Genomic DNA, 72,089 nt, shown 5'->3' on the forward strand with positions numbered 1-72,089 from the left:
GAGAAAATTTTGAAATAGAATATTCCAGATTTCCAATTGTCGTTCATGTTTAGATATTTATCTATTTCATTTGTAGTTTATTTAATACTTTTTAAAAATTATTTCTTATTAGTATATTCATTATTATAAATTATACTTATTCTTTATGCCCCTTATCCAATCTCTCTCCTTCCCCCCTTCCTCTCCCCTCCCCCCTCTAATAACCATAGATTTATTCTCTCCATCTGATAGATTAAATGTTCCTCTGTTGGTTTGTTTCCTAGATGATCTGCCCAGTACTGAGACAGGTGTGATCAAGTCCTCCCCTATTATGGTACAGCAGATGCTTCTTCTATTACTCTGGAATGTGCTTGGTGGAGAGAAAGGACCTCTTATTTATTTATTTATTTTGGTCTTCACTGGTGCCTTTCCTTGTGTCAATGAAGTTGAGAGTCTGGTGTGCCATCTGCACGGTAGCTGTGACTGATGCTATAGAGACTAGCTGCTTTTGCAGCAGCCATGGCTGGTTGCAGCTGGGTTCAGCTTCCCCCAGCTCCTGACCTCAGTGGGGTGGTGGTGGCAGCTTGCCAAGTTGTGGCTGGGTTTGGCTTCCTCTGGCTCCAAGCCTCAGGATCCCAGCAGGGCCCTGGGGTGGTGGCAGCAGCTTTTAAAAGCAATTTTTAGCTTTTCTTCTTAGTTTTAAAAGAATGTTTTAGACTTATATTGTATTTCTTGAATATTCTCATAGTCCCAATTTCTACATCTTTAATTAAGTTAAATAGACCACATTGTACACAGCACTACTTTCAGAATTTAGAATATATACTTAACTCTAGACTCCTTTTGAGTGTTTCTAATTCGTTTACATGTCACCAATGAGTTGTGTCAATCTCCTGAGAGATTCAAATGACTGACTAAGCATGCATGCCTGCCCTTCCCCCTGAAACACAACAGACATGCGTACACACCTACACAGGGAGACCCACAGATTGACAGACAGATAAAGAGATAGACAAATTGCTCTATACTTTTGAGACCATAATTTGATAGTATTTGTATTCTCCTTTGTATTAACCATTCTCTCATGAATAAAATTTTCTTTCTTTCTTTCTTTCTTTCTTTCTTTCTTTCTTTCTTTCTTTCTTTCTTTATTTATTTATGTTAAAGGATGTAATCTGACACATTTGCTTTGCTTCTATAAACACTAAACATTTTTGCCTAACATCTAATTTTATTTAATTTAGATCAAAAACCACAATATTTCTGATTCAAGTGATAAAACATATGATATATTTGATCCATCTATTTTCCAGAACACATTGGTATGTTTTCTGGCAAATATATCTGAATACATTTTTCTCCAGACACATTAGACTTACTTTAAACTTCACCCCTTGACAGTACTGAATAGTATTATTTCAAATGTTTTTCCAATTTTGTAATCAGCACATGTACTTATATATTAATTTTATTTTTATTTCACAATTTATGGATGAATTTGAACATTTCAGAATATTTTGAAATAGTCATACAGTAAGTCCTGTGTGAACTAAAATATTCTGTAAATGTACTATTTAATTTATAGCATTTATTTATTTAAGAGCATTTTTGAGGTAATTCAAATTCAATTATGCTAAAGAGAAATTTGGTGAGTTGAACACTCACAATAATATTTACATTTGTTTTTAAAGAGTACATGTGAAACATGTAATATATTGCTTCTGATCCCACCATTTTCTTAAAATGCAGTCATGCCCCACATAACTACATTTTGGTAAATAATGAGTCACATATATAAATGTGGTCCGATAAGATTATAATGGCTGTACTACATAGCCTAGGCTATGCAATCTAGGTTTGCGTAAGTACATTTTGTGATGTTTGCACAATGACAAAATAGCCTAATGACACATTTCTCAAAATGTATTCACCTTGTTAGGCGACATACTACTCTGTGTGTGTGTGTGTGTGTGTGTGTGTGTATAAATAAATAAATAAATATATGTATGTATATATATATATATTTATGTGTGTGTGTGTCTGTGTGTGTGTATACACACACACAGATATATATATTAATAGTGGTCATTCCAAGTAGGAAAATAAGTGAAATATTCAGTTACCTAGCATATTAAAACAATTCACAGTTATGTTCAATACTTTTCTAATGAAAAGTGTCAGGGACAGAGACTATCTTAATTTATCTGAGATGCTACTTTTAAAATAAAAATGACTACCAGTAATACATTTTTGCATCTTATATTTGACAAATAATTTTAATACTAATACTTTCTTTCTCTGTTTCATGTTCTGAATTACCACAGGTTTTTAAAAACTATTTCTAGACCTTTTTGTGATAATCTACTTGCTATTTGACTGGAAGCTTGATAGAAGTGCTGCTGTGACCACTCAAGCTTCCTTACAAGTTTTTTTGGAGCAGCAGTTGTGCACGTTTCAATGTTTGGTAAGAAACAGAAAAAGATTGTGTTGTTCCTTTAATGTGAGACAATACAACACTTCAATCACTGTCAGAAAAATTGGTAAGTACAGATGGGAAAAAAATACAAATTAGGTTAGTACTTGTGTATGTTATACACAATGTCTGTCTAAAAACATACAGTAACTCTGTAGTCCTTAATATTTTTATATTTTAATTAATTAATTAATTAAATTATTTTTATTGGAACTTATTTTTCATACATATTTTTTGGGTATAGAGTTGAATTTCAATTTCAATACAAGTGTACGGTGTTTGATGATCAAACCAGGGCAATTAGAATATTCATCATTACCAAACTTCATGTTTATAGATTTTAAACATGGATTTAAAAAAAATTTTTAAGTAACCTCTTTATCTTAGATTTTAATTATTCTGGGAAGAAGAGAATCAAAATTAACAAATCATATAGTCTTAGAAATCATAATGGAATTCTATAGTATATCAGACATAATCATTTAAATTCCCTCAGAAGAAAATACAACTATTGTGATATAACAGTGGCATTAATCATAATCATAGTGTGAATTTATTTTTTTGGAGTATTTTTTGTTCAGAGAATATCTATATCTATTTTATTATGCTTTTTAAAAATAAATCATGGCTTATGCTATGCATGTGTACATTTTTAAATATTCATCATTAAGGAAAGAGAAACTGTCTCTAATCACACAGTGTGAGATCTTTGCAAATAGCTGCCTTTTGAAGGCAATCAAGAAACTTGTGTGGCATCATGGTGTTAATAAGTAATCAACTTATGACAAAGAGCACAAATTATTTGTTTTATAAAAGAAATTTATGAGAACAAACATATCATTAATAATTTTAATAGTTAAAATTATAATTAGCTGTATAACTTGCTGATAGAATGATAATCACAAGTAAGTAATCAAATTCTGATATTCCTAACTAAATATAATTATAGAAGTTTCATATAATTTTATTTTTTATAAAAAAGGATATATTTGATCTTTGATCAACAATGAGGTATCTAACTTATCCACTGAAGCAACCTCTATTCCCTAAAAAAATCACAAAAATATCTTTCTTCTCACATTTTCTTCTGCAATGTGAACTTGTCTCTCTCCTATCAAGACATGGAATTCTATTTCTTCACTCACTTTAATCTGACTAATAAAATATTACAGAAGTGATACTGGACTAGTAGTGAGCATAGTCTTTAAATGGCCTAGCAGATTACCCTTCCTAGGTCTCGTAGGAACTTCAATTATCCTGAAACAAACATGCAATTAAAAGCAAACAACCAAAAAAGCAAGTCTCATGTGTACCTTAGAAAATGAGAAGAAATATAGAGAAAGGAAGATGACCAGAGCACTAATGCACCAGATGTGTAAGAGACAAGACCGTGTAGGAAAGAGACCCACCAGTTGCAGGAACGCCATCTCCTGCCACAAGGATCAATCGTGAACTGCCAGCTGGGCCCTTCCACAAAATCGTGAGTAAATGAAAATCTATGTTTTAAGCCATTAAATTCTGGTTGGTTAGTTATGCCGCAATTGATATGTAAGACAACTATGTGCACTATGGAAGAAATACAAAAATCCAGTGAAAATATAGGTGATTGAATGATATTAATAAAGAGAATAGTATGGGGCCGGCACGGTGGCGCACTGCTACAGTGCGCCACTTGGGAGCACGGCGGCACTCCCGCCGAGGTTTCGGATCCCACATACAGACCGGTTCCCACTCACTGGCTGAGTGAGGGGCGGGCGCAGCACCGAGGGTTGTGATCCCGTTGCCGGTCCCGGTCCGGTACAGGCGCGACACTGAGGGTTGCAGTCCATTGCCGGACACGAAAAAAATAAATAAATAAATAAAGAGAATAGTAGATTAACAATTAAAATTAGACTGTGTAATATAATTTCTATAGATTCTTGACTGTTTAATAGCTTTTTTCTTCTTAGGAACTTCCCTTTCCCACAACTTATGATGTCAATACTATCATTGCCCTGCAGTTTTTTAATAGATGAATGATCCAGGATAGCCAATAATATCCCACTCCCCCTGGATATATGATTTCATTTAGGTTATGCAAACGCAGATAATAAGAATCACTTTTATGGTATTATTACTGATTCTAGGAAGGAAAAAATGTCTCCTTTTGAAATGGATATTACTGAGAAACAGGTATCCTTGGGCTGCCAGTGTATACATTAAAACCACAATGAGAAAAAGCCAGCCTGAGAATTAAAAAAATATAAAATGCATCAAAGTGAACAACAAAGAGACAGACGACTGATGACATCTTTTGAACTCCAAAATCCAGTCATGCCTAAAGCATGAGCTTTCCTTTGATTTCACATATGTGTGAGATACGAAATATGGTTATTTCCCCTTAAACTAGTTTCAACTGTTTTTTTGGATTACTTTAACCTGAAGTCCTAGCTAACCAAACTATATAAAACATTGTGTATTCTGTGAAAGTGGAAAGGAATCATAACCGAAATCCTGTCTTCCATGAGTTTATTATTAAGCTAAATGTAGATTGAAGGAATGTACCAACATTCATTTAAAAACAATTGTTGAGTGTCTACCATGTGCAAATATTTGAACTGCTATAGTGGCATACACACACGTCCCTATATTATACATTTTTTAATGAATTAACACTCTTTGGGGAATTTTTACTCTTAGTTGGTATAAAAGCTACTGATTCCAAGGGTACGAGGATTTTGGATGAAGACAGAGCCAGTCATTACCAAGAATTCCCATGGGAACATACAGGAGTTAAACACTGGAAAATTAAAACTTCCACTTTAATATTAGCTCTTCATGTTCTTAGTCACCAATGTATAACTCGTCAACAAAACAGAAGAGGTACAATTTCCCTCTCCTTCCTCACATAACCAGTACAATTTCTTTTTTCCTTCTTCCAGCTGACCTCATGGGACATAAGTCTAAAGAGGCTAAAGTGTCTGCACTGGTCGTTGGAGTTAAGTTCATACAGCAGCATTGCAGGGAAAAAAAAAAATTCAAACCCTCTCTTTCTTATTTCCAATAGTTCTTCAACATGGACGTGGAGACTCCTATAAATGATAGCATCAAATCCATATGAGGGGTTCTTTCTTCTTCCACCACTGACCCAGCAGAATGATGCTACTAGGAAAGACACCTCCATTCTGGAGTGAGCTATGTTATTCTTTCTTTCACTGATTATTTTTTAGAGTACTTATAACTACACAGTTTCCCTAGCTATGTCAATCTGCTATCAGTACCTTAGATATTGTAGTAATTTTTTCTTCTTGAATAAATATCACCCGGAAACTTTTGATTTACTCCAATGTGGGATCAATTTTCTCCAGGCTTACTGTATATCTAATATGTTCAGAACATCATTAACAAAAACTGCAATAATAATAGCACATGCGTACAGTGTTTAGTGTATCCAGGCATTTCACTGAGTGAATAACAATTTTGTTAAGTGAAAATTAATTGAATTATTTGATAATTAAAAAAATTAATTTTTATTTAATAATTCAATTAATATTGTTTTAAAAACATTTTTATACATGAAGATTCTGAGGTAAATAAAAAGTGATTGTCTCAACATTATAACTAGCAAGTAACATAGGTGGGTTGTCAATTATAGATTTTATTTTACACATACCCAATATCCACACTTAAGTATAAGGCTTATATATTGTATATGTTGTTATTTGTGTTTCTGGGGAACAAATACTTAATAAGCCTTGTATCAATGAGGCCAGCATTCACCTTACAGATTGAAGAGTGAACTAGCCCTATCCAATATAAGGGAGAACTTCTGTTTATCTCCAACAGAGATGCACCTTGGTAAGGACTTAATTACAGTTTAAATTAAGTAACAACATGGGAAAGGATAGATTTTATATGTGAGCAACAGCTCTTGAAGTCATATATAAGAAGAAATTATTATCTCTATACTCTTTAAGACACTTACTCTGACTTACATTGTTTTAGAAAAATCTTGAATGAATAAGGCCTATATCCTTACACTTATTGCATGTATCTTCAAATATATTTAATTCTAGTGCATATTTAAATCTTTTTTGCCTTTTCAAGTGGAGCGATGTCAAAATTTTTTATCTAAGTACACACCTCAAAGTATCTCGTACACTGATAAGTCTAACACATAATTGTTACAGAAGTTTCAAACCTCATTGACTTTTTTTAGCATAAGAAATTGTAAAGAGTTTCTTCCATATTTCTTTATCTTTAGCTTAAAATATTATCTACTGTTGCTGTAATTACTGAAATTCTTTGAACTGAATCTGTTTTTCTCCTTCCCTTCTCTTATCTCTACCCCAGAGCCATTTGAATAAAATTACAAGTCTCTTAACAAAACTTTTTTTTAATAACTCTTCCATGCTTATAGAAGTTCCTTTGGGGTTTTGTTCAATTAGAAATATCATATGTGATATAGCAAATTTGGGGGCAATGCTCAGAACATTTATTCGTAATTACCAGAAACTGTTATAAGTAAGGCACGTTTGTGCTTGGGACAAACCTAAATCTGTTTAAGCAGTTTTATAAGGTATGGTAGTCACTCATAAAGGATCACATAGAGCATTTAAAATTGGTTTCTCAGATTCACTGTAAAACTACCTTGCTTTAAGAGGAGTGAGCGAGGGTTGTGCTGCATAAATAGAGAAGCAATGCATCAAGGAATAAAATCTGAGGAGAAAAAAGTTACTAACAGGTTATCCTGCACAGTGTCATTAAAATAATGACCTTGAAATGGAGGAGAAATCTGAGAAGTTAGAATTTATTTTATGTAGAGAAGTATATAGAGCTGAAATAATTAAATGAGATTGTTTTCAAAGAGCAAAGATTTTTTTTTCCCTTTAATTTGGGGTGAAAATGTATAACTGTAACGTACTTACAGAGTCTGTTCTGCCCTGACTCTGAGGACTTTCCAGAAAACGATTAATTGTGGTCTTTTCCTCTAATCGAGATTTGGTTTGTCTTTGTTCTAAATTAGCCTGTGCTATGCATCATTTTAAATGCTCCAGTGAACACACACATTTTCCAATTTTAAGTGAATTTCAAATGCTGCATTTTCATGAATGTACCTTGATAGAGCAGTTCAATATTTCACGGAGAGGCTCAGCTTAGTTCCTCATTAAAGAAAGTTTCAAGCAAGAGAATAAAAAATTGCTCATAATTATTTTGTGTTAATATACACTTGAAATATTTACTCTATATTTCTAACACAGTGTTGTATCCCAAAATGAATAAAGGATGTTTTAATGCCAACTAAAAGAATAAACTGCATTACTTGATGTATAAGTAATTTCAACAATTACAGCAATTGTAAATATGGGCACAACAGGTGATGTGAACAGGAAGAGCTTTCCAGTACTTCAATAAACTAAAGACAGTGAGAAGTTGAACACAAATTAGAAAAATTGAAGTATTTGAAAAGTATTTGACAAGAAAAATGAAATATTTGCTCATAAGTGAATATTGGTAAGATAGAACTCATTCATTAGACTTCCATAGATTATGCACACAAAAAGGAAATATGAAATTAGTATTTTACTAATATGAAACTGTTAGTCATTTACTTACACATTTGAAATATGAAAAGGAAAATATGAACCATGACAGGAAAATATGAAAATATTAGTACTTTACTTATACACTTAGGGTACTCCAAACTGCCCCCACATTAAATTAAAAGATAATTAACATATCTAATAATATCTTTTATAACATTAACCTATCATTTGTTCACTTTACCTTATAGTCACAGCTATGTTTGCAATATCCATGCTGCATCTCACTCCAGGACAGTTGTACATTCAATTCTACCTAAAAATGTCTTTCCTATCTACACTCTCTTCCATCATATGGATAAATGCTTTATACCCTTCAAGATTCAATTTCAGATTTCTCCTTTGTGCTCTCAAGACACCTGTACATTCTCTGGTTAGTTAGCCCATCACATTGCCCTTACGGTAACATCCTCAGCAGCTAACACAGAGCGTGGGATAAAGTAGGTATGACATATTCAACTCCATGTCATTAGTAGACCAAATAAACGGTTGCAAATGACTGATAATTTGTGTGTTTAGCAAATAGAGTGTTAAGGTTGAGCTGACATTTTATTGAGGCTTTTTAGAGTGGAATATAGATCACAAAAATTATATATGAATAAAATTTGATATTCAGAAAAGATAAACAATATTACAGAGGGACTGAATTGAAAAAAACTTTGAAATTCACAATAATTATAACCTGCTTAGGAAACATAAATGAAGTGGAAGTAATTCTTTATGGACTGTTGAGAGATGCATAATTGATCTTCCCAGTCAGTAGTCTCAACTGGGACATTTTGGATATACCACCAGATCTCCTATAGGCCTAGCATGCATGTTGAAAGACTTTTGAAATCCGTGGGAAGCCACAGGAAATTTATCAGCATGATGAAGTCCCACCATTCTGACGATTGTGTCCAGGATGCATTATAGCAGCAGTCTTGAAATGATTTCTTGAAATGAAAAGCAGACCATTTATACCCCCTAAAAATTATTGAAGACCCAATAGTGACTTCCCTAGATTTACAAAGTAAACATTAAAATAGACAAATATTTAAGATAATCATTTATTTGTACATTTAAAAATAACAAAACTACATATTAACCTAAGTAGCATATTTTTATAAAATATAACTTTATTTTTCTAAACAAAATAAAATTTAGTGAGATGAGTGACATTGTTTTACATTTTTGGAATCTCTAGAATTAATGGCTTAATAGAAGATAGCTAAATTCTCTTTTCCCCTTCTGAATCAAATTTGTTGCTATTTAATGTTTTGGGTGAAGTATACAAAGAATATTTCGCTCCACACAGAGATGTAGTTGGAAAAGAGAGGAACGTGAGAACCTCCAGAGGTCTCAGATCACACATTGAGAACCACTGGATTAAAAGAAAGATGGAAGCTGACTAATTATTGTTCTGTGGCGCATGTCCCAAGTGAATAATGACAGACACTCACTGTTGAAGTCAGAAATTAGGGATTTTACTTCTTGGTTGGCTGGCTGTCTCCCCAGAAAGCCTGGTTAGAGAGCAACCCCCAGCCTCATTAGGGAAGGGTATATGAAGGCAAAAACCGCATCCAGTTTGGCATACAGGATGTTCTGCAAGAGCAAGCAACCTGGTTTACAGAAGCCAAAATAAGCAGGTTAAGCCATTTTTATTGGCTCCTCTGCCTGTCTTCAGGCAGAGTTTCCTAAATCGGGGGTCTTCTAACAGATGGTTAACTAGGTTACTGTGGTTGTGAGTTAAAACAAGGTAAAAAAGCTTTTTGGGTAAGGGTCTTTATCACACCTGGGTGCAAGGGCAGGAAGTGTGGTTACCTGAGGAGGGGTCTGCTTTAGAGAGCAGTTCTGTTTCTCATCTATACAGGAAAGAGCTGGCAGTCTGTGGTTTTCTTGCTAACACAGGAACAGTCTTGTGACCACAGAGCTACACAGAATACAGAAATGTATTTAGCTGATTTCACAACTGGGACAAAGATGGAGTCACTCATGTCAGCTTGTAATAATTATGAGATCATTATAGCACTTGAGCTGTTAGGTGAAGGAATGCAAACCATTTTTTCTTTTCTTTTTTTTTTTTGTCTCTTTTTTTGTGACTGGCAACGGGATCGCAACCCTCGGTGTTGCCCCCGCACCTCGCTCAGCCAGTGAGCAGCCGGTCTGTATGTGGGACCTGAACCCTTGGCGGGAGCGTCGCTGCGCTTCCCAAGCGGCGCACTGTAGCAGTGCGCCACCGGGCCGGCCCCCATTTTTTCTAATTGCTTAACAGAAATGTTCTTTTTTTTTTAAAGTAGTCCAGACCTAACTCCAAAATGAAGATATTTTTAAATGTCTTATGTGAGCCCTGGACTAACTGAATATTCATTAAACAAGTTTCATGCCATTTCAAGGACTTGAATCATTATCATTAAAACAAATTATAGAAAAGTCATTTTATAAATGTGCTTAATGCAATTACACACAGAGATAATAAGAGAATATGCACAAGGAGAAAAAGAGGAACATTCACTTTTGCCCCATTAGTGTACCTACACCCCTCCTGGGACTGCATTGGATCCTATATAGGGATGGCCGGTGTGCTCACTGGCTGAGCATGGTGCGGCCGGTCTCAAAAAAAAAAAAAAGCATGTTTTATTCCTTCACATCTTCCCTATCTTCAGTCTGCCTCATCTTTCTCAAACATCTGTCCTATCACTATATCCATCAAATTCTCTCACTAGTAGTATTGTTTATTATTTACTTAATTGTGTCTTATTACCACCTAATTATATGTGCAGTGTTATCCAGAGGCTTTATTTCTTAGGCAAAGCTGGACCATATCTGTTGACTTTACATTTCTCTTGTGACATTTTGCCAATCCACTGATGTGCAATACTGACTTTCTCCTAGATTAATTCATATGGAATAATTCCTGTATGTTTATACAACTATTCATTCATCTTATCTACAACTGCCTATAATTCAAACTTTTCTACTTACACTTTTCATTATATTTATTCATTTATCTATCTATCTATATAAATACAATCACACAAACACATATACATATACACTTAATAATGTTGTAATGGTATATAATGATAAAATAGTGTGCACTTCAGAGAAGACACAAAATACTTGTATGTGTCCAAAGTATCTGTATAAATAATCTAATAAACCATAATAAAGGAAAAAGTAATGAATAAATAATGAGAATGAGGTTTTATAAAAGGAAACAAATATCAGTTTTCCTCAAAGCACACAGCCATATTTTCTTCCAATTTGAGTTGTTGTCTTGAGAAATTATGCTCTTTTTCCAGATGTGTCTTATTAGCCACATATTGTATCAGTTCTCCTGTATGTTCTTGCAGAACTCTAGACTGATTGATTTTGCTGCTCCATTACTTTAACTATTGATTTGGGGCAGGTGATCCCCAAATTTATATTTGAAAATTTTCACCCCAAATCTATCTGAGAACATGACCAGAGATTTTCATATTTGTAATTTTGCAAGTATCCAATTTTTGTTTTATATTTCTATCCCTACAATTTAGATCATATACTCCATATATCTTGCCTTACCTATGTCAGCAGTGTCCCAATTTTAATTTTTTATTATGGCACCGAACAGCTCTTTACTCTTTCAAACACCCACCATTTCATCTTCCCTAAAACAGAGGTGCATTTTGCCATTCTACTGTTCAAGCCCTTTCATATGGCTCATAAGCAAACGTTCAGATATACAAATGTTTAAAAATTGAGAATATCCATTTCTTTACGCCCCCACACACACTTCTCTTTTTCCATAATCCTTTATTCAGATAGATGGAAGTGTGTTAAAAGCAGTTCAAGGGTAAGCCAACCAACAGAGAAATTGTCACAACCTAAGGCAGAACAAAGAGAGATGGTGAGGAAAGTCTGCTATGCAGACAACTTAGAAATGTGAGGGAAAGCAATTTCTGAGTATTGGTGATGGGAGAGAGGAAAAGGGGATACAGACAGTTTGGTTCCATACAAACAAAGATGTATTTAGGGCAGCTGTTACAGGCACTGTCAAAATAACTAAAAACAGCATAGCTAGGAATTTTCAGGGGCTTCATCAAGCAAACCAAATGAATTGACCACATGATTAAAAACAAATATATAAAAGGGGATTCAAGCCTAGTCATCTAAACATGTGCATTGTGGATTCTATATCTGAATTATGCTCCTTTGTAGGAGGTTGAAACACCTATTTAATGCTTTAATTTGGCATCACAAAAATTAAATGTATGGTCAGGGGAATGAGGGTGGGTGGACTGTCACCTAGGTGGAAAGTATAAGTGGTCTTCAAAAAGTGGCCACATGGATCCATATTTTCTAATGAAACATTATGAAATCAAAAAGCTCTGGAGAGTGAAAAATTTTGCAATTCAGTTGACCCTTCATGAAACTATTAGACAAAACTGACATAGTTCACTTACAATCATTATTTACCCAATCTTGTCTGGATATTTTTATCTTATTTCAAAAAATGAATATGTTTGATCAAAGGTATTATAACTAGGACAGATACACAATATACCATGCACTTATGATATTACCTTCCTAAAAACCGGGGAAAATTTTGGAATTCTGAAATACATGTGGCCACAAGACATTTAGATAAAACATTTCGGGTTGTGGGTCTCGATAGCTGAGCTTGTTGTAGAAGACTTTATGACCCTTCAGAATCAATCAAGGAGGGAGACTTTAGCCTCACTGAACATAGGAATGAGCTGTTTCTATTGAAAAAGCATAATCAATCCCAAGTGAATGTTACAAAGGAGATTATCTTCTCTAAAATTACATGTTCCTGTCCTAAAATCCAAATAGAAAAATGCAATTGATCAATACATCTTTTTTAATATGTGAGGCATATGTTACTGTAAACTGTTACACTAACAAGTACTAAGGTCTATCTTAATAAGACCAACTTAAGGTCAATTCCTTATGAACAAGAAAATATTGTTACGTTTTAGGTTTTACGTCCGGGTAAGACAGACTTTTGGTGTTGCTGATGTTTGTTTTCTTTAAAATTTCCTAGGGCAAAATACATATAATGAGTCAAAAATGATCATTATTCATTTACAGTTTCTCCAGTTAGAGTGAAATGCTGTCATTTTTAGGTCATTTCATAATGATGTTTCTGCCATGCTTGGATTGAATAAAGTAACTTTCAGAGTCAAGGTTAATGTATCAACTTCAGGTACTTGCTTTGTTGAATTTTGTTAAATATTTTTGAGCTTCTCTAATCCTCTGAGACAGACTGAAATGAAAAGGAATTTAATTAGAGTGTGCTAGGAATGTAATGCGATATATTACAGTTTTATTAAGAAAATTGGTACTGAGCCACAACATTATTGGTTCAGAAATTACCCTCCTAGATAAACAGAACACACATATGTGAAGATAAGCAGAATGAATATAAAGGGAACTTATCAAAAGCACTAGTTCAATGAAAATTTACATCAAAGAGTGATTTTAAAAGAAGAAAGCTTTCTCATACCATGTAAAATTCAGAAATAAAGCTCCTGTTTCATTTTAAAACTACTGTACAAGAGCGGTTATGCTATGCCAGTTTTAGTCACTGGAATTCAGTACTCCCGTGATTAATTTCAAAGGCACATTGGTCCAGGGTTATTATTAGGTTAGTCTGCTAATGCAAAATCTGTCAAGAAGGCCTTGAAGTGGAAATCAAGCAGATGCATACAAAGTTCTAGTCTGAAATACCTTTAAATCCAAGGATTTGACTATTTTAGTTTTACTTGGTAAAGGGAGCTCCAAATTAATCAATGATTTCAACTGAATATGTTTTGTAGCACTCTGCCATACATATTTTAGAAGAAAAACACTAATACTTCTCAAGAAGAGCTCAATTTAATAAAAGTCAGTTAATGTTAAAGAGCTAATACATACTAGATTGTTCTTGATATTTTATGATAAAAATTTGTAAAATGTATAATATACAAAATAATAAGGATAAATTTCATAAACAGTAAATTTGCTTTCCAGAATTTTAAACTCTGACTTTTAAATAGGAAAATCTTTTTTTCCCTTATTTTTTCTCAGCCTCATCTGCCTCACTGACAATACTTAATATAGTAGTTATGAGTGGTCATCTCTTAAATAATAACTCAATTTAAATAAAGCTGCAATTAAGATGATACAACACCACAATATTTTATGTGATTTTAGATTGATGTAATTTGTTGTTTAAATTACCTGAGTAATTATTTAATATACTTTTAGCTTGATTTTATGTGAATACAGACAATGCCATAAATAACCAACAATTATAATTTAACATCACTTTGACTATCTCAGTCATCCACTACTGGAAATCAATCACTTAACTAGAGAATTTTTATATAGATTTTCTAACTCCAATTATTGTCAGTTTAATATATAGGAAATTCATCTCTTTGGCTGTAAATCCATTAAAAGCACTACTACTTTATTTGCTTTTCTTGTAATCAATAAGTTTATTTTCTCAAAAATACTGTTTCATCTTAAGGTTTCTTTAAAAATTACAACTGTATTTTGTAAAATGTAAATGTATACTAAAACATATTTAGTGTAAACCCTAGAAAATTCCATATCTATTACACTCAAGCCTTGCAATCCCTTTGATAGGTGTATTTTCAGCACTTATATTTAAGGATACTTAGTGAATCTATTAAACTACATTGTAAAGTTTTAAACATAATGAACAAAACATAAAGATAACCACTATATGTAAAATGAAATTATTGTTTTACTCTTGCCTAAATAATATTTTTTTAAATTTTCTTTAAAAAACTCCTGTTAATGTTGATGCAAGAATACATTAAAGCTGACAAGTACATTTATTTGAAAAATAGATAAAAAGTGATGTACCCATTATTAATGCTATACAATGTTTTCTTCAACAATTCAGCATTTTACCATTTTCCTAATGATGAGAGACCACAGTATGTTTCTATGTACGGTTGGTAGATATTCAGTCAATATTTATTGAATAAATTAGCATAATTAAAATTTGAAAAGATATATTTTCATGAGCAGTAGCTATGTTTTCTATATTATTGTTTAAAACATGTTTTGAATTTAGAATACATGATCTGAAATTTCAAAGACTAAACAAAATTAAAATTTAAAAAAATATTCTTTATTAACTTTATTTTTTTCTTATGAAGGACTACATTTTCAAGGCTTTGTCTTTTGGTAAAAATGATTGTATCTAATGAGAAGTCATGCCCGCAGATTATGTTATCAAATCACTGTCCTTCCTTGCTTTCTTAGAGTTATTTTCAACAATTTAACATCTTTATGATTCTATTGCTCTAAGTTCAATGTATATTTATAGAGATGTTTCCATCTCTCAGTATTTGTCAAAATAATGATATGAAGAAAAGACAGGATTCAATTTAGTTAATTTATATATATACAAATGTTATTGTTGAAAATTAATTTTTATCACATATAGTAGAAATGTTTGTATATGCCTACGTTCATACAATATTTGTGCCTGAATTTGTTACTCATATAATTCAAAGAAGATATTATAATAATATAAATAAATAAGGAGTTTAAACAATACCTGAGGAATTTGTTAACACACTCTATTTTATATTATTTAAAATGCATATTCATAGATACCTTAATTACTTATCTAACTTAAAATCTACAAATGCTGCATAAATATATATAAATATTTTAAATTCAAAACTGCAACAGAGAAAAAAATTAGTAGATATTTTTTTTTAAAGTAAATAAGATGATTGGGAGGTTAAACTAAAATCAAAACCCTCTTTCATCTGAAGCTTTCATGCCTACAACAGGTGGGCATGATTGTAGGTTTGAAAAATACCTATGGGAAGGTGAGTAGAAAATGTTAGAAGTTTAATAAGAGACTCCAATACAAAACAGGCACAAAAAAGTAAAGCAATGTAAAGGAGAACAATAAATAAACCAATTTTCTAATTTTCTTACATTTGATGCTAGGTAAGTGGGGGGCAATGGGAAGGACCTTGATATTTATAATAACAGGTTGATATTTACTGGGTTTACAGCTGGATTTTCTCTACATATGTGTTTAATGTTTTTATTAATTTATTTTAATTGAGAAATAATTGTCTATATTTTTTAGGTACGATGTGATGTTTTGATCTATATATACATTATAGAAAGATTCAATCAAGCTAACTAACATATCCATCACCTCACTGACATAACTTTTTTTGTAGTAAGGATGTTAAAAATCTATTCTTCTAGTAATTTTAAAATATACAAGATGAGTATATTATTGACTGTGGTCACCAAGCAAAGCAATAAATTATTAAAACTTATTCCTCCAGTCTCATTGATCTTTGGACCCTTTGATCAACATCTCCTCTTTCCCCATCTTTCCCTCTCACTTTCAGCCTCTCATAACAACCTAACTACTCTCTGCTTCTATGAGATCAACTTTTTAAAATTATTCATATAAGTGATATCATACAATATTTGTTTTTCTGTGCCTGCCTTATTTCACTTAGCATGTGTCCTCCAGTTCCATTCATATTGTAGCAAATGACAGAATTTCCTTTTTTTTATATGAATGAAGATTGTAAATGGAGAATTTAAAGTGGAAGCTAGGGAATGACAGAGGTCAAAGCAAATTCTAAGTGGGGAAAAGAAACCCTACGCTAAGTTCAAACCAATAATCTCAAATAAATTTACAATAATTACCAGGTCACAGTCAAAAATTGAAAATCAGGTAAGAAAGCAAAGTAACATGAGAAAGAGCCAGAAACAAAACAAAACAAAAAATAAAAATTAAAAAAAAAGTAAAATCAAAAAAATATTGGACTGAGAAAATAAATAGAAGAAAATTATATTTAATATGCTTAGAGAAAAGATGTCTGAAATGATTTCAGTATTTTAAAAATTTGTTGAGAGTTGATTTGTTATTTAATATGTGGTCTATCCTGAAGAATGTTCCATTTGCTGATGAGAAGAATGTATATTCTGTGGTTGTTGGATGAAATGTTCTGTAGATATCTGCCAAGTCCAATTGGTCTAAAGTATAGGTTAAATCCTGTGTTTTTCTGCTGATTTGTTGCCTAGATGATATGTTCAATGTTGAGAGAGGTTCCCAACTATTATAGTGTTAGGGTCTATATCTTTAAGTCTGGGTCCTCCAGTGTTGGGTGCATATATATTCATGATCTTTATGTCTTCTTGCTGGATAGATACAATTATCATTATTTGATGGCCTTATTTGACTTTTTTCATGGTTTTTGGCTTAAAGTCTATTTTATCCAACATAAGAATAGCTACTCCTGCTCAGACCACCATGGGTTAAAATTAGAAATGAATAATAAGCAAAACTCTGGAAACTCTACCAACACATGGAAATTAAATAACATGCTCCTGAAAGACCATTGGGTCCAGGAAGAAATTAAACAGCAAATCAAAAAAAAAAAATTCTTGAAACTAATGAATGTAAATACACATCATATCAGAACCTATGGGATACAGCAAAATCATTACAAAGAGGAAATTTTGTTGCAATAAACACTTACATCAAAAGAATAGAAAGACTTCTAATAAATGATTTAATGATACACCTCAGAGAACCAGGAAAACAGGAACAATCCAATCTCAAAACAAGCACATGGAAAAAAAATAATTAAGATCAGAGTAGAAGTGAATGAAATAGAAACCCAAATAATGATACAAAAGATCAATGAGTCAAAAAGTTGTTTTTGGGGAAAATAAATACAATAGACAAACCATTAGCTAGGATAACTAAGAAAGGAAGAGAGAAGACTAAAATAATGAAACTCAGAAATGAAAGACACATTACAACCAATGACACTGAAATACAAAGAATTACTAGGACTATTATAAATAACTATATACCAACAAATTTGAAAACCTGGAGGAAATGGATACATTTCTGGACACATACATATTACAAGACTGAACCAAGAAGACATAGAAAATCACAGAGAATAACATGTTGGTGAGGACACAGACAAAGAGGAACACTCCTAAACTGTTGGTGGGGCTGCAAATTAGTACAGCCGTTATGGAAAACTATATGGAGGTTCCTCAAACAACAACAGATAGAACTGCCATAGAATCCAACAATCCTGCCATTGGGATTCCATTCCTGAAGGAATGGAAATAATAATGCTGAAGAGATACCTGTACTCCCATGTTTATTGCAGCTCTATTTATAATAGCCAAGAGTTGGAACCAACCTAAGCATCCATCAATGGAAGCCTAGATAAGGAACATGCGGTATAATTACACAATGGAATATTATTCAGCTATGAAAAAGAATGAAATTCTGCCATTCCCAGCAACATGGATTAACTTAGAGAAAATTATGTTAAGTGAAATAAGCCAGGCAGAGAAAGAGAAATACTGCATGTCCTCACTCATAAGTGGGAGCTAAAAGAAATAAAAAAATAAAGAAAAAAGAAAGAAAGATATAACCGTCACAATAATATGCTGAACTTTCAAAAGAAGAGAACAGAACTGAGGTTACCAGAGGTGGGAAAGGGGAAGAGGGACGGTTAGTAAGAAATTGTTAAAGGGCCACAAAAAAATGATTACATTGTGTAATGGTGAATATACTAACTATTCTGCTTTGAGCATCACATATTGCGTGCAGGTATTGATATTCAATGCAGTACCCAACAGGTATGTACAAACAGTTATGTTTCAATAAAAATAATAATATGCCTAAATAAATGAAAGGCCCCAAAATATAAAAAAGGAATGTACATAATTTTAAAATATTGATTTTGAAAAGAAACAAATTAAACTTTTCCAGAAATTAATTATAATAATAGTTATGAGAAGATGACTAAAATATGAAGACTTAAAATCATTCAGAAAAATTCAGAGACACAAGACTGATTACTTACAAAAAAAATTTAGACTGACAATTTAATTGCAAAAATGCATGCCAGTTGTCAATGGAATACTATCTTCAAAAAAATGAGTTAGAATAACTTTTAGCTCAGAAATATAAATGAGCAAAATAATATTTCAGGAGTAGTAGTAATAGAAACACATTTTCGGAATAAAAATTGATAAAGAAGTAAAACTGCACAACTCACACTAATGGAAAGTCTAAAATATATTTTTAAGGAAAGATGAGAATAAAACCTAATGTAATGTCTGACATTCCAAATATGTGGGTAAATCTAAATGAAGATAGATGGAAAATACATAGTGAAGTCTAGTTTTCATGTGAAAATATACCAAACAGCCTTACTGTGTAAGTTAGAAGTGTAACATGAAGACATAAAGACAACAGATTCTACTGATAATTGGGAGGAAGGCTAACTTTTCCTTTCACTATGAATGTTGTAAAGCTAGAGCTAGGGTCTGGTGCTCACAGACCCCTTGAGCCCATTCACAAACCCTTCACACACAGGTGTATGAGCTAGGTAACTGGACAAAATGGTCCTTGGAGCCTTGGCTGAAGTAGGGATAGTCTTTATTCAGCACGCACAACACTATGAGCTAGGCAGTACAAAGGAGAAACTCAGAAACTCAACTGCTACTGGCAAAGTCTGAAGACACAAAAACTGAAGCTGCCAGCAGAGGAAACTTGCTGTATTGTTAGATGTGAGCTCTCTACTGCCAGCCTGCTTCACAAACTGCAGAACACACAATAGCAATTAACTAGAAAGCTACATGGGTGCACATGTGCACTAACTCCACCCGCGAACAACTTGTTTACAAGAAATGTAAAGGGAGCCAGGGAGTGTGATTAGTTATTCTATTTTCCCCACAAATGTCATTTATTTTTTTTCCAGCCAACTGAACTTTCAATTACTTATGGTGTAACATTGACTGAAATAATAATAGTAGATAGCTTTTACTTTTTTCCCAATATCAACTTGTCTGTCATCAAATAACATGTCTTTTAAACTCTTGGATGATGAAAAAGATGTCAAATTAAAAAAATTTTTTATTCTAATTATCCATACACACAGATTTTTTTAAAATTGGAGGTTACAAACCAAATGAATATTTCTTTAAATTTTTGAATCAACAATTAATCTTGTAAATAATTCAAAAATTTGGTAAGCATCTAAAGGCATATGTTAGTTTCCTTCCCTTCATTTCCTAAGACAGTTTGCAAAAACTAACCAGTTAATGATTTCTGTGTGTGTGTTACGTTTTATGCTTAAATATGCCACCTTATTGACAATACTTGAACTCACATGAGTTATAAGCAAAGAATCTGTATTGTTCAGTATTAATCATCCTGCTTACATCCCAACATTGCAGACGTTGTCTGAAAAAAAAATGGCCAACATCATGTTTTTTACCTAAGATAATTAATTACTCATAAAAATAATATGTAACATAAATCCTGAATCCAAAACAAGTCTTCTTTTTCCTGTCTGTAGTAGTAGAGATGTATAATATAGCCAGTTCTGCTTGACTTCAACTTTATGTTTTTCATTAGTCACAACCTCAGCAGCTGTGTTTCTTCTTACTCAAAGATCCTAGAAATAAATGCAGGTGTTCCCAGAGACAAATGCAAATGATGTCAACTTCCTCATTTTTTAATCCACTGAGTGTTTAATTATGAAATGCTGTCTTTAGATTTCACTTATGTTAATAGTAATGCTTTACAAAATAGATTCAGAGCAAGAGTTAAAACTTCAGAACAGTTCATGAATTATTCTTATCATCAGTCTTGTCACTGTTGACAAATGCTCCATATGTTCACAACTTTTTACGCTTTGCTTAATTTTTAACGTGTTTTGAATATCAATAATTGAATAAAAACACATGTAAAGTTAAAAAAGATAGTAGGCTGCTATGCAATTTTAAATGTTATTTTACCTTTCTTATTATTTTTTATAAAATATTTCTACCATTTGCTATACTTACTTATATATGTGTCTTATCTACTCTACTAAAGTGCAATCAGTTCAAGGCCAGGGTTTATGTTTTACACAGTTTTGTGTTTTAATAACAGTTAAAGGGCAACACCTTAAGAAGTGGTGTGAGATAGTGCACAAAAAACTTGTAAGACAGTTATGCATGTAATATTCTACATTAGTATCTTTGACTTTCACCAGTTAATTTGAAGGTTTGGATATTTTGCACACTTTTTAAAAAAAATATTTATTATTAGTGCATTCATTCTTACAAATTGTGATATTTCTTTATGCCCTTTGCCTGACTTGTCACTTCCCAAATCCCCTCCCACCCTCGCCCCATCTCTATCATCCTTAAGTTTGGTCTCTCCTTCTGAAAGTTCAACTTATTGTTGTAGTCTTTTCTTTCTTTTTCTTTCTTTCTTTCTTCCCTCCTTCCCGCCTGCCCTTATCCCCTCTCTGCCTCCCTCCCTCTCTCCCTTCCTTCCTAGCAGCCAGGTATGAGTGAGAACATGCAGTATTTCTGTTTCTTTGTCTGGCTCCTTTCATTTAACATAATTTTCTCCATATTTACAATAGCCAAAATATGGAACCAACCTAAGTGTCCATCGATGGACGACTGGATAAAGGAAATATGATGCATATTTTGCACACTTTGATAGAAAATTGATTTAGAAAAGTTACTTGGTCCCTCTGTGCCTCAATTCTCTCATGTACAATAGGGATGTTATCAGTACCTGAAATGATTTGAATGTGTCCACTCCAAAATTCAGGTATTGCCAGTGTGGTAGTAGTAAGTGGGCCTTTAAAAGGTGATTAGGCCATGTGGGGTCCTCCCTCATGAAAGGGTTTAGATGTCCTTATAAAAGGGCTTGACTACAGAGTTCACTTCCTCTTGCCCTCTGTCTTTTACCACATGAGGATACCACAAGAAAGCCCTCACCAGATGCTGGCACCTGGATCTTGGACTTTCCAGACTCTGGAATTGTGAACAAATAAATTTCTGTTCTTTGTAATTTACCCAGTTTTAGGTATTCTGGTAGCGCATCACAAACAGACTAAGACAATGCCTATCTCTTTTTTGTTGTGAAGATTACAGATTTTGTAAACAGCAAGTATAGTGCCAGATATGGAAGTGCAATGTAAGTATTAGCTATTATTACCTTCATTAATATTTTTTAAATCACTAATTTATTTTTTCCTTTATTCGTTTTATCTTCCTTCCTTCTCCCTCCCTCCAACTTCCCCTGTCTCTCTCTTTCTTATATTTAGTATCCCATTTTCTTTTTTTATTTCCTGTTATTTATTGTTTTTAAAAACACATAAGATTTACCATCTTAACTGATTTTAAGTGTACATTTCAGTAGCATTAATACATTATTTTTATTTTATTATTTTTATTTTATTTATTTTTTACTATTATTTTAATTTGTCAATATACAATACACTTGATTTTTCTATAAAAAATGAAATACTGCCATTTGCATCAACATGGATGGGCTTAGAGAAAATTAACAATATTCTTAACTTAGTTTATTATTGATGGAAATCTGAATATATGTTAAGGGGCTTCTCTAAGTATCTCCTAAGCAAAGAATATATAATATACACAGAGTACATGACTCCTAGTCAGTAACACCTAGAGGGACACTGACTGTCTCAGCACCCTCACCCCAACACCTCACATTAAGAGTACGAAGGTAACTAAGAGTAAGTTCTGGTCATGCTGGTCCACTTCTCTGGTCTCTCTCTCTTGGGGACTGATTGAAAGAAACATCTCCAGTTTTCTTTGCTATTCAAGTCACCTCTTTTCCTTCCTTTTAACACCCTCAGTGCCCCAGTTCTTTCTTTTCTTCTATAGCTTTCCATATATTCATAAGTGAATTAGTTAGCTCTGGGCTGGTGTGGACCGACATGCTATCTGGATAAATTCAGATTTATACTGGATTTTTTTTCTCTAAGCTACAGTTTATTTAGAACAATATTTTCAGACGGGGCACTAGGTTTTTGTGCTCTTCTGGTTTTACTATTCTAGGTTTTATTATTTCTGTTTCTCATAAAACTTGCAAAAAGTGCGTGAGAAAGTATACTTCAAAAGCAAATGACTTGCCTAGTTTTAGGCAGCTAACAAATGACAAATATTAATTTCAACTCTGAATTATAGGACTCAAAAGTCCATGCTATTTTTAAAGATTGATAAGATATGGATAATACAGGAGGAGTAAAAATGTACATCTAACAACTTAACAACTAAAGAAAACCTCATTGCTTGTCATTATGAAGTTTCCAATAAGAAAAATTAAAATATGAGCATAGGAGTTCACAGACCCCAGTCATCTCTGGGTGAAATTCAGAGGGTTTGTGAACTTAAAGAGGAATAGTTACAGCTTCATTTTCATTAACTTCTAACAGAAATATATTATTTCTTTCAAACTGAGTATAGGCAACAAATCAGAGTAGCATTATCTTTGTTGGTCATAGAATTCAAAGATAGTTTAAGGTGAATTTGCAGGTTTTGCAAATATCTTAAATCATTGTTTCTACTCATTATAACTTCAAAAGTATTGTTTTTTAAAATTATTAAAAATTTTTACTTGACATGTATTGATTGTACAGACATGGTACAGTGTTATATTTCAATACATGTTTACAATGTATGATGCTCAAATCAGGGTAATTAGCATATTTGTCATTGCAGACATTTCTCATTTCTTTGTGATGAGAGCATTTGAGCTACTATCTTCTAGCCATTTGAGAGCATACAGTAAGTTATTTTTAATTATATATGCCCAGCATTACTGTATACCACTAGAACTTATTTTTCCTATCTAGCTGTGATTTTGTATCTGCTGAGCAACTTTTCTCTATCCTCCCTTCCCCTTCCTATTCCCAGCCTCTAGTAACCACAATTCTACTCTCCCTTTCTATGAACTCGTTTTTTTTTGTTTTTTTTTTTAGCTAACACATATGAGTGAGAACATGTGGTATTCATCTTTCTGAGCCTGACTTACTTCACTTAACATAATGTCTTTCATGCTTATCCATGTTGCTGCAAATGACAGGATTTTATTCTTTTTATGGCTTATTTGTATTCCATGGTGTATATATACCACAGTTTCTTTATCAATTCATTTCTTAATAGACACCTAGATTGATTCCATATCTTGGCTATTGTGAACAGTGCTTCAAAATATAGTTGTTTTTAAATGCGATTCTATACATTATTCTACCACATTAAGGGGGAAACACATAATTCTAAGTTTTGTGGTTTTATTAGTTTGACAAGTGGATTTTTTTTTTTTTCCTTTTTTTGTCTTTTTTTGTGACCGGCAACAGATCGCAACCCTCAGTGTCGCGCCCGTACCGGACCGGGACCAGCAACGGGATCGCAACCCTCGGCGTCGCAACCCTCGGTATCGCACCTGCACCTCACTCAGCCAGTGAGCGGCAGGTCTGTATGTGGGATCTGAACCCTCGGCGGGAGCGCCGCCGCACTCCCAAGCGGCACACTGTAGCAGTGCACCACCGGGCCGGCCCGACAAGTGGATTTTAATATAATGTTTCTTTTTCAAACTTATATTTTATATATTTAAGAATTTTAAAAAGTGGCCCATAGTATTTACCAGACTGTCAAAGCTACTTGTATACAGAGAGATCTATGAATCCCTATATTATGGTTTATGGTACCTGAAAACACGTAATTTTATAAAATACATCAAAACATGAGTTTTTTTAAGTAACAATAAGCATATGAATTTATTTTATTTCATAGGGTATGAAAGATAATATAAAATATAAAGTATTTAGAAACCTAAACTCTCAAATGTCTTACTAATGAGCTTAAAACTATGGTACAGGGATCACATTGTACAGTGAACTGACAGATTCCAAGATACTAACTAAAAACATATATCGGATATTTTTTGAGAATTTGTTCATTAAACGCTTACTGTCATAGTCAAAGAAGAAATGGACTTTGGAAAATATGTAGTCATTTGCAGTCATCATGATCTTAATATCTTGGATGGGTATAAAAGATTTAAAATAAAGACAAATAAGTAGACATAAAATGAAAAGAACATGAATGCAATGGAATGGGAGTAGAGATTAGAAGTCAATGTTACTCTATGAAGCAAAAATAGAAATTACATTGTACACATGAAATGCTTCTTCACTAACTTGAATAATTGTTTTTTCAGAATAGCATAGTGCTCCAGGAAAGAAGAGACCACTTGCTAAAAGAAAACTTGGGTATTGATTAGAAATTTAGTTTCCACTCTATTCAATCTTGAGAAACTCACTGTCTACAAAACTGCTTGTCACAAACCAGGGGCATTTCAGAATTACATAATAGAGAAGTTTGATGAACTGTAATATGCATTAAGAAATAGAGAATTTCAGTGCTACCTTTAGGGAAAATATTGTTTGGTTCCACTGAGATACACTGTCGTTGACCTGAATTAAACATAAAATGTAATATTGACTTTTAAATGCATGTGTAAATGTACTTTACATTACTACTTAGATGATAAATCTTTCTATGTACTTAAGATAAAAACCTTGGTATTTCTACGTGATGACCCCAACTGATCTTGCATTAATTCCTCACCAAGCCACGATGATTTGATAATTTAGGTAACCATGTAAAATTAATTAAATCTTATCATTTATGATTGTTAAAGATGCATTCTCTAAGTCAACCCTTGTTACCTGTCCCTAATTTGACTTTAACACTAGCCCTCAAAATATATATATAAAAAAAAATGTCTCATTTGAGGAGACATGCCATGTGTAAAATGGCAAATAAAATCTAACAGAATTACTAAAAAATATAATTCTAAGAGAAAAAAGTCTTGTTTCAGAATATTTTTTAGTTGTTTTTGCATTTGGTGGCTTAATCTTTATTAAGTCTGTAGAACATGACAGATAATGAAGGTCTCGTTGTTGAAAGCATAAAAAAATAACTAAAAAGCTATTAAAATGGCCAGATACTCTTTGAAATATATTTTTTAAAACTTGTAGGGCAACCAAAGGAAGGATGTATGGAAGGAAGGAAAGAAGGGCAGGAGAAAAGGAAGAAATACTATTGGTATTAGAAGGAAGAGTCATATTTAAGAGCTACTGAAGAGGCAAATCTTAAAAGCATTCAGCGTCAGCCCTGGACAGATAATAGAGAAGTCTAGTTTAGTTCTTACCCAACCACTTGTGGTAAAAGGTCTCTGGCCAATATCTCTGAAATACGTAGTAGAAATAAATTACTAGAAAAAACACAAAACAAGAGAGAAAATATAATTTAGTATTTTATGACCATTTATATTTTAGATAAAAATTGCACTGTAAGAATTAATATGCTAATAATAAATAATAAAAATTAAAAAAATAAAATATTAAAAAAATACAAACAGAATATAACATGTATGTAGGGAAAAAGAAAAATCTTACACAAGTGTACACATCGCTTATCAAACGTGTGTATACCAGTGAGTACTTAAATTTTAATTAAATTATTAATTCAATAATACAGTAATTATTAGATTGATTTAATAATAAGTTAAATACTTAATTAAATTTTATAATTCTGAAATTTTAACTGAATTAAAATATTTGATTAAACAGTAACTCTATATTACATGACTTTATATACAATTTGAACTAACAAAAGGGTACTGAATTTTAAACATTTTATTATAAGTGAGATTGATTTTTTTTCATTAACTAATTGATGCTGGATTGACAGTGAGACTACCCTAAGAGAATGATGTTGACATTATTTCTGTGGTGTTTTTTTTTTTCTGATTTATTTTTATTGTGGTACAATACACATAACATAAAATCTCTATCATCTTAACCATTTTTAAATGTCCAGTTCAGTGTTGTTAAATAAATTCATATTGTTGTGCATCTATCTCTGTAATTCTTTTCATCTTGCAAATCTGGAACTCTGTATCCACTAAACAATAACCTCCCCTCCCCCAGCCACTGGCAACCACCGTTCTAATTTCCTTTTCTATGATTTTGACTACTCAAGGTACCTCATTTTTGTGGATCACACAGTATTTGCCTTTTTGTGATCGGTTTATTTGACTCAGCATAATGTCCTCAGGTTTCATCTGTGAATGTATCAGAATTTCTTTCTTTTCAAGGTTGAATAACATTCCATCTTATGAATATATAACAATTTGTTTATCATTCCTCTGTTGATGGACACTTGGATTGCTTCCACTTTAAGTTGTTATGAATAATGCTTCTATAAACATGGGTGTACAAGTATTTTGTTGAAACCCTGCTTTCAATTTTTTGGCTGTATACCCAGAAGTGGAATTGCTGGATCATATAATAATTCTATTTCAATTTGTGGAGGAGTCACCATACTGTTTTCCACTGTGGCTGTATTATATACATTCCCAGCAATAGTACAAAAGGGTTTCAATTTCTCCATATTTTCACCAACTGCTGTTACTTCTTGGTTTGTTTGTGTTTTCTTTCTTTTGATAGTAGCCAGCCTAATAGGTGTCAGGTAGTGTCTGATTGTGGTTTTGATTTACATTTCCCTAATGATCAGTAATATTGAGCATCTTTTCATGCGATTATTAGCCATTTTTTTTTGTTTTCTTATAAATTACCGAGGTATTTTATTATAATCAACAGAAACAGACTAATACAACTAATATGACTTTTGTTTTCAAAGAGATCATAGTCTAGTGGAGAAAGATAGTCATTAAAAATTTAAAATGTAAGAAAGTGTTATAGGTGCTGTAAAAAATTTGGAGAGATGTTTTTTCAAGTTCATTCTTTATTTTGAATTAGGTTGTTGCTTTGTCCTTATTGAGTTTTAGGAAGGCTGTATATATTTTGGATATTAATCCTTTATCAGATATATAATTTGTACATGTTATCTCCTATTCTATAGATTGCCTTTCATTCTGTTGATAGTGTTCCTTGATGCAAAGAAGTTTTTAATTTTTATGAAGACCAATTTGTCTGTTTTTTTGTTGTTGCATTACCTCTGGTATCATATCCTGAAAATCACTGCCAAATCCAATGCCATGAAGCTTTTGCTCTATGTTTTCTTCTAAGAATTAAACTTTTAGTTCTGATATTTGGTCTTTGTCTGATTTTCGTACATGGCATTACATAATTTGCTGCCACAATATGTTAAAAATGCAAATTATTTTTTTCCATTGAATAGTCTAGCACCATTGTCAAAAACCATTTAACTACATATGTAAAAGTTTATTTCTGTGCTCTCTATGGTATTCCATTTGTCTATATGTGTTCCTAGGAATTTGTTCATTTCATCTATGTTATCCAATTTATTGGCATACAATTGTTCAGAGCATTCTCTTATAAACCTTTTTTATTTCTGTAGAATTGTTCATTAAGTCCTATTTTTATTTCTGATTTTAGTAATTGGACCTTATTCATTTTTTTTATTCACAAATAATTTAGGTAGAAATTTGTCAATTTTATTGGTCTTTTTGGAGAGCAACCCTGTGGTTTTATAGATGTTCTCTACTGTTTTTCTATTCTCTATTTCATTTCTGCTCTAATGTTTACTATTTTCTTTCTACTGATAGCTTTGAATTAAGGTTTTTTTCTAGTTTTCGAAGTTGTGAAATTAAGCTGTTGATTTGAAATCTTTCTTGACATTTAACGTAAGTTGTTCATAACTATAGTTTTCCCCTTCACAGTGCTTTCACTATGTCCCAAAAGTTTGGTTTGCTGTGCTTTCATTTTCATTTCTCTATACATATTTTTCTAACTTCTTTTGTGGTTTCTTCTTTGATCCATTGGTTGTTTAAGACTGTGCTGTTTGCCTTCCACAAATATGTGAATTTTCCAGTTTTCTTTCTTTTATTGATTTTAACTTCATCCCATTGTGGTCAGAGATGATAGTTTCATGATATCTATTTTTAAATCTGTTAAGACTTAGTATATGATCCAACATATGCTCTATCCTGAAGAATATGTCTTGTTCATTTGAGAAGATTGTATATTTTATTGTTAGTTTTTACAGGAGGGATTGTTTGTTTCCTTTTGGCAGCTGGCTAATAAGGGGATCTGAACCTTTGACTTTGGCATTATCAACACCACACTCTAACCAAATGTGCCAACTGACCAGCCTCTATTCTATTGTTATTAGTTACCGTGTCCTACATATACATGTAGAAAGAGTTGGTTTATTATGTTGTTCAAGTATTCAGTTTCCTCACTTATTCTCTTTTATATCCATTATTGAGAATGGGATATTAAAGTCTCCAACTGCTATTGGAGAAATTTCCATTTTCCCTTCAACTTTTGTCAATTATTACTTTATATGTTTTGATGATCTGTAATTAGATGTGTAAATATCTATGATTATTATGTCTTCTTGCTGTAATAAAGCTTTTACTAATATATAAATTTGTCTCATAAACTATTTTGATATAAAATCTGTTTTGTTTGATATTAGTATAACTATCTCTTCTGTTTTGGTTACTATTTGCATAGAATATCATCTTCCGCCCTTTCACTTTCTATCTGTTTGTGTCTTTGGATCTAAAGCAAATAGCATGTATAAGGGCCTTTGTTGCAGCAATTTTTATAACAGAAACTTAAAAATAACAATATATGCAATATGCCCTTACAACTCTAAAACATTTCAAAAGACAATGTAAACACACATGTATTGACTTGGAAAGATGTATATATGTAGGAAAAAAATCAAGTCTCAAAGAACATATATAGGATGATTCGACGTACTAAGTACAAACTAGGAATTCAATAAATATATACTGAATGAATGGCAGATAGATATATCTGATTAGATAAACTTTAAACATCAATAAATGGAGAAATAAATAAAATTAAAAGTTACAGTTGGATCATGTTTTTTTTTTATTTGCTATGCCAATCTTTGCTTTTTGATTAAAGAATTCAATCCAGTTACACTTAAAGCAATTACTGATAAAGAGAGATTTATTTTTGTTATTTTGTACTTTTCTATATGCCTCATATTTCCGCCCCTTATTCCTGCATTACTGCTTTTTGTGCATTTAGTTGGTATTTTTGTTTTGAAACATTTTAATTCTCTACTCATTTTCTTTTGTTTATTTTCTATAACTATTTTCTTGGTTACCATGGGGATTACTCTTAGCATCCTAAAGTGATAAGACTCTAATTTGAATTTATACTAGCTTGCCTTTCAGTAACATACAAGAACTCTGCTCATTTACAGCTCCATCCCCACTCCTTTCAGTTACTGATGTCAGAGAACTATGTTTTTATAATGTGTGTACAAAAACATAAACTAATAATTGTTTCTTCTAACGTGTTAGTCTGTTCAATTATGAAGAAAACAAAATGTAAAGTACAAACTGGATCTGCAATGATACTAGTTTTTAAACTAATAACTATCTTTAAATATATTAGTCTCTTAAATCATGTAAAAAAAACTAAGTGAAGTTGCAAATCATTGTTACGATAACACTAATTTTTATAATTGTCCATGCATTTAACTTTATTGAGATCCTTACTTCTTCTTAAGGCTTTGAGTTACTGTTTATCGTTCTTTCTTTGATTTTAACCTGAATGAGTCCTTTTAGCATTTCTTGCAAGGCAGGTCTAGTGGTAAAGAAATCCCTTAGTTTCATGTATCTGGGAATGGCTCTGCTTGCTTTTCTTCAATAGTTTTCTTTCTTTTCCTCTGACCCCATAATTTCAGTTGTCCTGTCTTCATGTTCACTGATTCTTTCTTCTGCCTGCTCAAATCTGCCTTTGAATAAATCTAGTATTATTATTTTTTTTCATTTTCATTTCAGTTATTGCAGTTTTGGGCTCTAGAATTTATTTTTGTGGGTTTTTTTTTTAAGTTTTCTAATATCTTTATTGATATTTATGTTTTGTTCTTATGTGACTTTCTCCATAACTAATGCATCTTTAATTCTTTGGACATCTTTAAGATGTTCTTTAAACGTCTTTGTCTAATAAGTCTCCCTCTGATCCTTCCCAGTTTCTGGTGGATTTACTTTTTTCCCATGATTAGACAATACTTCTCTTTTTCTTTGTATGTCATATAATTTTTTAATGAAAAATTGGACCTTCGAATCTAATAATATGGTAACTTTGGTAATCAGATTCTCTGCCTTCCCCCAGGTTTGCTGCTTTTTTTGTTTTGTCTTTTTTGGTTTATTTGGTTTTGATTGGTGTATGCTATCTTCATGCTGACACTAGCCTGAGGTGTAAACTTAAAGTGTTTTCCAGTCTTTTTTGAGCCTGCACCTTTCCCAGGCGTGGATGCTGATTCTCTAATTTGCCTTATACATGCTTTTGAGTGTTCTATTCTTTAACGGCTGGCTCTCAAAATGGTAAAAAGAGAAAAAATAAAGGGGAGAGAATGATTCAGACCTGTAAATCCCATGGAAGTCACTTCAGCTGGAGGGGAGGGTCTTGGAAGGGTATGTAAAAATGGGTGCCTGCCTCTGTCTGTACCACCAGAAGTCGCAATCAGTGATCAGAACACAGATCCTAATATTTGTAGAATAGGGTTCTTATTGCCCACCCTGGCTCTCCCAAGCTCTCTGTAATATGCTCTAGTAAAAATTGAGTGTCTGTTCACCACAGGACTGGGATGTGGGGGATGTGTAGCCATGGCCGAGCTAAGAGCTGAAATTGACTGAAATTAATGGCCTTTTATAGTCCGAGCCTTCTTCTGAAGTTGCAAGCCTACCATAGGCTCCAGAATGGAGCCATCTACTCTGCCATCTTCCCAGAATCCTCCTCACTTTAATGCTTTTTGAAGAGAACTTCACTGAACTGTAATAGAAATACAATAAATCAGACATATACAAAGAGGGTAATTCGATAAATATGATATGTATATACACCCACGACATATCACTATCAAAATAATAAACATGTCCAACACCCCAAAAAGTTTCTTCATGCTTCTTTGCAGTCTTTTCTTGATGCAATCCTTCTCAGTCCCCAAGAAGCGACTGACCCATTTTCTGTCAAAATAGACTAGTTTACCCCTTCTAGAATTTTATAAAAATTAAATCATATGTTATGTACTTTGGGTCTGAATATTTGCAAACAGAATATTTGTTGTGAGATTTATTCCTATTATTCATTTTTATTGCTCAGTAGAATTACATTTATTGGATATACCAAATTTGTTTATTCATTCAACTAGGTTGTTTTAGGATTATGATTCATGCAAATATAGCTTTTATATATGCAAGTCTTTGTAAGAACCTACGCGTTTACATCTCTTAGTTCTAGGAGGAGAATGGTTGGAACTTAACTTTGTTAGAAACTACCAAACTCTTTTCCAAAATGGTCGTACCACTTTACACTCCCACCAGCAGTGTATGAGTGTTCCACTTCCTCCACTGCTGGAAAGTGGCACTGTGCCAGGCTCTGTGTGAGCTTCAGACATTGTTACCTCTAATAATTACAGTTGGCTTTCCCCAGCCTCAAAGAGTTTCTTCAAAAAAAACGCTAAACAGGACTCAGCTAAATATATGAGGGGGACTCTCTGCAGATCTTCAAAATTCATTTTCTGTGCATCTTTCCTATCTCTGCTACTCTGTCCTGCAAACTTTAAGTGCCTTGACCTCCCCAGTCTCTATACCATCTCTCTTACCTACAGGGAATTTTAAGAGTTTAGCCTGGGCTCCAAACTCCATACTGCACTAAGGACATTCTCTCAATGTGGTTAACTAGGGCCCTCTCAGGGCTCACCCAATTTGTTTCTCATTTCTCGGGGATCACTGCTTTTCATTGCCTGAGTGTCTTGAAATACTCTGTTTCATGGATTTTATCTGTTTCAGGATGGAGAGTAATAGTAATTTGATCCCTTTTATTACATCTTGACCAGAATTTAAAGTTGTTTTTTAATGATATTTTAATGCATAGAAATATAAAATTGTCAAGGTACAATCTTCCAAAGGTAATTTGGTGGGGATAGCAATAGCAGATGAAATTTGTAAAAAGTAATATCAGCAAGCTCAAGAAATAGATTGGTAGACAGATAAATGATAGATAGATATAGATACATATCAAAAAAAATTCTGCATTTTTGAAAGTTATTTTTAATACTTCATCAAGCATGTGTTCTCGATACATTATCCTCTAAATCTAAGTTAAACATTACATGTTAAGATAGTTCTCAATTTTTTTCATTTAAACGGATTCTGTACCCATGAATTACCTGTGAGAGGATATTTATTGATAGATGTAAAATTTAAAAAGTTGTATTGAATTTATAAGTTTTGATGGTAATTTTTAGCAGATACAATCTATCAAAATAATTGCTTACTTCATTGTTAAAATAATGTAAAAGTATCAGAAACATAAGTAAGTCCTGCTGTCTAATTATCTTTTAAAATGGGACCAAATTGTTTTTAATCTTGTTGACACACTGTTTATTACATAGTTCAAACACTCTTGACAAAATTTTCCAAAAATAATCATTCTTCTTTAGTATGCATTATTTGTTGTTTGTGATCAATTTTCATATTATCATATAAAACAGAAAATAATCTTTGATAATATATTATATTCTATTATTTGTAAAATATCAGCCTTTTTTGTTATTCCCAATCTCACTATGCCTCTAAACACATTTAAGCTGACATTTTTTTCCAAGTAGAAATACTTCCTTAATGAAGGAAACATTCTGTTGATTTATATTGTGGCATAGGCTCCTTGATGTGGATAACTATTCTTTGTGTTTTTCTGTAATTGTAGCTGTCTTATTGGATTCTATTTCAAAACAAATCTTTAACTCGAAATTGCACATGTTGACAATGTAAACCTTCATAGTTCAGTACTAATGTTTGTCAGCAATTAAGCTGAAAACAGAAATCTTCCCTTTATATCACCATTATATTCAAATTGTACATATGCCAGAAGAAAATCTATATTAGAAATATATTGACATCCATTACATTGTGATGAAGTGTACATTGCTAAGTGTGTTTGTAATATGACTTAGCCATACTATGTGCTATCATGTCATTGGAAATTGATGCTTAATCTAGTTTCTTTGCCACAGTTAAATCAATTTATACAAGCACAAATCCTTAATGCATGCCATGATTAATGTCTTGACAATCATGTATTTGTATTTTTTAGTCTTAGTCTTAATTTATTTAAATGCAAAGCATTACATTTGATATGTGAAATAGTGTAAAATGCTTCTACTAGTTCTTAAATATGGTTTTATTTCAAAGAAATGCAATATCTTAAAACTTGTGCTGTGACTTGTATGTTAATGTCACATATGTAAAATTGGTATGAAATTCTCTATTAGTTTTTTTCTAAAATTATGCACTCACACCATGTTTGTGTGACTGACATCCTTTCCTTTGGTAGCTCTAGTTTAGTGAGACTCCAACAGCTTTAATTTTGGGGAGGTAATGAATGGTATCAGAACAGCCAGCTAAAGAAATCATGGAAGGAAAACATTTATGTGGAGAGTGAGGATGGAAAGTTTTCATTTTATTTTGCCTTTGAACACAGGAAGTTCGATATACTTAAGAACATCTATGTACAGATATGTAAATTATAGCTGAGTAAAAAATTGCCCAGTTTTTTTGTTCAGAAAAGAAGCCATGTCTATATGGGGATGTTCTAAGTGAGAAGCACCCAGAGAACATATACACTGAAATGTCCAGTGGCATTTAACCTTATAACCCTGGAGCTCAAAGAAGAATTTAGAGCTAGTGGGAAAATATAGATATTCATGTAAAAATGCACAAGTATAGATATACAATTTAATATAAAATTAAATAATATGTTATATTTGTTGTAGTTTACACACTGATAAAAAAGATAAATGTTATATTAAGGAGAATTCCTGCATTAAAATGCACATAGAGGAATAGTAGTCAGGAAGGAAACGTGAAAAGTAGATCTCAGAATTAAGAGGTATGCTGGATTACAAGCATCAAATATTGCTAAAAGAGTTATGGAAACTGATAACAGACCACATGATTTTAAAACATTGAGAACCCTGATGTATCGAAGATCCCAAGACAACATTTAGGCTCAATAATTTGCTAGGAAGATCCATGAGTCTCAGGAAAGCTGTTATACTCATGTTTACAATTTATTACTTTGAAAGGATAGAAACTAACATCAGCAAAGGAAAAAGGCACATAAGGCAAAGGCTAGGAAAACCAGGCGCAAACTTCCAGGTGTCTACTCCAAGTGGATTCACACAGGGATGCACGTAATTCTCACAGCAGTGATGTGAAGGACACATAGCAAGTATTGCTAACTCGGGAAGGTCACCTGAGCCTTTGTATTCTAGTTTTTTCATTGTGAGTCCATCACATAAGGATGTAGCTTCCACATGACTGGCTGCAGTTACTAAAACTCCAGTTCTGCCTCCCCACCTTCAAGCAAAACTGGCATTTGCCATAAATCGCGTTGTTAGGATAAACTACATGGTCCAAGGCCTCAGAGATGATCTTCTACTAGCTAGCCAAAGGCCAGTTCTAAAACAGGCCTTTTCCTGAAATATGCAGGGATTGAACAACCCAGGTCTGCTAAGTTGTCCCTCTCCTATCCATCTGATGACTATTATAAAAGTGAGTGAAAGAGAGATCAGATGTAGTGGAATAGGGGGATGAATTTTAGAGACTTTGAAATGGTAGATCCATGCTGGGAAAGAAAAGCCAAAAAGAAAAAAATAATGATATTTTAAAAAGACATATTTTACTCTTCCTTTACTATTTCTTTCTTTTTTTTTTTTTTCCTTTTCTCTCCTTCACCTTTTCTTCTCTTTTCTTTCTGAATAAATGGAGGATATGAGAAAGATATTCTTTGCATGCGAGACAGCAATGGAAGATTAGTTACACACAAAGCAATTGGTCAAATAAGTCAATTAATTATGGACGATAAGAGCCAAATTTCTAATTGTCAACTAAATGAATCACAAGTATGAAAAGGGTAGATGCACACATGTGCACACACAGATGTGTAAATATATACTATAGCCACTGAGAGGACCTGGGAGAAGTGTCACACCGATAGCAGTGAGCAAATTAGACACTCAAATCCTGGTTTCTAAATTTCATTTTCTTCTAAAAGAAACCGTAGTCCCTTGGAGAAGTGATGAATTCTGGGACAGAGACTGGGAAGTATAAAATAGGCTTCAAGCATCTTTTTATGCCAAAAAGCAAGAAAATTGTCAAAGTCATTTAAAAAAGATATAGGGGGCACACAGCCCAGCAGCCACTGCGGTTAGCCAAGACCAGACCCTGTGGCGCCAGATCCAGTCTAAGGCCCTGGAGGGAAGAGAAATGCACACAGTCTAGCAGCCATGGAGGTGAGCCAAGACCCACATAGCACTGGGGTCCAGTCCAAGGCCCTTGGGGAGAAGGGAAGCACACACAGCCCAGCAGGCACCAAGGTGAGCTGAGACCTGCACAGCACCAGAGGCTCAGTCTACAGCCACAGAGAGCTAGAACAGGGGCCAAGTTGATGTAATACAGACACCATCACACCCTCTGTCACCACAAGGATAGTTCACCACCACAGTAGAAGCCAGGGCTACTCTACAGGCAATCTGCCACTCACTTGACTACATTGATACAAGAAGAGTCACCAGTAGAGACTGCAAATAGAGGAGGAAATCTTTATCCTCACAGCCAACCCCAGATTAACAGAAGAAGCATGTCCTCCACCAGATGACCAAACATCAATAAAAAAATACCAGAAATATAAACAAACAAGAAGATATGACACCACCAAAGGAATACAGTAATGCTCAAATTTCAGACCCCATAGAACAGGGAATCCTTTAAATGTCTGAAAAAGAATTCTGAGCAATGATCTTAAGAAAGCTTGAAGAAATAAAAGAAGACTCAGTTAAAGAACACAAGGAAACAAGAAAAAATATTCAGAATAGGAAGGAAGAAATTTACAAAGGGATTAATACCTTAAAAAAAATGTAGCAGAACTCCTAGAAATGAAAGGTTCACTTACTGAAATAAAAAACGCAACAGAGAGCGTAAGCAGCAGACTCAAGCAAGCAGAAGAAAGAATTTGAGATCTCAAAGATGGTCTTTTCGAACTAACCCAGGCAGATAAAAAAAAAAAAAAGGAAAAAAAATAATGAAAAATAATGAGGAAAATCTAAGAGAGATAGCAGACAACCTCAACTGCTCTAATATCCAAATTATGGGTATTCCAGAAGGGGAGGAAAAAGGAAAAGGTATTGAAAACCTATTCAAGGAAATAATAACAGAAAACTTCTCAGGGGTAGAGAGAGATGCAGACCTTCAGATACAGGAAGCTCAGAGGTCCCCAAACAGATTCAATCCAAAAAGATCCTGTCCAAGACACATTACAGTCAAATTTGCAAAGCTCAAAGACAAAGAGAGAATTCTAAAAACAGCAAGAGAAAAGCACCAAGTTATCTATAAGGGAACCCCTATCAGACTAACAGCAGAATTCTCAACTGAAACTCTACAGGGCAGATGAAAGTGGAATGATATATTCAAAACACTAGAAAAATTGTCAGCCAAGAATTCTTTACCCAGCAAGGCTCTCCTTCAGAAATGAGGGCAAAATAGTGTATTTCCCAGACAAAGAAAAATTGTGGGAGTTCACCACCACAAGACCAGCCCTGCAAGAAATTCTCAAGGGAGTCAGTCTTTCATCTGGAATCTGAATAATGAATGTCACTACCACAGATACATAAGAAAGAGCAAAACCAGCTGTTAAAACAAAAATGCCAGTGAGAAAGAGCAAGAAGCTAAATCACTCCACCTCAAATATCCAACTAACATTAAAAAAGAGAAATAAAAAGGGCAGTAAGGATCAAAAGATATTTAAAACATCTAAACAAAAAGCAATGAAATGACAGGACAGTAAGGATCAAAAGATATTTAAAACATCTAAACAAAAAGCAATGAAATGACAGGAATTAAACAATATCTATCAATAACCATCCTAAATGTGAATGGATTAAACTCCCTATGCATCTGACAAGGGAGTAATATCCATAATATACAAAGAACTCAAGCAATTACACAGTAAAAAAAAACAAATAGCCCAATTAAAAAATGGGCAAAGGAGGTGAATAGACATTTTTCAAAGGAAGACATACAAATGGCCAACAGGTACATGAAAAAATGCTCAACATCACTAGTCATCAGGGAAATGCAAATTAAAACCACATTGAGATACAGCTACACTCCAGTTAGACTGGCTATAATCAAAAAGACGGTGAATAACAAATGTTGGCAAGGATGTAGAGAGAAGGGAACACTCTTACACTGCTGGTGGGACTATAAATTCATACAACCACTATGGAAAACAGTATGGAGGTTTCTCAAACTACAGATAGATCTTCCATACAATCCAGCAAACCCACTTCTGGGTATATACCAAGAGGAATGGAAATCATCATGTTGAAGGGATACCTGCACTCCCATGTTCTTTGCAGTTCTGTTTACAACAGCCGAGACATGGAACCAACCTAAATGTCCATCATGGATGATTGCATAAGGAAACTTTTGTATATATACACCATGGACTACTACTCTGCCATAAAAAATAATGAAATACTCCCATTTGCAACAACATGGATGAGCTTGGAGAAACTTATTTTGAGTGAAATAAGGAAAGTACAGAGGGACAAATACCACACATACTCACTCCTAAGTGGGAGCTAAGAGAGAAAGAAGGAAGGAAAGAAAGACCACAGTAGTTCATTGGACTTGCAGAAGGAAAGAACATTCCTCGGGCTACAAAGTGGAGTGGGGGAAGGGGAAAGGGGCGGGAGAGGGAGGTTTGGGATAATTTAGTGGGGTACATGGTGTCCAAGTGCAATTTGCAGTAATGGATATGCTGCCAGTATGAATCTGGCCCTCTTGTCATGGGCATGAGGGGTGACAATCAGCTTTGTATGTCATGAATATTCATAACAAACAAATAAATAAACAAAAATAAATAAAATAATTTTCAAAAAGGATATAGGGATTAGTATGAAGGGCTCACAACAGCCAAAGTTTGAATAGTAAAGCATATAGTAATCCTTAAATATATATTGATAAAAATAAAACAAATATAGTAAAAATTTGATGAAGAATAGAAAATTTACAAAGTTTTCCAGAAAATACTCATATCTTAAATAGAGAAAACAGGTAACTTTTCAGAGGAGCTTCCCGGCAAGCACCAGCTTAACCAAGTGATCAACTTAAATATCACAAGTATTAGGGGGAAAGAAACCAAGTTATGTTGCACTTGATGAAATAGAATGAGAAGAACACAGCATTACTGATGATATTCATGCCAAAGATGCATACTCTAAACCTCATCTTAAGGAAAAATTAGGCAAATACAAATTGACAGTCCATCACCAAAATAATTGGCATATCATCTTGAAAAGTGTTAAGGACATGAAGGTAAAGAAACAACTGAAGGGACTTGCTCCAGATTGAGCGAACTGAAAGAGAAATGAAAATTTAACATAACACAGATACAAAATTTCAGCTAGATAAGAAAAATAAATTCTAATCGTCCTCAGTAGTGCTAGACAGCTATAATGAACAAAAATTTATTGTACATTTTCAAATGGCTAGAAAAGAGAAGTTCAAATGCTCTAGTCAAGAAATGATAATTTTTTGTGATGGATTTGCTAATTATCCTGATTTGATCATCACACATTTTATACGTGTATTAAAATATTACCTTGTACCCCATAAATATGTACAACTAATATGCGTCAATTAAAAATAAATAAATTTGTAAGAATATCATGGGGCAATGGACCAGGTTATTTTGCTTTAAATTACATTATTGGGACAATTTGTGAACTATGAATGGAATATAAAGATTATATGTTAGCAATGTATTGATGACAGTTTCCTGATTTTGCTGGTTGTATTGTGGCTATGTAAGAGAATGTTCTTGTTCATAGAAAAAATACACCAGTATATTAAGGATTTTGAGACATAAAGCTAGCAATTTGCTTTCCAAGATTCATGAAGACAAATTCCACTGTATTTAAGAATTTTCTGTAAGTTAGAATTTGTCTCAAAAATCATGTGTGTGTGTGTGTGTGTGTGTGTGTGTATAAATAAAGGTCAGAAAGATTTCTAATGGGGGAAAGAAAGACGAAATGATAGTAACTTGAGTGACCATGAAGTTCAAAGGAAGGTATTATTAAGATAGGTATAAATTGAGTTTGTTTTTACACCTAAACACATCATCCAATAAAGAGGAAAAGTTAAATAAAGATCCAGAAAACATCAACTATATAAGTGAAATACTAAGGTGTCAAATGGTATCAGAATGGTTTCTCTAGCTCCATGACAATGTACAGGAGTCGACACTTCCTGGGAGTCTTGAGGAAGAGTCAAAAAGACAAGTGGAGGGAGAGTGTGTATTCCCATAAAGACAGGAAGAAAGCATTCACACCTGATGACCTCTGTCTTCTCCGTGAGTAGGAGGCAATGCCAGAACACAAAATACCTGAAACTCTAAATACACGTTTATTGAAATGAATTGATCAACAGACTTCAATACACAGGAAAATGGGGTAAACGTATAATAGAGTCAACAGGAGATGAACACGAATAAAAGAAAATAGCAGCACTAAAGGTTTATCTGAGTTTAGAAATGACTCATTTACAGAGGAATACAATACCATTTTATATGATTTTTTTTTCTGGCTACTCTCAGTGGCTTCGATGGAGGACTTAATATTGTCTTGTATTTGCATAGTGCTTCGAATTTAGAATTCCTTGTTTAATTTTATGGCAACTCTATAAGTTTCCAGTGTTTTTACCTGAAGTTAATGAGGTGATTATGTGATTTTCAAGGGTCTCACGAGTAGAAAGTGATGGAACTAAAATGTCGACTGAGGTCACTTGACTCCAGAATTCGGTGATAAATACTTCTCATGTTGTATACTTTTAATGTTAATATACTAATAATCTAAGAATTAAGGGGATTGATATTGGTAAGGAGAATGTGTTTGTAATGTTTTCTCTATCTGGTCTGCATTGAGCAATTAATACAATAATTGTACAAGGTGATCTAGATGGAAATTAACTGAGAAAATAAGGATCAATCAATGCTGATAGTCTTGGAAAAGGGAAAAAGCAGTCTTGGTGTAAAGAAGGAATTAGGAGAATCATGAAGGTAAGACATTTATTTAGACAAGATATTTGTGGATTTTTCCCTAACACTAACTGTAAGAACTTTTTTTATTTCATAATGTTTACCCATTAAAAATAAGAGTTGATCACATGCTTTATATTTCAATTGTTGTAAACTTACCTACTTTAGTAAGTTAGAAAATGCCTCCATATCAATCCAGATAGAGTAAAACAACAAGAAATGTCCTCAGAGATACTTAACATGCACGGTAGTTATGGCTTGCTTTTCATCTCTTTGATTTGAATGTTTAAACTCTTCAATGGTTTTACTGCCCAGGATTGATGGGCTCCAGCAGGGTTAGCTTATCACTGTAGGCCACACTTGGTTGCCAGGCCCAACTCAAAGAAAATGTAAAATAACTTCAGGCCCTTTGATAGTTCTATGCAGATTATGTAATATATATGGAAGAATGGAAAATGCTCAACATCATACTGAATAGTATGCTGAAGCCCATTGCATTTGATAATTTATGAATGTTCCTAGTACAACGTGAGCATAGAAATAATGAGAAATGTAGAAGAATAATAAAACTGGTATAGACAGCATTGGGGGAACATAATTTCTACAAACAATAGCATCTGATTATTTCAAATATTATTTCATTTTATTTTTACAAATATTTTTTATCCTGACAGAAATTTTTGTATATAGAAGAAAACACGTAAATTATTGCCTCCATACCTGTGAGAGTACTGGGTGAAAGCATCTTGAAATCCTCTATAAGTGTAGTGATCATACGTCAAATATCAGTTCAGAGATGTGCTTCTATGTGTCTAACAGAAATGTTTCTCAGCTGCATAGGGCTGCTGATCCACACGTTGAGTCTCTTTAAGTAGACACAAATCTGAGAAGATTGTCTTTGAAACCTGGGAATACAGGGAACGCACTATATGATTGGCCTTGAAGTAACCTCAATTTATTTATTTACAAATAGGTAATTGTATTTTCATCTTACACAAGATTGCTATAACCGATGCATGTAAGTGTAAGAAAGCATTTAGAGGATTTTGAAGAAATACAGCTTAAAACAGAAGATGCAAAATAAATTCTAATAATTAGTTATTAATGATGTGATTACCTATGCCACCTTTACAGTTATTTTTATATTGTATGTACATCTAATATGTAACAGTGATCATATTCCTATTTTGGATAAAATGCTAAGGAAAACTATATCAGTGGTGATGTCCTCTAATGCGTCAGTACAACTAAACGAACAAAGTGAAATTAAAGCATGTGCTATCTAGTGGTCAACAAAAATATTGCCCTTTAATTTTATTTGGGTGGGGGAGGGGGAAATATATACAGTACAGTATTACCTCCTCCCTTTTCCAGAAAATGTGAAGAAATACATGTATTGTCAAAGAAAATTTGCACCATAAGGAGTTAAACAGGCAAGGAAGACTTTATTCAAGACTACTGCAAAAGGAGAGAAAGAATGAACTCAACCCTGCTGAAACAAAAAGTAAAGTTTTTAAGCAGCAGGTAAGACAGTGGAAAGTACAAGAGGAACTTAAGGGGAAGTTGGTCAGTGATTAGCTAGCTATCTTTGGTACTTGGCATTTAAAGAAGTTAGGCTCCTACTCTCCCACAGAGACTGAGCGATAGGGACACTCTCTTCCTTGACCTGGGATGGCCCATAGGTACATGAGAAAGACATTCCTCTGTTATAAACTGAGAAGAGGATGGGAGAAGATTTACGTTGCAAAAGAGCAGAGGACGGTAATTTACAATTTCAGATTTTCTGAAGTAAATGCTCTGGGAAGGGATGTCAGAAGACTATATGCAGAAAGAAATCCATCTAAAGTTTAGCCAAACTGAGGATAATATTAAAGCCTTCTTGATCAACACACGCACACACTCCCTCACTTTTTCCTCTTCTGCACTGTTTTATGCTCACATGGTAAATGGTTATGGCAATAAACTTAGTCTTCATAAACATTTATTTGCTAAAAAAGAAATCCAATGTAGCTTAGTTTTGTTACTGTTTACTTATTTTCTATATTTTTTGGATTATTAATTGATCACCAGTCAACTGATAAAAAATACCAAAAACCATGTAAAAGGAAACATTTTTGGAAATCATGGTATGTATTTAGAAACCAATAGTACATTCGGGAACAATTGAAGCACAATTGAATTTTTTTTTTCCTTAATTTTACTACCTCAATTTTTAGCTACCCACAGTTATGACAATCATACCATATAATACTGGTATTTTGTCCATGTTCTATCCTCTGAACAGAAAACAGGTTATTACAAGGGTTACTGGATAAAATGATGATTTAGAAATTCTGAATCTTAGAATTCAAATTAGTTGTTGGATTGTGATCTTAATTTTTGATTCCACTTTTATATTTTTGTAGCTTTTTGATGTTATATTGTGATGTATGAAATTGAGAAATAAACCTGACCATAGAATTATCATAAAGATATATAATGAAAATAACTTTAAATGAACATATTCATTAGAGAGCAAATCATTAATAATCAAAGCAAACATTAAAGTAATTGTAAAGCAATTAATTTATTTCTTTCATCTGATCATTATCACTAGTCTTCAAGGTGATTAATTCTCTTAATCCCAAATAATATAAAGCCTATCACTCAGGTGCCCATTCTAGCTGTGTTACTGTTATCTCTAATGCCATTGATTTTAAGAGTATTAGTGCTTTATTAGCACTATTATAAATATAATATTGTGTATTGCACGGACTAATAAGTAGGAGAATGCACATTTTCTCTTTCCTTTTTCTAATAAGGAAAAGGTTTACTTTCTTGGAGAAGAATAAATCAAAGGAGAAATCTCCACCTCAAGATGACATTTGAATTGATCAGTTATTAGAATTCTCCATTATATTTATTTTTGTCCTCTATTTTCAGTAAAAATATATGTAGTTTTGAATTAATTTCCTATCCCTTAAAATTAAAGTGATAAAATTTTAAATGGTTTACCAACATTTTGCAAGTTATTCCAGAAACAGAGTAAACTGGGGAGAGAGGGACTGATACATGCTCATTTGACTTTCTCAATTATTTCCAATATGAATTTCTTTGAGTGCAATTAGAATTTCATTAAATTCTACTTACCCTCCTAAAACTATATTGAGCTCTGGAACAAATATCTTGTCACTGGGTGAGCCTAGTGAAATATTGAAATGTATCTGATATAAGTACATTCCTATTCTTTATTCCTTTTATTTGACTATTCTAAAATCTTCAATTGATTAAAATTTAAGAAATATATCTTACTCTTTATTTTTGAGAAGAATACATTTTCTCCCACTGTCATTAAAGAAAGCATAAGATCCACTTATGTAAAAACTCTTTTATGTAATGTTTTCTACACATCCCAGATGAAAATGAAACAAGAATTTTATTTATTTATTTATTTATTTATTTATTTCCTTTTTGTCTTTTTTCGTGACCGGCAACGGATCGCACCCCTCGGTGTTGCACCCGCACCTCGCTCAGCCAGTGAGCGGCCGGTCTGTATGTGGGATCCAAACCCTTGGCGGGAGCGTCGCTGCGCTCTCAAGCGGCGCACTGTAGCAGTGCGCCACCGGGCCGGCCGAAACAAGAATTTTAAATAGGAGAGTAAATATTTAATTTGCTTCTATTAATTTTTTTTTCATCTGAGAAGACTGTGAATATTTAGAAGGCTTTGAAAGAGTCATTCAAATATAATAATATTCCAATATCTCTACAAATTCCAAATGCATCCATTTATCACTTGTGGGGCTGAAAATAAGCACAAATGAAATACGTCATCTTACAAATGATACAAATGAAACAGGTGCAATTGTATTTTATAGTTGCCTGTTACATAATCTGGTGTAGGAGATTTGTACCGCATGGTTAACTCTCGTCCATCTTTGATGCAAAGAGCAGTCATAAAAACATTTTATCCAGTTCAACAGATATGACATGTATTTACACAAATCTTTTCAGAAGTCCCTGGAATACTTCTCATATGCATGTTATTTTGAGGCCTTTATCAAACCTCTGATTAAAAGGGCCACTCCGTACCTTGTGTTCCTGCTATGACAAGTGCCAACCTGTACTATTATACTTATGCATTTATATTCTTTTCTCAATTTCATAGAAGTTCTTTGTAGTATAAAACTGTTTCACTTATCTTCCCATTCTCAGGTTACACCAAGAACAGTGGAAAATGTAATTACATAGTTATAATGGACATTATTAAGGCATATTTTTTCTCCTTTCTTCTCTTAAGCAATTTAAAAAGCAATTGCGTAAAATAACACACACACATAAATATTATTTAGCAGTAAAAACAATGAATGACTAATAACATGTAACAAAATGAAAGAACCTTGAAAGCATTATGCTAAGTGAAAGAAGCCAGTCACAAAAGACCACATATTACATGAGTGTGGGATATACTATAAAGCATATGTACTAAACAGGGCCTGGTTTTCCCAAGCCTTGCAGTTTCAAATATTGACCTTGCAAGGACAGGATATTTTCCTCAGGCTGTAAGTCTCTGGTGTAAGATAAAGATTTGTGGCACAGCAGGTTGCTGGCTCAAGGACAGACTAGTTACTGATTGTTATGTAAAGATACTGAGAGATTGCTGTAGGAAGGAAGGTTTGCTAAGATCAAACTGTTGTTGATAGGACCACTTAATTGCCTTACTGCAATGTCATCTGGCTTGTTTCACTGAAAGTTACCAGCCTATATTGTTAAACTATAACCCCACCTATGTGTCTTCCTGTAACTTCCTGGTCTGGAAAATAGATGCAGGAAAAGAACCCCAATTCGGCATTAATTTTCCCAAGGAAGGGATCCCTCTAGCTGGAGGGTCCTGAGAAAGTTAACCACTTCGGGGCTTCTCACTGCTCAGAAGAGATGGGCTTTGAGTAATCTATTGTGTCTCCATCACCCAGGGGAAGTGGGGTGACAAATCCGTGGGGGCCGAAGCAACACAAAGAAACACATGAGACCATTCATATGAGATGTCCAGCACAGGGAAATCTACAAGGTAGATTGTTGTTTGCTTAGGCCTGGAGGGAGGGGCCAGATAGTAGTGAGGTGATAACAAAAATGAATAAGGTTTCTTCTTGAGGTAAAGAAAAGTTCTGAAATTGACTGTGGTAATGATTGCACATATCTTTGTGTATACTGAAATAATTTGGATGCACACTTTAAATGGATGAATTGTGAAGTATATGAACTAGATCTCAATAAACCTGTTAAAACAATTCATGGATGAATTGCTAATTAGCAACCAAAGTATATAGAGGTTGAATTTTTGTTTTCTTTATTTTAAAATAGTCAACAGGTATATATAACCTGATTTTCTTAATCATAGCAAGATACTAAATGTGTAATAATAGTCTTTTCATTTATTTATTTTTTACTATATGAAGGCTTGATACTGCCAGCTGTTGCATTTTATGTTATCTAAGGTTTCTACGATGAAAGAAGGTTATTGTGAAATTTACTCTTATTCCAGTCTCTTTCCCACAGAAGCCATTTTATGTTTTGCATGATCAAACATTTCAAAATATAATTGAGAAAATCTCTAGCATTATTTGAATTTTCTGAGAGGAAAAACTGAAAAAAAAAATTGAAAAAAATCTCATTTATTCTTAGATTTAATATTTATAAATTCAGTATACAGAAAACCAAAGACTTATTTGGTAGCTGTCAAACATTAATAGTGTAAAATCATTGAGAAAAATCCAAATTTGCATTCAATGTTGTATAAAATTGACATTTCCATGTGCAGATTGTAAACTTTCTTTTTGTCTTTAATAGAAGATTCCCTGGAAACAATTTCTGAGAAGAAACTTAGCATATAAGAAGTTTTTCAGGGGGTGAAGCAAAAGTTGTTATTAACATGGGAGTATAGATATATCTTCAACGTATTTCTTTCTTTTTTTTTTTTTTTGTCTTTTGTCTTTTTCCGTGTCCAGCAACGGATCGCAACCCTTAGTGTTGCCCCCGTACCGGACCGGGGACCGGCAACGGGATCGCAACCCTCGGTGTTGCTCCCATGCCTCGCTCAGCCAGTGAGCGGGAACCGGTCTGTATGTGGGATCCGAACCCTTGGCGGGAGCGCCACCGCGCTTCCCAAGCGGCGCACTATCCAGTGTGCCACCGGGCCGGCCCCTTCAACGTATTTATTTCATTTCTTTTGGATATATACCAGAAGTGGGATTGCTGGATTATATGGTAATTCTGTATTTAGTTTTTTGAGGAACCTCCTTACTGTTTTCCATTATGGCTGTATTAATTTACATTCCCCCAATAATGGAAGAGTTCCCTTTTCTCTGCCTCCTCACCGAAATTTCTTTTCTGTCTTTTTGAGAATAGCTTGTAGTGAGATGATATCTCATTGTAGTTTTACTTGGCATTTCCCTGATGATTAGTGATGTTGAGCATTTTTTCATATACTTGATGCTCATTTGTGTGTCTTCTTTATTTTTTATTTATTAATTTTTTTTTTTGTGACCAGTAAGGGGATCGTAACCCTTGTCAGCACCACACTCAGCCAGTGAGCACACCGGCCATCCCTATAAAGGATCCGAACTCGTGGCCTCGGCAGTCCCAGCACCACTGCGCTCCCAGTGCCGCACTCTCCCGAGTGAGCCACGGGGTCGGCCCTTGTGTGTCTTCTTTTGAGAAATTAATATTTCCAAATAGCTAGAAAAGAAGAACTAGAACGTAATCACCACAAAGAAAAGATAAAGTTTAGGTGGTTAACATTTTATCTTCCCTAAATGAATCATTGTATAATTTATGCATGTATTTAAACAACATACTGTACCCCACAAATACGTACAATTAAAAAATGTGGTGGGAAGAAATTTTTAGGGAGTAAGAGAAGCAAGGTTGAACAGAGGGAGAAGTGAAGCTGGAATAAAGTGGTTACAAAGCATTAGTCCTTCCATTGGGCAACTCTGGAGCTGAGATGGACTTTCAGAGATGGCCTGCATTGAAGCAAAAAGTCCAGGACTTTTATTCCCTCATCACCTACTCAGTAAATCTGGCTGTCCCTAAGGAATGGGGCATTTCTTTGAATGAATCAGCCCCCTTTGGCCAAGGAAAATTCCGGGAAGGCACTGTTGCTGTGAACCTCCCAGCAACTGAGAAAACATATGAACGATGCATTTGGAAGGTGTATCCACCACAATTTTCAAAAGAAAGTGGGCAAACTGAGGGAACATATTTGATTAAGACATGGGAGAAGAGATAGGAGAGGAATATAAAGTATGAAAACAAAGAAAATTCAAAATATGAAATTCCACTAGGTAGGATAATGAAATACTTCTTTTACTTACATTTATTTTGCATTAAGAGCTGAAAAATTCATCCATATTTAATGTTATCATACATGTTATATGCTAGGTAACTGTTATAAAATTAAATACTATCTCTAGAAATATACATGCAAAATATCTTACATTCCTTCCAACTAGATTGTCACAGATTTATTCTGACTTTTGACTGAAATCTGGAAAAACCCTTGTTACTTAAAGTGATAAAAATCTTTAATTCTATACATCTTTAGTGAATTTGTATAGCCTGTGTTATTCAATAAAATCCTATGTTATGTTTAATTTCCCTTTATATATTTTGTTATCTGTGTTATCTCAACTCCACCATAAGGTTCACGAGGGTAAGATCATACCAACTATATCGTTTTAACTTGGATTGACAAGAACTGTGCTCTAGTTCACAGATACTAAATACATGCTGGATGTTCAACAATTATCCCACAGTATTTTCAGGATTTTGTTTTTAAGCAATTAAAGAATGCAGAGAAACAGGAGTGCATAAAAAAATAATAAAATAAATCACTTTTACCCCCATACACAGAATTGACAGCTGTTACTTTTTTGTAATGTTTTAAAGCAATTATTACTTCTTTCATCAATTAACTTATACCTACTTATTTGAAAGTAGCCATTCAAAATCTTTGAATAAAATCATGGGAAAGAATTTTATAAATTATTATTAATTTGTTTTTCTTTATTATTGCATTTTTTTGTGGACTTTTGAATTTTGGTTTGTCCACACATTTCAAGTAAAATATGCATTTATATTTATTTATATTTTTCTTGTCCTCACCTTCCTTTGTGCATATTCACCTACTTATAACTTGGCAATTGCATCCCTAAGTCCTCTGTAGCCCCTGTGTAGAAATAGACCTTGGCTTATCAGTATTGCCCTGTGGTGATGAGGGGAAAAAATGCAGTCCTGACAGCTGACATCTTGTATCTAGTCGCATTTCCATTTAGCGAGGCTGTCATGTTCCCTTGCTGAAAATAAACATTTTCGCAGAATATCAACATCAGATGTGGTCTCTCTGTGATCATGATGGAATAAGACAATAACAAGAACCATAAAAACAATATCCAGAACCATAAAAACAAATACATACTGCAACCACATAAATGACCAAGCACCCCTCTCTCCCAGCTAATCTGAGTGACTATTCCTTCTTCACCTGCTTTCTGGAAGTACCCACTCCAAAAAGATTCCCTTTTCTTTGAACCCTCCTCCAATTCACTTAATGTTGCCTGAATCTTAAAACAAGTGCCTCATATCACCTTTTTCTGAGATACATCATGGTTCTAGTGGTCTGCAGTTCCCTGTGTGTATCAAGTACTAAACATAACTTTCTTTGTTTGAAAACAAGTGTCCCTAGTGATCTTTGACTTCTTCCCATCAACAGCAATATGGACTATCTTGGCACAGTTTCTGATCTCAGTGTGTTGTCCTCCAGGCCTAAATGCATAACACCAAGAGGAATTCAGTCCCATATTTGTTCCATTATCTTTTCATAAATTGAAGAATCAGATCTATGGTCTCTGGCTTTACACAGTGAACCTGGATCAGTCTCCAAAGTTTAAGAGAAACATTCTAAACCCATTTGTTATACTACTTTGGATCAAAAGCCTAGAAGGTCTATCACTTCAGTCTGCTCACCATTTTATTTTTTATTTTTATGGCCTGCAGATATGTTTATCGTGTCTGCAATCTTCATTTAAATATTTTGCTTTCCTCTTTATCTGTTTTTATTATGTGTTTTGGGTAGGGAAACATTACTTACTGAACCACCTTGCCCAGTGAAACAACTATTCATATGCTGTCTTATTTTTCTAAAAAAATTTTTAAAAATAGAACATTTATAAAATCAGTCTCTTTTGTAAACCAGCACAAACCTATGTATTTATTATATCCCCACAGCAATTTTTCTCATGAGTATTCAATATATTGTCCCTATCTGTATTTTCCACTTCCCCACACAATATGTGCAATCATGTTCAATATATTTTTCTTGGCCTGTATTTTAAAATTACATAATTGACATCATTGCCTTTGTATCATTCTGCAGTATTACTTTTTCACCCAGTGTTTTGATTTCAGATGTATTTATGCTGGTATACACCATTTTAGTATTTCCTTTTCCAGCTGCATGATACATCATATATATACCATATGTACATATGCCCACCATATATACTATATATATATATATATATACACACACACACATATATATAACACCTCTTTATTAAAGGACCTTGTCACCAGAAAATAAAAATATTACTATAATTTCATATATATATGCAAATGTGCTAAATATATATTATATATAAATTATGCACTATATATAAATTATATATTGTATAAAAATATATACTCATATATATATATATATATATAGCAAATGTACTAAAGCCATGTGGGGATATTCAAAGCATTTTTAAGACCATGATTACTTTTTCAGAATTATGGTAAATATCATCCATGAATTTAATTTTCTACACTAAAACCCAGTTTTTTGTTTAGCAGATGTCCTGTGTCTTCCCTCTTCCCCACCTCCACTCCTTTCAAAAACTAGTAAAATCTTTCCAGGTACAAGCTTAGGACAGTGGCAGTGGCTATTCAGCCCCAATCCACAGTTTCAGAGACCAACACCCACCCAGTTTAATGTACAAATCCAGTGCATTTTGTACAGATCCTGGTTTTATTTGCAGGGTATGTTCAGCTCCATTCCAAAGCAGGCATTAAAGCATCACTTCTTACTATTCATATGTTCAATATTTAACCTTCTGTGGACCCACCACTGGGGTTATAGATATCTTCTTTATCAAGTCCGTGGTGAATGTCTTTGTTTATTATGATTATTATTAGTAATTTCTTTAAATTTTCTAACAATACCCTTTATGACGTTTATCTACATTTGGATCAGAGAAAGAATTTTCTTGTTGTACCCAGCAGCTTACTGGTAATTTTTCATTTGCTTTTTTTTTTTTTTTCTGTAAAACTGAAGACTTATGCAAAAGATCAAGCTACTATTCTACAGTACACATTATATCCAAATTAATAATATGATTTAAAATAGGAGAATTAGCCTAGATGTACAACTAGGTATATTTCATTTAAACTGTGCTACTAAGAGGAATTCTGATAAATATGTGAATAAGGAAGACAGAAACAAGAAGTAGCAGGAGAAAAAGAAGGAAAAACAAGAGAGAAAAAATGTTGTATTTAAAAAAGGCAAAAGTGTCTTTACTTATTTTTCCCTATACCATGAATCAACACATCTTTATCTAAGATGAAGTTAATGTCACTTTTTTTCCATTTATCCATAGTACATAGCCCAGAGCTTGACACATAGTAGTGATGCCAGAGGAGAGGGTCTGGGAGGCCTGATGCCAGCATCAAACCACCCTGTCTTCTTACCAGGCTCTTGACTCCACAACAGGAAAGAATTCAAGAGCAGAGTCGCAGTAGAAAGTGAGAACAGGTTTAATGTAAAAATTAAGAGATACAGACTTCACAGAGAGAGTGCCACCTACCTCCAGGGACTGAGCAGGGCTGCACCAAGTTTAACACAAAAGTAAGAAATACACACTTGAAGTTTAGTACAGAGTGCAGGCTGGCTCAAGAGAGTGAGCAGCCACCTACTAAAAGTAAGCTTAACACAAAAGTAAAACATACACACCTCAGCTGGCTAAGTGCAGGTTGTCCCCAGGAAAGTGAGCAGCAACCCCGCCTTCTGCTGGGATTCAGCTTTTATAGTTTCTCTATCTAATCCATATTCATGCTACCTAATGAATATTTAACTAAAGGGTGTTCCCAGTTATGTCATAGTCTTATACATTCTCAGTTAGTCTCTTTCTAGAGCATGTTCATTGGTCAAATTCTATGACATGTACCGGACATATTCAAGAACATTGTGTGCTCCTTAGTTCCTCCAGTGGAAGGTCATTCAAAGGACAAAGTCCCTTCCACTGAGCATGCTTGGTCACTGGGGTCTTAAAGCCTGTATAAATTCCTCTTACTAAGTATACTCAGCTACTGGATTTGCATAAGTCTCCCCTTGTGGTCTCAGTCTTCCTGTATTGGTGCCAAACATAGGTCCAATAAGCAACAGTAACTCTCCTCTAGGAGAGCACCTAGGAGAGGGGCCTGAGACCTTGACCAATGGCTTGAAACCCAGAGTTGTGTCCAGAAACCCAAACCCAGGGAAACTGAGTACCTCCTATCTCAGTAGATCCTTAAAATCTGTGTATTACATTTCTTTGCTTATCATGGCATTGCTGGGGGAATTTGTGGCATTACAGCTAATTCTTCAAAATCTGGACAAAGTTTATAGTCATTACAAGGATATAGCAAAAGGGTCTCTTGTCAATATTTCTGCAAATTATATATGACTAGAGTATTAATCCATTTCTTTTGCTTATAAAAGAAATACCCTGAATTGGGTAATTTGTAAAGAAAAAGAAATGTATTGCTTATAGTTTTGGAGGTTAAGTCCAAAGTCCAGTGAACACATCTGGTGAGGGCCTTCTTGGTGGTGACTTCAGCTATGCACAGTATTGCATCAGGAAAAAGAAGCTCAGCGAGGGAGGGAGCTCATTACAGGCTCTCCTTTTAAAGCCATGAGAACCATGCCCATAATCACCATTAAACCATCAAGTAAATTAAATTGTCAAGGAAATTAAACCATCAAGTAAATTAGATTGTCCTGACAATCTGATCACCTCTTCAAGCCCCACCTTTCAATTATCATAGTAGGATTTCCCACCCTCAACAGTTACAACAGGGATTAAGCTTCAGTGAGTTTGGTAGACAATCAATCAGCAGCAGTTGAGAAACATGAGAAAATTTGGTGTTCTCCCTTCTAGGGATGATTAAGAAATTCTATTTCCAGGTTGATACTTGTCAATTGATGTAGTTGTGTCAATTTCTATTTAGAAAGATTTAGATGTTGTTTACAGGCTTAGTGAAGATAGTGACTTATTAAGGGGCAGATGGTTATTACCCCAGTTATAGAATATGAATAAAAAATATATGTGTGCATATCCCTCTTTATCTCCTAATGCCACAGTTTTAGGTTGTAATAAGGAGCTCTGCTTTTAAGAAACTCTTTGATATCAGAGACGATTCGCCTTTTTATTCCCTTTAGTTTTGAGTACAATGCTGCAGGGAAAGTGAAGGAAAATGATCAGGGCCCCTCAGATGTTCAATCTTGACAAACATTTGATATAAATAGGCACGTGCACCCAGGTGTTCCTTGGTTGTTGTCTAATGTAATTGCGCATGTGCAACCAGATGTCCAGGGTTATAACTTAAGTATAAAGGACGAGTGGCTCTGATCCACAGTGCCCCGCGCCCCCAGGATGCCCCTAGGAGGCCATGGGAGGCTGCTGCTGCTGCTGGAGGCTGTCGCTGCCAGTGGCCCCAGGATGCCTCCAGGATGCTGCTGCTGCTGCTGCTGCTGTTGCTGGACCTTTAAGCTGCTGCTGCAACTGCTGAGGACTGAGCTCGTGTCATCTACCAATGGCTCTCAGGATCTTTCCCAATTACTTAGAGTGGACCTGCATATGAGGGGTCTGATAACCCAGCCTGACATTTGAGGGGTCTGTGACCCAGTCTGTACAATGGGTTTGAAGGGCCTGAGCCATAGCCCTGGCAATACAAATGGAAACTTAGTATAACTAAAATAATGAAATGTTTTGGCTTTAGTTACGAATTACCCCTAGCTATACAATTAGTGTAGCTATGGCCCTAACCCGACAAGTGGCATAGTCGTGTGGCTTTACAAATGCCTTTCACACTGTTAACACTGTGTAAATATTTGATGATTGTTTTTCTTATTGAATATATTCTCATTCTGTTTCTCTCTTCAATCCAATATTAATGAATAGCAATTTGGAATAGAAATAGAAAAAAAAAATGGATCTAGTTGTCATCATCATGCAAATAATAAAATGCTCAGTACTTTGTGAGCTTAATTTAGTTCTTTTGCCCCAAATCTCAATAGTACGGCCTTTAAGTTCTTTTCATCATTCTTTTTTATCCTTATTAAGTTCTGAGTAATCTTCAGGAAATATTCTGACACCACATTTCAGAGACTATTGTTCTAAAAAGTAGGTCAGTGTTCTTTTGTCTATAAAATGTTTTAATCTTTTTCATACAGAGCGTTTAATTAATATCATCAAAATATATGAACACATATAAAATATGTGTTGTCACAGAAATAATAAAAGTTGCTTATGGCATATTTTTCTATAAAAATAATTCTGTTCACAATAATTATTTCTTGTGGTGTTTCAAAGGCTCAGTTACTGACAAAGCAAAATGAACCTAATTATAAAGTTATCTCACAGTTCATTGTCTCTTATGCCATCATTAGAGTTAAAACTTGAGCTTAAACTGGAGAAACTATCAGAGGACCAAAGTATAATTTATTAACTGATTACGGATTTTTTTTCTTATTTTTGGTAAATGTTTTGTATCCATATTTACCAAAAGCCAGCAAGAAGAGAAAAAAAAAAATGTCATTGTACTCTGTTCTGCAAATTGTTTGACAAGAAGACAGAGTATTGACAAATATGAATGGTAATATATGGAAACCCCAATAAATTATTATTGTTTAATTAATAAATAATAAGTACAATCTATACTGTATACAAAGTGGCATGAGTGTTTGTCCCCTCAAAATTTGTATGTTGAAATCCTAACCCTTAATTTGATGGTGTTAAGAAGTGGAGTCTTTGCTGGATGATTGGTTCATGAGGGCAGAGACCTCACAATGAAATTAGTGCCATTATAAAAGAGACCACAGAGAGCTAGTTATCCCCTTCCATCCTGTGAGGTTACAGCTAGGGGGCACTATTTATGAACCAGATAGTGGTTTCTCACTAGACACTGAATTTGGTGGCACCTTGATTTTGGAATCCTAGCCTCTAGAACTGTGAGAAGTAATTTCTGTTGTTTATAAGGCATCCAATTTATGGTGTTTTGCTACAGGAGCCTGAATGAACAAAGACACACAATGTTAAAGTTCAGTCATTTTTAATGGCAGATATCACTTCCTTATATAAAAGAATATAGTAATTCAAAAATTTTCCAGCACTACCAAGGATCTGTGTGTGTCTGTGTTTCACTTTAATCTTCATGGGTTAATTTTTACCATTCAGTGCAGGAATTTGTTGACTCATTCAGGAATCTGAAAATTGTGTTTTTAGCAAAGAAAGAAAGCAATTGGTGGACATTCATAATACATTTATTATTTGGCTTAAACACTCTAGCTTCCAACTACAAGAGAAATAAGAAGAAAGGAGCAGGGATAGGTTTAAAATTCTTTCATTGATCTGGTAGAAAAGCATAATACAGTCTCACTACATTAGTTGCTTTTCATATTTTCTTTCATTATACAATATTTTTAGTCTTGAGGATTTTGAAATGATGTCTTATGGTGTACAAAGTCACAATTTAAATCATGTAACCATTTGCTGTTTTTATATGAAAGAAACAAATTTTCTACAAAAATAGAGGGAAACAGAAGTTCCTGAAAAACCTCATTTATTTATCAGTGAAAGGAAGGAAGTATTTGGCTCTATCAAAAATCCAGAGATGCTTTCCAGCTAGGAAGGGTGATCAAAGAATCGGGGAGTTAAAACATCTAATACATATCCTTTTGCAAGAAAACCCTTCAAGAGAGGCACCAGGTTCACACTTCCTGTAAGTCTAAGAATTACAAGGCTACATTTTAACCTTTAGAATTATATAAAAACAAGGAATACAAAGAGCTCAGACATTACATCCTGTCTTAGTCAATGCTGTTTCTTCCCATTCTTGAAATGCAAAGGAAGAACCTCCTACTGATTCTGTATGGTAACCTCAAGCAAGGTGCTTAAAAAGTGCTTTCTTCTTAATTTTTATAGAGGTTGAAACTGTAGGACCCATTCAATGTGAGCAAAACTTTTCTTTTGCAGAAGATCCAAATGATCTGTGTGTGTGTGTGTGTGTGTGTGTGTGTGTTTTCTAAACTACCTTAAAAGCTGTTTTAATGTCTCATCTAATGAGGCCTCTTACTAATACATACAGATTAGTCCTCTGTATTCTAAGAATTGGAGTTTCCCTCTAGCTGATGTGATAGGCTAAAAAGAAGTGTTAACTATTTTACAAAATCTGTTCTAAAAGCTAGGACCTGTATAATCCTTAGGACTTTCAATGTAATCCCAATACTGCGTTCTGAAAATGTCTACTTTTTAAATTATTAGCATATTTATTAATGTGCTTCTTGTACCACTTGATTTAGAATCAGGGTGCTTGTAAAAGTGCAAGTATCATCCCATACCAACTGAAATCTGCATTTTCAGGTTTGGAATTAGGAATTTAATTTTTAAAACTCCCCCAAGTGAATCTTTTGCATACTAAAGTTTGAAAAGTACTTTTTATAAATTTGTATGAGATATACTTTCTCTACCTGTCTAATTCACAGATATGTATAAAATACCAGTCAAATATTTTGCTAGTATTGAAGATGAAATTAAAAATAATACTAAAAATTTTCACTTAAGAATTTGTACTTCGAATTGACACAAACTCAGCTTCAATTTTCAAATTTCCTCTGCAACTTCAGGCAAGTTTCTTTACCCCTCTAAGTCTCAGTTTATGGTTGTTGTAAAGATTTCAGTCAAAGTCAAGTTAGACTATAATAAGACTAAATAATAATTTACTAAATATTTAATAATGCCAGGCTCTCTCTTAAGTACACACACACACACACACACACACACACACACACACAAATTAATTTAATTCTTACAGCAAAATTATAATGTAAATAATTTTGCATCTGCAATTTATAGATGAGCAACTGGAGCAAATATGAGATTATTTATTTATCCAAAATTAGCATTTGTAAGTGGAAAACTAAAGTTCCAGTGCAAGCAATTGATTTGAAAAATGCAGGTAATGTTAGAGTGAGAAAATGATACAGAGAAGCAAATTTATTCAGTCAGTGCTATGTTTTGTATGTGGTTTGTCTCTTCCAAAACTCCTGTTGAAATTTACTTGCTATTTCAAAGATGTTGGCAGCTGGAACCTTTAATAGGCGGAGCTTCATGGAAGGCATTTGGATCATGGAGTCTTCACCCTCCCTCATAGGCAGCTTGGTGCCATTCTTGAGATAGTGAATGAGTTCTCACTCTCTGGAGACTAGATTAATTCTTGCAGGAATGAATTATTCCCCATATAGCAGGTTGTCATAAAGAAGGACACCCTTTTGCTTTCTGCCATGAGTTAAAGCAGCTTGAGCCCATCATCAGATGGGCTTCCTGATCTTAGACTTTTCATCCACCAGAAATGTAAGCCAAATAAACTTCTTTTTATAACTCACCTCATCTAAGGCATCCTGCTATAGCAATATAAAAGTGACTAAACCAGTCAGTAAAGAGTTCACCACTAGCTGGCTAATGCCGTGGGCAACTGGAGCTTAATATCATGGGAAATATCTGGAAGACATGGTAAACATCATGCCTCGGAATTATGACAGGTGGGGAAAACGGACGCTGGGTTAATTTTACAGCAACTACAATGTCATTAGTTGAGTCAAACTCCTGTGAATTTTAATTACTGGGCCAATCGCATGTGGTCAGTCTTGTTTTCCATACTTGAAGAAGACTGGGGGAAAGAGCCTTCAGGTACACACATGCAGATCCTGTCAGCTGGATAAGAACAGGAGCAGGCAGAGAGTTGCCAGGGACACGTACTGGGCATAGAGAGCCTCTGCTGTAGTGGCTCAACTGCAATTCTCTTTCTCTAACCTCAGAGCATAAGGTCATATCTGTTACAGTCTATTGCTTTTCTATATTTTGACATAAATACAGCACAAATATAGGCCTAACAATTTTAACATATTTTATATTTGTTTTGCTGTGGTCAGCCATTTTTGTCCTAATAGGGCAAAGTAGTTTGTTTATGAACTCACTCATTGCTATGTGCTGAATGAAACAAAATGCATCATAAATGGGTTCTGAATTCAAGAGGAATATATTTTTATAAGAAATGTAAGACAAGTTCGCAGATATGGTGTGCAGACATAATTGGCATAAGTTAAATAATTTTATATAGAGTTAGTAAACTTTACATTCTTTATGTTCTTGTTTTTTAATTGGTAGTTTTAAGCCAGAATGTAATTCATTCAATCTACATATAATTATAAAATGCCTTCTAAGTCATAATTTGTTCTGGGCACACATTATGAAATAAAACAACTATGATGATAAAGGCTTATGTTGCATAGTGAGAGACAAAAATAAATACAAAGCAAAGCCTTAAGAGCAATTAAACAGAAAGAATGATGATAAGTAAGCATCCTGGTAAAGCTGTAGAGAAATCTGGAGCTCAGGAGAATGATCAAAATAGAAATATAGAGTAATGGAAGCCCAAATTCAAGTCACGAGAGAAGGAAGTACTAGGAAAAACATTAATAAAAATCATCATTTTTTTTGAGTAACTAATGTGTGAGCAAAAACTGATACATTTTATTTATTAATTTCTCAGCGGTTTTACCAATTATATTATTTATGCTTTACTGATTTGGAAATTGATTGACAAAATAAAATTGGACTAATATCACACACGCACATTATTATTTGTGTAATAATGGTTGTAAAATCTGAAAGCAGATCTAACTTGAGATCCCTTTACTTTTTCAGTGGTCCTGGATGAACAGAGGATTCATTAGGGGGAAAAAAACCTCAGCTCAATACTGAAAAATTAACAATTAATTGTTCTGGACTGGTTTTAGGTATTTATATTTACTGAGATGAGCATTGTCTCCCAGTAATTCTAATTTGTGGCTGGGTAGCAGCGCATTGTCTGCATCTTGCTTCAAACAAAATAAAAGAGAATGGGCATTGGTGCTCCAGTAGGTATATTGTTTATACCATCTCATTTAATTATCAAGTTAATTCTGTGAAGTATTATTAAATTCATTTTAAAAAGGACAAAGGGGTCAGGCCTAAAATTTGTAAGTATAATCCTAGGAAGTGGCAAAGCCTTGTTTCTATCAGTCTACTTATAAAAAAGCCATATTTACAAGACTACTGATATTCATCTTTATTACAAACACTTGTGAAAGTTCTCAAATTTGTACAGACATCTAAAAAAGACTCTATGGACTTCACAAAGCCCTGATAGGGCAGTACTTGGCCAAATCAGTATGAACATCACATACTACCTATTATGAGAGGATTAAACACTGTATAATATATTATCATTACATAATTTACAAGTACATTTTAATTCACCAAGAGAAGCAGTTTGCTTTCTTGCATATTACCCAACAGATTTTAGTATTATTCTTTACCATAAACATGTGTAAAATGACATTAAACATCTACCTACTAAAGCCCTCTCTCTGTTTTTTCTCTCAGAGCCTAGGAAAGAGATTTCCACTTCGGGTAATGTTAGACTAAGTAGTGTTTTAAATGACTCTCCCACTGAGAAAGACTATATAAACAGTGTGTGTGTGTGTGTGTGTGTGTGTGTGTGTGTGTGTGTGTGGTGGGGGGAGAGATTCTCTGTTTTAAAATTGTAGAATGCTAACAAGGCAGTGGAGTATACATGGGCCAAGATTTTAGAGATAAAGAAAACCAAGAGAAACTGCACAGACCCCAAGGTTTTCTGCTTTTTCATTTTGGTCAACTGCCAATTCCAGGTCAGCAAACATTTTTGTAAAATTTTAAATAGTAAGTATTTTAGGCCTTGCAGCCCATAAGGTCTCTATCAAAAACTTTTCAACTCTGCTGCTATGTAGGCAGAAAGCAGTCATAAATTATATGTAAATGAGCGGTCACAGCTGTGTCCCAATAAAACTTTATTTACAGTAATAACAGCATGCCAGATTTGCTGCTTGCGCTAGGTAGGATAAAATGTAGTTTGCCAACTCCTAATCTATGTGAATGAAAGAGGATTTCAGTACCTAATGAAAGTTGGAGGGTAGGATTTAACTAGTAAACATCTTGAGTTTAGGTTGAAACCATTAAAGAGATAGTCAAAGAGAAAGGATGAGTAGAAAATACTCTGACCCTCACAGCATCAGAAAAGCAGCTTAAAATTATTTCAGTTCTAAATAAATATTGCTAAATTGTCAGTGATGTTGCTGAAGTCTAAGACCCTAGGCTTCTACCTGAAATAAATACAAATATTCGATGTAGGAAGGTATGAGTATCCAAAGTTTTAAATTACATAAATATTTTGCTTGAACAGTAATGAAAAATAAACAGGCACATTGGAGACAAATTTGCATGATCAAAGACAGGATAGTGGATCTATATAATGGAGTTCCTAGAGGCAGATTGTAAATTAACTGTACTTGATATGTTTAAGCCAGAAAAGTCGAATTTGAGAATTTTAGTAGATAACTAGAAAATTTAAAGACAAAAAGCACATTTTATAATTGAAAAACACAATAAAATTCCATAGCTGGGTTTGATAGCAGATTAGACCTAGCTGTACACAGAAATAATAAAATAGAATGTAGAATTAAAAAAAATATTATCCAAGGATCAAAAAGATTAAAAGTATGGAAAAAGAGTTAGAAAGATATAGACACTAATGTGAGAAGTTCTGTCATATGTGTAAATAAAGTCCCAGAAGAGGAACAGAGACAGAATGGAGTGGAATATTTGAAAATATATTTGACAAAATAAGGGCTAAGAATTTAAGAAAACTGAAGAAAAGCACAAATCTAATGATTTCAGAAGCTCAGCAAACTTGAAGCAACAAAAACACAAAGAAAAAGCATATCTAGTCGTATCATAGTCAAACTGCCAAAAACCAAATACAGAAAAGTAGTCAGAGATGGTGGAGATGGGGTGAGAATGGTGTATTACTTTTCATGGGGCAACATATGAGACAGGCAGCTGACATCTCAAAAGAAACACTGAATGCCAAAAGACTAATATTATTTTCAAAATGCTGAAAGAAAGAATTGCCAGCCTAAAATCCTCTATATTAGGGAATAACCTTCAAAAAGGTGAGGTAAATATATTTTTATGCAAACAAAAATTATCAACAATTTGTTATCTCAGACCTACACCCAACTCCCCTACTCCCACAAAAAACACAACACCAAAGGGTACTCTTTAGGAAGAAGGCAAAGAATCCCATTATGAAAATTTACTAATGCAGGACAAAATAAAGAATATTAAACCACAAAATTCATATACACCTTTTTTTTCAAATATCTATGGAACATTTTAGCGATTGATCAAATTTTGAACCACAAAATAGGTCTCACCTAATTTCAAAAAAAATTAAAACGAAACATTGTTTTCCTTGATGTGAAATTAAGCTGGAGTTAAATAGAAAAGGATAAATAGAAATTATTCAAATGTTTAGAATTAAGAAATGTACTTCTAAATAAACCTTGGACAAAACAAATAATTAAAGTGAGAAAAAATTGAAATGATTAATACTGAAAATATTGCATATTTAAGTTTGCAATCTGCTAAACTGTGCTTAGAAAGCAAGCATAACTTTCACACAAATATTAGAAAATAATAATGGCAAAAATTCAATCATCTAAGTGTTCAGTATAGAAATCTAGAAAAAGAGAAGAATATTGAACAAAATATGGAATAATAAAAATTTTAAAAATAGAAAAAATATGAAATAGAAAACAAATAGCTAGACACAAAACCAAAAATGGGTTCTTTGAAGAGATTAATACAGTTGACGAACACAGGATAAAGTTGATCATACAAGGAAGAAAGAAGGCATTATAATGCAGAAAATAATGCAGAAAAAATATCACTACAGAACTCAAAGACAGTAAAAAGATAATGGGGATATGATTTCAAACATCATGCTAGTAAATTAGAAAGTGCAGGTATTTTATTTATATAGTTGCTAAATTTGAATTAAGAAGAAAGAAATTGAAAATTTTTGTTAACAATTAAAGAAATGAACTATATTTAAAATTTTCTGCAAAGATAACTCCAAGTACAGACCCAATCTTACTGGTGAATTCTATCAGATATTAAAAGAAGAAATAGACCCCATTTTAGCCTAAATATTTTAAAGAGTAGTATAAAGAAAACATTTTGCAACATATTTTGAAACCAAAATCAGGCTAGGATATTATATGAAATAAAAATCCAAGAACAAATTTTCTCATGAACATTGGTATAAAAATTTGAACCAAAATATTAGCACAACAAAGTCAGTGATATATATATATATATATATATATATATGTATGTATATTCTTTTTTAAAAAAGGAAGCTGTTTCACAAAGAATTTTTATTTATGTCACAATTATGTTTGTTTTAACTTTTGAAAATCTATCAGTGTATTACATCTAATTAAAAGAATAAAGAAGGGCTGGCCCGGTGGTGCACTGGAGAGTGCGCTGTTTGGGAGTGTGGCGGCGCTCCCGCCGAGGGTTCGGATCCCATGTGGAGACCATTTCCCGCTCACTGGCTGAGCGTGGTGCGGGCACGACACCGAGGGTTGCGAACCCGTTACTGGTCAGTAAAAAAGACAAAAAGGAAAAAAAAAAGAATAAAGAAAAATCATGCTCAATTCAATAAATCTAGAAAAAGTTGGAAAAACTCTATCTGTTTATGATTTAAAAAAAATAACTTATTCTTAGCAGACTAACACTAATAGCGAGCCTCCTTAATCTGAAAAACACGCTAAAAAACTATATACAAAATGAAATTAATCACAACATATAGTGGGTGCTAAATAATTTCTTCCTTCCTTTCCCTTAACACTTATGTTATAATATCACAATAAATAATAATAATAAAACCTTATTTTAGTGAGTGCTTATTATTAATGAATGTATGTATTATATGCATTATTTAATTTAATCATGTCAGCAGTCTCAGTGGCTAGTTTCTGAAGTTTTAGCAGTACATTAAGTATAACTGTACTATTAAGTGACCAAAAGGTTTTAAATGTTTTCATTCTCATTTCTTGTCTCTCAGACTACTTCAACACCTAACCAACTAAGAAAATATGAAATAAGATTAGCCAAAAAAAAAGGAATAAAAACAAACAAAAAACAACAATGCACTCTACATTTTATGCAATTGCCCACAACTTGGAGCTATTTATATTTCACATTTTGCCAATGGAGTACTCATCACTGGTATAATTTTAAGCTTACTCTTTGGTCAAATTTTATAGAAACACTCATTTTTCTGATGAATAGTAAACATCCCAAGAAAATTACAGAGCCATTTTCATCTAAAACCATTTAGCTCTGAAGGGTTGGTTGGACAAAGCTTCCAGAAAGATTTGCTGTAGCTCTTATCTTTATTTGCTTCGACTCTAAATGAATCTCTGTCATTGTATAGTTTTCTTGATTTGCCATCATTATTAAGGGTTGAAATAAAGTAAGTGTTTGCTTTAGAGACATTATTGCTTCAATTTATAAGGAATTGGTTCTTAACTACTCTGCTTCATTGCATAAAAATAATCTAATCACAGAGGTTGAAGTTTAGCAGCTTTGAAATATGGTCATTTCTGCTTCCTTGTCTTGTGCAAAGGTTTGTAAGTAGTATTTTAGCTCTATTTATCTTGCATTCCTGCCCATTTTGGGCAGCTTTAGCTGATGGTTGCTTATTTCAAAATAGGTGTCCTTTTCTGGTTTGATTTTATTATGATGCTATACTTCAAAACAAATCTGATTTCTATTCATTTTATTTGATTTTTATATTAATATTTTTTGTTGCAATATACAAAATTACAAAGGAAAATGCCATTATATTTCAAGCATGTTCAAAATTACATTCTTAGCTTCCCAGTACAGGATGCCTTGTGATGTTTATCAAACAAGCAAATTAGTCAATCAATCAGTTAATTTTGAGATTAGTTTTCTGTAATACAATAAAAATAATAGTCTATTCAACATATCCTTCCATTTTGGTTTTGTTGGCAATTGGTGAAAATATAGTACAGACAATTCCTATGTATCCATTTTTCTAATTTTTCTTTCTTAATTACTGATCCTATCATTTTTCTTCCACATTTTGCTTTGCTCATCTCCACAGCAATGTTCTTTTCCATTTCTTCCATTCAGCAGGTAGTGGAAGCAGAAAGAAATGGAGCTTGGAGTTAGTAATTTGAGACTTTACTGCATCTTACATTAGCCACAATTCACTGAACAAATTGGACATTTGGTGGACTACTTAAGTGAATAAATAAGTTTCTTTGGCTTTCTTGTAGTATCTCTACTTTTCAAGCATTTATGATACATTAGATTAACTAATTTTCCTGAAAGCATATATTTTAATTTCTAAAGATTATTCTAAAATTTCCAAGTGCCCAGTCCCTGTTAAGGATAAAGTTCTTGTGGATAATTTAACAGAGAAGATAATTGAAATTTATGATTTATGAGGGCAGATAACTACATGAATATTTTGCGTGGGTAGCAGTGAAATGAACAGATCACAGTGGAATGAAAATGGCATTGGTCACCCCAGGCTTCAGGCAAATTTCTGTACTGCCCCAACTTTATTTCTATGTGATTTCCTTTTGGCTGCTTCAGCAGCTGAAGTTGGCTGAGGCCAAAATTGCAACTAAATTCCAGTTCACCTCCTCCCTTGCCCAGTTCTGCTTTCCCAATATACATTCCTCCAAAACTGTTGCTCCCAGGAACAGTTCCTCCAAAATCTCCTGAAGAAAATCTCCATCTCTCAGTATGTTTCCTAGAGAATGCTACCTAAAAGTGTTTTGCAAATAAGGTGAAAAATATGGAAAAAGACATGTCAAAAACTCAAATTTCAGCAAAAGAACTATTGAATTGCCATCTAATGTGAGGTAAGTCGTGGGAGGAGCAGGTTTGAGAGGAAGACCAGAAGATGAATTTTGGACATAATGTTTGAGAAATCTATTAAATGCCCAAGTGAAAATGCCAAATAGGAAGTGGGTTATATAAATCTGGATTCAAAAGAGAGTAGGATAGAGAAATAAACTTGGAAACCATCAGCATACTGATGGTTCCATATATAGTATGCAAAGTTATTAATTGTATTATTTATGATATATATACGTATATAAATATAAACACATAAATACATGCATATGTACATATACTTATGTATTGTACATGCATGTGTATGTGTAGTTAATTCAACTATTATACACAGCATATCTTGCATTATTTTAATTAATAATACTATTTAATATTTAGTAGCACTAATTTTTTTTTTCAACTTGATCTATTTGTTTCTGGCAGAGGTTCATCTAATGTCCTTGTAGATTTTTCTATTTTTCTCTACAGCTCTGTCAATTGTACCTTCACATATGAGTATTTTGCAAATGTATTGATACAGGGATATATTTTATAATGAGTACATGTTTCTACCTTGGTTCTTTCCCCAGTGCATAATATTTTCCTTTGGTTCTTATCATGTTTGCCTTAAACTTTACTTTCGTAAAAAATAAGGAGCAGTTGACTTTTAATTGATATTTACCTAATATGTTTTCACCTTCTGTGTCTCAAAATTTTAGTGCCTTCTTGCTAAATATATCTCCTGAAAAGAGTATAACATAGAATCCTATTTCTTAAATTTAATTTGAAAACCTCTGACTTTTGATAGTACTTGTATAGTTTAAATAGTTTCCATGTATTTGATTATTGTTAAAATTTGACTGATTTCAGCCCTCTCCATATTTTCTGTTTATTGCATTTTTCTTCTTTTCTGTCGTCCAGTATAAAGATTTCTGTTTATTTAAGTGCTATGCAATCCATTTTGTTTTTTATAATGGTTCCCTGTCTATGTTTCTCAAAAAAAAAAAAAAAAAAAAAAAAAAAAAAAAAAAAAAAAAAAAAAAAAAAAAAAAACCCAAAAAACAAACAAAAAAAACTAATAGCTGTACCTTTCCCTAACAAAACTCATACTATGTCATGTGTACCTCTTTGATCTCTCCCCTGCTTTGGTCACCTGTTCATCCTCATGTTTACATTGTCTAGCATTATAGTTTTGAGATGTTTTCCTGCTCCTTCATCTTATTCACTACTAAGATTTTATTAGACAACAGTAAACTTTCCCTTTCATGTCTATTGCAATGTTTTCCTGGAATGATTCCTCTTCTCACTGAGTATCTCTAACTAAAGTGTTTGTGGATCTTTATGTGATAAGCCCATTGGGATGATGAATTCCAGATAATATTTTTATTATATCCATACCTTGCAAAGACAATTTCTTTGAATATATATCTATGTTCAAAGCTCTTTTTCTTCAAAACTTGTAACTAGTATTCCATTTCCAGTGCTGAAAGTCAGAAGTCTGATGTCAATCTACATCTTGTTTCTGTGTAAATCATAGGCTTTTAAAATTTGCTTTTGCTCTCTGCATGCTTTAGAATTTTCTTGTAGATTTTAATATTTTTATCTTTCATGAATATGTAATTAAACGCGGATTTTTTCTTCTCTCTTTTATTTTTCATTCAATTGGCACTTTTCATTCTAGATTGTGGGTCTTTCATCTTTCTTTAACTATGGAAAAATATTTCTATTATTTCTTCAATTACTTTTCTTTCTTCACCTTTTCTGTTGTCAATTATTTTGAGGTTGTTCCCTCTACTTGTATATCTACCTACCACATCTCTTAGTATTGTTTTTTAATAATTTTTCTTTGCCTAATGGATTTTCTGTCTTAATTTTCAGTTGTTTTCAGTAATTGCTCTTCAGCTGTCATCATTCTCTTGTTTATTCCACCTATTGAGTTCTGTATTATATTTTTCAACATTTAAAATTTATTATTATAATTTGCTTTATATAAATAATTGGTTAAAATCTTACTAAAATTACACTTTAAATGCTTGTATGCAAAATTATTGTCCATTTACTCTAAGAATTTTGCTTCAGTTGGTATAAAATCATGTTTGTCATCTTTCTTTAGAATGTTTTCTGTTTCTTAGATGGTTAGCTATTTGGCGTAAGAGTGCAAGATTCTCTGACAGTATTTACTTTTCAATCTAGTAATCTTTCCTGGGTATGGGCCAAAGGCCAGCCCTGTGGCCAAAACCTTAGGTAAAGGAGCCGAGGAATCACAGAAGCATCGTGCACCACTCACATTGTCATACCTGACCAGGCGATTGTTTGTCAGTTTTTCTCCCATTGAACTGTTGGCAAAAAGCAACATTGCAAAAACATTGCTTCCTTGGCATTGGGCACACTGAGTGAAATAAATGTTCAAGAGCAGCTCAACTGGTTCTTAAGTACTATTTTTCAAAGATTCCTTAAATCAATGGACATTTACGATGTATTGGGTTTATCTTTCCCTCTCATTAGATTATGAGCTGTTGAAGAAAATCTCTGTTAAGCACCCAAGTGGTAGAAAGGAATAATGTGAAGGCAAATTGTTCTTTTTTTTTTTTTTTTTTTTTTTGTCTTTTTGTCTTTTTTCGTGACCGGCAACGGATCGCAACCCTCAGTGTTGCGCCCGTACCGGACCGGGACCGGCTACGGGATCGCAACCCTGGTGTTGCCCCCGCTCCTCGCTCAGCCAGTGAGCAGCTGGTCTGTATGTGGGATCCGGACCCTCGGCGGGAGTGCCGCCGCGCTTCCCAAGCGGCGCACTGTAGCAGTGCACCACTGGGCCGGCCCCATCCTTTTTGTCTTTTTTACTGACCAGTAACGGGATCGCAACCCTCAGTGTCGCGCCCATACCAGGGACCGGCAATGGGATCGCAACCCTCGGTGTTGCACCCGCACCGCGCTCAGCCAGTGAGTGGGAACCGGTCTCCACATGGGATCCAAACCCTCCGCGGGAGCTCGGCTGCGCTCCCACGTGACGCACTCTCCAGTGCGCCACCAGGCCGGCCCCAAATTGTTCTTTTCAATCTATCATCTTACTGACACCTTCACCTCCATCCCATCCATATCACCAGTTCAAGACAGCATTGATTCTACTCGAGTTTCGCAAAGGCTTTTGTTTCTGGCTTGTTAAATATGTATCTCTCTTCTAAGTTTTCTCTGGGATTAGTTTTAGGGGAAAGTAGTATGATGCTAGTTTGTCATTCATGTGGGAATCAAAAGGACTGTATTCTTCACTTAATTCCTTAATCACTACCCATTCTTTAACATGTTTAAATCCTGTCTTCCTTAGTACAACTCAAATTAACTCTTATAAACTCTTCTCTCCCATGAACTCTTATATATAATATTGCCTTTGCATTTCTAATTTTTTAAATATCTCAAACATGTTTTTAAAATAGAGGTCAGACTTAAATATTGTGAATAATAGGAAGGTTATAATAATCATAAGCATTATTTTTATTCAGTTACTCAAATAATATTACTTTCGTGCCATTATAATGTGCTCAGAATTGTGGACAATTGATATAAATTATAAAATGGAAGTATGAGACAGTCCTTGCCCTTGAGAAATGTAAGATCTAATCAAAGTAGGAGAAATGTAGTATATAAGAGAATTAGAGTACAATGTAAAACATGATGACATAATCAGTAATATCCTTCCTGTCTTAGCTCAGGCTGCTATAACACAAATATCATAGACTGGGTAGCTTAAACAACAAACATTTATTTCTCAGAGTTCTGGAGTCTGGGTAGTCCAAGATCAAGATGCTGGCAGATCCAATTTCTGTTGGAGACATTCTTCCTAGTTTGCAAATGGCATCTTGTCCTTGTATCCTCATATGGCAAGATGGGAATCTCTCTTGTGTTTCTTCTAATAAGGGCACTAATCCCATCAGGAGAGCCCCACCTTCATGACTTAATCATCTCCCAAAGTCCCCATTTCAACTACCATCACATTCAGGATTAGGGTTTCAAAGTATAAATTTCAGGGAGACACAAACATGCAATCTATAGCACTTCCTATAAAATATTGCAATTTATCTACTCACATGCCTAATCTTTTCTGCAAGACTAGAGCTCCCACATGCAAGTATTATGTTTTATTTATTTTTATAAGATTAATTGTTAGAATAAGAGTCATTAAATAAGTGTTCACTGAATAAGTGAGATTTCGAAATTTCAGCTAAAGAAAATATGAGTGTGGGCTTCAGTAGTGAAAGAAGATCATGAAATGTCAACTTGGCATTCTTGAAAAGTCATGAAGGTTTGGTTAGGCAAAGGGGTTGACAAAGGTTAACATAAAAATTATTATTTAACATGATGGAAAAATAACAGGGAGAGGGCAATAGCAAGAGAAAATAAGTGAAATTTTGATAGTGTATAAGGTTTAATTAAAAAGTTTCATGTCATGCTATAGATAATTTAGAAGTTTTCTAATATTGTGCGGCATTTATTTCTCAGACACTGTGCTAGATGATTTCCAAAAGTATTCTTTACAATTCAATCATCACAATTCAAAGGCTCATTAGCTTCAAGTTTGAGATAAACTGAGGATCAGAATAAAAGAGAGAAAAAAATTTAAAAAAAGAGATAAACTTGAAGTGCAATTCATGTATTAGGTGAAGAAAATGTAAATAAGAGACAAGCAGAATCTTAAGATCAAACAAGAAAATTCTGTAGAGATGTGAGAGTGTTTGCTCCATGAGTATCATGATTCTCATTCGGATAGTAAGATGGAGAACTTTGGACCAGATATGATAAAAAATAAGGATTTATTTTTTTTAACTAAAAATGACGGAAGCATGATTAACATAATGTCTGAAAAACGTTAACAAAATAATGAATTTAAGAGAATAAAAGTACTTGCTACTCTGCCAGGCCCTGAGCTAAGCATATTGTATAAGTTGTCAAACAAGACTTTGAACGAGCCATTATTGAACAGTCTTACAGGTAAGGGCAAGTATTTATGGAGATTGTGTAAGTTGCTCAAAGCTGTATATTTAGTAGGTAGTGGAAACTTCAGACCTCTCTTAATGTGCATATTTTACCATCAAAAATAAAAAACAAAGAAAACTATTTTAACACTATTTAATAAGAATGCTGTGGAGTTTGAGTTTCTTTGGAGAAAATACTGTGAAGAACTTTGAAGCTTAATTTAGGAGATTAATGAGACAGTTGACTCACTTGGAACTAAAACTATTCTGAACCTAATCTAGTCTTTCTTTGATGATTCAGAATGCATTTTGGAAGCTTCATTATCAACACAAATTATCTTTATACTAGTGATTCAAAATGCTGAAGGATAAGAATATTTGACAAGATCACATAACATGGGAGCGATTCAGTTAATTTTATTAGATTATATGTCTATGCCCAATCTCACAATATCCTTATGAGGAAAAGAATAAAAATTCCTACCCTATTTTTTGTGTGTGGTTGTTTGTTTTTTGTTGACTGCCTAGTTGAGGAATCTGAACCTTGGCCCTGGTGTTATTGACACCACACTCTAATCAACTAATCAACAGAGCTAATTGGCCAGCCCAACCCTATTTTAAAAGAGAAAGAAAATTAATTAAAAATCTTCCCTAAGGTGGCATGAAAAGCTATAGGACCAAAATATCCAACAAGGCAGTAAAACTGACTTTAGTTTTACTTATTCATTAATTACCAAAATATGATGACAAGGATAGATTGTCCTTGAGGATGATTATATAATTCAAGTATATGATTATATTTTCAGAAGGGGGGGTTCTCTTATGGGTGTGTTAGTTTCATATTTTACACATGACAAAGGTATTCAAAATATAATTGAGTACAATATTCAGTTTAACCAAGAAATGTAACTCAGAATTCCACTGTCTTCTGATGACTAGTGTTGCAAAACTCCCAGTAAAATATGTACACCTACAGATAATTCGAATTTCCACAAAATTTGAGATGGTCACCTTGAAATCAGTGCATGGCATTTTCTTGTAACTATTTTAGTTCCAATTGCTATGATTCTTGAAAATGACTAGTAATTTATCTTCATCATTATCTTTTTAATTTCTGTGAGGTTTTCCTTAATACTCAGTGAATGAGGGTATTCATTTGCATCGACAGAATTTAAACACCGTGGTTTTTCCATATTCTGGCTGTTCGAATATGAATTATTTATATCTCTATTGCTAAAATATATGTATTAATAATCCTGCAGGGTATCCAATAGCATTCCTCTTCATTGTTGTTGATCTGTTTGTGAATTTATCATATTTAAATTATTCACAAATTACTGCATTATATTTTAGTGAATAGAACATATTAATGACAAAAATCTTGTCTTAAGTTTCCCTTTTCTGGCAATATGTTGGACTAGAAAACATAAGAACCAAAGGAATAGAAAGTACCAAAAAATGTTGAACAAACTATACTAAACAAATGTGTGTATATAGCTGAGCTCCCAATTAGGCACAGGATTAACCACAGTCTGAATAGTTTAGTTGTTGGGAGTGAAACAGACTGTGTACTGTGGTTGAGAGGTGAAGCTTAAATGCCACTCCGGCACATAAGAAAGAGCTTTCAGCCCAGACAAGGCAGGGCTATAGAACTGCAAAATCAGTGTCTCCAGAAAGTATTACAATCTTAGTGAAGGAGTATACCAAAACAATTTATACAGTCAGCAAAAAAATAAACTAAAATGAATATTGTCTATCTTCATCTGGATGAAATAAAACAAAAACACAACAATTACACTTTATGGTCTATTATCATAGAACTGATCGAAGATTTGGAGTTAGAATTGAAGCTTTTTTTTCTGGAATGCCCAAACATAAAATAACATAAAAGTGTCACTAGGTAATACCTTTCAGAAGAATGAGATGCAAGAGATTTTTATTTTAAAAGTTTTTGCACGATCACT

This window comes from Galeopterus variegatus, unplaced genomic scaffold (genome assembly GCF_000696425.1).
Source record: "Galeopterus variegatus unplaced genomic scaffold, G_variegatus-3.0.2 Scaffold1698, whole genome shotgun sequence".
Classification (NCBI taxonomy): domain Eukaryota; kingdom Metazoa; phylum Chordata; class Mammalia; order Dermoptera; family Cynocephalidae; genus Galeopterus; species Galeopterus variegatus.